This window comes from Zea mays, chromosome 2, assembly GCF_902167145.1.
Source record: "Zea mays cultivar B73 chromosome 2, Zm-B73-REFERENCE-NAM-5.0, whole genome shotgun sequence".
Classification (NCBI taxonomy): domain Eukaryota; kingdom Viridiplantae; phylum Streptophyta; class Magnoliopsida; order Poales; family Poaceae; genus Zea; species Zea mays.
This window is the reverse complement of record NC_050097.1, coordinates 198,097,376-198,169,070: the sequence shown is the minus strand read 5'-3', so window position 1 is coordinate 198,169,070 and position 71,695 is coordinate 198,097,376. Positions and strand designations below refer to the sequence as shown.

General features: G+C 51.4%; 1 protein-coding gene across 2 annotated transcripts; it reads right to left on the bottom strand.

Moving 5' to 3' along the window:
• Nucleotides 1-51,800: 51,800 nt before the first annotated feature.
• sbp5 (SBP-transcription factor 5) lies at nucleotides 51,801-57,116 on the bottom strand. 2 transcript variants are annotated; one of them, XM_008669545.4, is made up of 3 exons: nucleotides 55,749-57,116; nucleotides 53,186-53,316; nucleotides 51,801-52,820 (listed from the first exon to the last, which is right to left on the bottom strand). In XM_008669545.4, the coding sequence occupies exons 1-3, from the start codon at nucleotides 56,210-56,212 to the stop codon at nucleotides 52,144-52,146; spliced, it is 1,272 nt and encodes a 423-aa protein (XP_008667767.1). In that variant the 5' UTR covers nucleotides 56,213-57,116; the 3' UTR covers nucleotides 51,801-52,143. The 2 variants fall into 2 exon arrangements, with proteins under 2 accessions (XP_008667767.1, NP_001145733.2); NM_001152261.2 differs by having other exon boundaries at nucleotides 51,801-52,838; nucleotides 55,749-56,968.
• Nucleotides 57,117-71,695: the final 14,579 nt, after the last annotated feature.

Sequence of the window (71,695 nt, the reverse complement as noted above, 5' to 3'; positions counted from 1 at the left end):
AAATATGCACTATGTGTATTGGAATGTTGCTTGGGCTCTCACACTTGAGAATGGCCGGTTGGGGTGGTATTTATAGCCTCCACACCCTCAACTAGCCGTTGGACAGAAAGCAGCAGCTTTCTGTCGTCGGGTGCACCGGACAGTCCGGTGCACCATCGGACACTGAACAGTAGATGTCCGGTGCACGCCACGTCAGCCGACCGTTGGCGCCTGTAGCAGTCGACCGTTGGATCCGACCGTTGCCTTTCTGCCCGTTGGCACACCGGACAGTCCGGTGCACACCGGACAGTCCGATGCTACAGCCAGAGAGCGCCTGCCTGCGGCCTCTCTGCGCAGACTGTCCGGTGCCTCACCGGACAGTCCGGTGCACACCGGACACCGATGTCCGGTGCGCCACCTAGCGCTGGCTGACAGCCCTTTCTTGGATTTCTTCACTGATTTCTTCGGGCTTCTTTGTTCTTGAGTCTTGGACTTCTATGCCTCTTTTTATGTCTTCTTTTGAGGTGTTGCATCCTCATTGCCTTGGTCCAATTCTCTTCGCATCCTGTGAACTACAAACACAAACACTAGGAAACTTATTAGTTCACGGATTGTGTTGTTCATCAAACACCAAAACTCAATTAGCCAAAAGGCCCGGGGTCCATTTTCCTTACAATCTCCCCCTTTTTGGTGATTGATGACAACACAACCAAAGCAAGCAAATAATACAAGTATTTGAATGAAAATATGCAGTCTACTTGCTAGGATGCATGATTGTCCCCACAATGTGACATTATGGACTTAAGCCTCCCCCTAACTCCATAATTCACTTACTTCCTATTTTTGGACCAAATAACCAAAACCACTTAAAAAGCCATTAGTAGATATAAAATTTTAAATTGGTGGTGTTTGGTGTTTGATATAGTTTTCATTGCTTTGGCCTTGCTTTGGCCCCTAAACTTCTCCCCCTTTGGCATCAACCACCGAAAAGGAAGACATTAACAGCATGTAGGAAGTAAATAAAAGCTTGCCCTCAACAAATGAAATCACTAGAAGGATATTAAATTAAGCCATGAAAGATACCACTTGTAGATCATGAAAGATACCATGAGTAGGAGTTCCTCAAAAGATTACTCCCCCTAAGTAAGTATTCTCCCTTAGAAAGAGTTTTTCTCCCCCTTTAGAGATGAAGAAATACTCCCCCTGACAGAGATCCTCTACTTAGGAAAAAGCATGTGAAAATTAGAGGTGCAAGACATGATTTGAAAAGACTAACTTCCCTTATGCATAGGTAACAGAATATGAGTTAACCACTTATGCATTTTTAGCAACAAGGAAGCATATGATATGAAATATAGTCTAATCAAATATTGGAGAAGACATGTAAATGATACTAAATGTAGTCTCAAAAGATACCAATTGAAGACCAATTGTAGGTCAATGGCGAGCTTGAGAGACATGAGAGTTCTTGGAGATTTTGCAGTGGAAGATTGTTGTCTTTCTCCGGGGACTTTATTTTCCTTACAATGAGACTATCACATGAAATAGACTTAAAAAGGTGTTAGTCTCAAAGTGTTAGATTATAGAGTAACCTCCCCCTAAAGGTGTGCAGACAAGTTTTGAATACTTGTAGGAGACATGCACTTTGATTTGATATCAAGAGGGGCAAATTATCCATAATCCAAACTTTGGCACATATAAGTTAAATGATACACTTTGTAGAAATCAAAATTTTCAATTGATGCATCATTTACTATGGAGTGATATATAAGCTATGTGCCATGCTTAAATAAACATTTTAAGCCATGTAGGTTTGCTTAAGCATATGAATTAAAAGCGAGCAATCCTACCATATGATTTACCTAGTATGCATGATTTTGAACAAAAGTACATAACAAATGTAATACTAGGCAAGAAAGGTAAACTAGATAAAAGATAAATAAATACCAATTGTAAAAACAAAGAATACAATAAAACTAGTTACCTAAGTCATGGGTGGGAAATTTGGGTCCAAAATTTTCACTAATCCACTTGGCAATAAACTTGATCCAATATGATGTATCCCATGATATACATCCCAATTTAGCCAACTCTCCAAATTTCCCGATTACCTTCGGTCCACTCACTTCCCTTTCGGGATCCAAACCTTCTTGGTGCTTTTCATAGTTGAAATTATTTCCTTTGGCACCCAGATGCGTTTGGCCCCCTTTCCTTTGTTGGCTTGCTTGTTGGCCTTGATTGCTATCACCTTTCCGTTCTTTTTCTTCTTGATCAAGTATGGTGTAGCATCCTTTTTGTTCACCTTTTTGATGTAGGTGTTGGAGATTTTGCTTGTTGGCTTTTGTTTGAGCTTTTGCCTTTGTTTATCCCCGGTCATCGCCTTGCATTGGAAAGACTTGTGGCCTTCCTTGTGGCACAGCCTACAAATCACAGTTTCTCCCTCTACAGGCTTGTTCACTCCCGCAGTGGTGTTATCCTGTGGAGGTCGGATTTGTTTGGCTTTGCCTTTCTTGTCATACAAAGCCTTGCCAAGACGAGCCACTTCTTGCTTTAATTGTTCATTTTCCTTTGCAACCTCATCAGAACATGTCTCTACAACAATATTCTCAACAACTTGGTTGCAGGGGTTAGAATCATCAATTAAATCAAAGCAGGAAGTAGAAGCATCTTTCTTAATTATTTCAGGTATTTCAACTAAAGATGCTGCTGGGGTGCTACCAATGTTTTCTAGCTTAGTAGTTAGCTCATTATTGTGTATGCTAAGAATTTCCATTTTCTCTAGCAAATTTTCAATAGCTTCTTGGGAGCTAGCTAACTTAGCCTTAAGTTTTTCATTCTTTTTAATAAGGCTATCATTGGTAGCAGTGGATGGAGCACTAGATTCTAATAGCTCAATTTTAGTTGATAGCTGTAGCTCACTATTTAAGTTTGCAAAAGTTTCAAATTTTTCTAGCAAACCTTTGTAGTCATTTTGAGAGCTAACCAACTTATTTTTCAAAGTTTTAAGTTGAGCTTTTTGCTTAGTGCAAACATCCTGGAAAAAATTAACTGCTTCCGCAAGTTCTTCTAGAGAGGCCTTTCCCTCACCTTCATCATCACTACTACTTTCATCACTAGAGGATGGAATGCTTTTGTTACCTCTTGCCATAAGGCATTTGTGTGATGACCGTGATGATCGTGACGAGGGTCGGTGGCTGCGCGTCCTTGGAGGTTCATCTTCACTTGAAGAGTCATCCCAAGTTCTAACACTTGTGAGCGCCTTGCCTTTGCTCCTCTCCTTTTTGGGTTTGGCCATATTTGGACAGTTGTCCCTGAAGTGGCCCTTTTCCCCACATGCGAAGCATCCTCTCTTCCTTTGCTTTTTCCTGTCAATGTTAAAGAGAAGATCCTCGACCTGCAGGGGCACACCCATTAGATTAATCTTGCGGATCATCCTCATTACCTTTCCGACGCGTCGGATTGTTTCTTCGTCCTCGGAGGATGATGTGCATGGTTGATTATCTTCATCATCATCACTTTCTTCTTCTTCTTCCTCTTCTTCGCTTGAGGAACTTGGAGTGGGAGCCTTCTTTTTGCCCTTCCTTTCATCACATGCAAAAGCATATGGTCTTGAGGTAGTTGGCTCCTCTCCCCGACTCATTTTTCGCGACATCTCAAAGGCCGCGATTTTCCCAATCACAATAGTCGGGGTCATGTTGCTCAAGTCCTCCATGTTGTGAAGGATGGTGATGATGCTCCCATATTTTTGTTGTGGTAGCAGGGAGATAATCTTCCTCACAATGTCCGCATCACCTAGCTTATTAATGCCAATAGAGTTGAGCTCATTGATTATTAGATTTAACCGAGAATACATGTCTCTAACAAGCTCATCATCTTTCATAGCAAAAGAATTATACTCATTTAAGACTAGGCAATGTTTTTGCTCACGGACATTGGATGTGCCGTCATGGAGCTCATGCAATTTTAGCCAAATCTCATTAGCAGTTTTCAGGGTAAATACTTGATTGAAAATATCCATGCTAAGAGATTCATACAAGCAATTTTTGGCTCTAGCATTTAAATGAATTTCTTTTTCCTCACTCGTGGTGGGTTTCTCGGGATTCTTGGGAGGTTTCATCCCGTCACGAGTGACTCTCCAAACACCTAGATCAACGGCCTCTAGGTAACAAGCCATTCTAGCACTATAATATGGGAAGTTAGTGCCGTCAAAGTGTGGTGGCCTATGGGTATCCATCCCTTCCTCTAAAAAGCGTCGGCTCTTTTAGCGGTGAAGCTAAAACGTTTCAAATGAGCCAAACCGGCTCTGATACCAATTGTAGGAAACGGGTGACGCCTAAGAGGGGGGGTGAATTAGGACTTCTAAAACTTTTACTAATCTAGGCCACAATTAAATCCCTAGAGCAAAACCTATGCAAGAATCAAAACTAGAATGTGCAAACTAGGTTTTGTCTAAGTGTTGCCATCTCTACCGCAAAGGCTAAGTTTCAATCTACACTAAATAAGTATGACAACAAGATTGAAACTTAAATGCTTAATATAAATGCGGAATGTAAAGAGCTAAGTAGAGATGCAAACTCTCGTGGATGACGCCGGTATTTTTACCGAGGTATCCGGAACCGCGCAAGGTCCCGACTAATCCTCGTTGGTGCCCCTACGCAAAGGGAAGCCCACGCGAGGGCCAAGCACCACGGTCGAGTAACTCCGTAGAGAGCCGCGGGCCTTCTCCACGCGCAAGTGGTGCTCCGCTTTCGGCTCCTCTCGGACGCTCCCCGCCGTCTCCACTATCGAGCTTTCGGCCGAAACGCCGCGGGCCTCGTTCCCTCCGGTACACGGTGGCGGCCGTGACACAAACGCGGTTGTCACGGTCTCGCAAGACTCTCGCCCCACTCGGTACAATTACAACGGCTCGCGCAAGAGCCGAGGGGTTGTGAGGTTTATCTAAACTCACTCAACTAACTAGGATTCACCTAGAGCAAGCGCTAAAGCGGTCTAACTAACCTAAGCACTTCGCAAAGCACCTACGCTAATCACCGAGTGATTCTATTAAGCACTTGGGTGTTTGAGCACTTGGAAATATGCACTATGTGTATTGGAATGTTGCTTGGGCTCTCACACTTGAGAATGGCCGGTTGGGGTGGTATTTATAGCCTCCACACCCTCAACTAGCCGTTGGACAGAAAGCAGCAGCTTTCTGTCGTCGGGTGCACCGGACAGTCCGGTGCACCACCGGACACTGAACAGTAGATGTCCGGTGCACGCCACGTCAGCCGACCGTTGGCGCCTGTAGCAGTCGACCGTTGGATCCGACCGTTGCCTTTCTGCCCGTTGGCACACCGGACAGTCCGGTGCACACCGGACAGTCCGATGCTACAGCCAGAGAGCGCCTGCCTGCGGCCTCTCTGCGCAGACTGTCCGGTGCCTCACCGGACAGTCCGGTGCACACCGGACACCGATGTCCGGTGCGCCACCTAGCGCTGGCTGACAGCCCTTTCTTGGATTTCTTCGCTGATTTCTTCGGGCTTCTTTGTTCTTGAGTCTTGGACTTCTATGCCTCTTTTTATGTCTTCTTTTGAGGTGTTGCATCCTCATTGCCTTGGTCCAATTCTCTTCGCATCCTGTGAACTACAAACACAAACACTAGGAAACTTATTAGTTCACGGATTGTGTTGTTCATCAAACACCAAAACTCAATTAGCCAAAAGGCCCGGGGTCCATTTTCCTTACAACCCGTTGGAGCTGTTCGGGTAACGGGTCTCGAGCTAAACGGGTACGGGTTCGGGTAATTTGGGTAACGGGCTTCGGGCTCGGGTTTTATGCCCAGTCCTAGTGACCGGGCCGAAGGTATGTTTTGCCCGCTCTGTGACTTTGTTTATGTCTCCATTCTTCTTCTTGCGTTTGAAGAATTATGTCCTGCTGTCTGCAGGGTTCGAGACGGCTCTTGACGAGGTCGTCAAGAACTGCAAGGCGCTTGCCTAGGCGGCTAAGCAGAAGGAGGCCGACCGTGTGGCCATGTCCGAGGCCATCTCGGCTTTCTGCCAGGCCTTTGGCCTCGACGACGTCCCCTCGGGTAGCTCCCCCCAGAGTCATATGTGGGCCTTGGGCGGCCATGTGCGCAACAGACTCCGCGGGGCGCTGCACCACGGCGTTAGGCGGGCCTTCGTCGTGCTCGCTTCCCACTACAACGTGGATTTGGAGCGGGTCAGCGAGGGGTACTGCTTACCCGACGAAGAGGAGGCTGCCTTAGCCGAGGTCTAGAGGCTTGACGTGGCTGTCGAGGGCCCAAGCGCGGCACTGGCTTCCTCCTTTGAGGTGGAGATCCTTCCGCCCGTGTCGCCGTCCGAGGCCGGGCCAGATTCTGCCGAGGGTGGAAATGACGCCGAGCGTGCTGCTCCTCCCCCTGCCGATGTCTGAGCCTGCAAGAACAGTTTGCTTGAAGTATGCATATGTTTTTTGCGGCCACTGAGGCCTAAACATTTTAATGTCGGATTATAAAGCTGTGTTTTCTTTCCTCTCGTTTCGAGCGTTAAGACTTGTTCGGTAGCAGAATCCCTTGTCCGAGCGTGAGCTACTTTTCGCGGAAGGTGATGAGTGAGGTATCCGTATCCTGGAGGCGTAGGAGTCCCTTGGCTCGGTCGGCCTTGCCGCTTACGTGTTCTCTCGTCGTTTTTAGGATTCCGTTATCGATATAGTCGAAAAGCACGAAAGTCGTTTTGGTAGAAAAGTTTCCGAGCGTTAGGACTTGTTTGGTAGCAGAATCGCTTATCCGAGCGTGAGCTACTTTTTGCGGAAGGTGATGAGTGAGGTATCCATATCCCGGAGGCGTAGGAGTCCCTCGGCTCGGTCGGCCTTGCCGTTCAAGGTCTCTCTCGCTCGTCTTTAGGTTTCTGTTATCGACGCAGTCGAAAAGCACGAAAGACGTTCTAGTAAAAGACTTTTCCGAGGAAAATTTTGACGCAGTGGGGGTTCCCTCCTTCTAGCCCCCGAGGGAGGGTCGGGCTTTGCCGAGGCAAGGCTGATCCTTCCTTGACGGTTAGACTTTATTTATGCATGTAAAGAAAAGCGAGATACATGAACGACTTGAAACATTTTTAAGGGTAGAAGCGACGTAGCTGTTGGATGTTCCAAGCATTGTTGTAGACCTCGCCTTGATCGTTGGCCAGCTTGTATGTCCCGGGCTTCAAAATCTTAGCGATGATTAAGGGCCCTTCCCAGGGAGGAGTAAGCTTGTGGCGCCCTCGAGCGTCTTGTCGCAGCTGAAGTACCAAGTCTCCCACTTGGAAGCCTCGGGGCCGAACCCTTCGGGCGTGGTAGCGTCGCAGAGGCTGCTGATACCGCGCCGAGTGTAGTAAGGCCACGTCCCAAGCCTCTTCTAGCTGGTCCAACAAATCTTCTCGGCTGGTCTGGTTGCTTTGGTCGTCATAAGCCTTTGTCCTCGGGGAACCGTATTCCAAGTCCGTGGGTAAGATGGCCTCGGCCCCATAGACTAGGAAAAACGACGAGAAACCCGTGGCCCGGCTCGGCGTCGTCCTTAGACTCCAAACCACCAAGGGTAGTTCTTTTACCCACCGCTTGCCAAACTTGTTAAGGTTGTTGTAGATCCTCGGCTTTAGTCCCTGCAAAATCATACCGTTGGCGCGCTCCACCTGCCCATTTGTCATTGGGTGAGCCACGGCGGCCCAGTCCACACGGATGTGGTGGCCTTCGCAGAAGTCCAGGAACTTCTTCCCAGTGAACTGCGTGCCATTGTCGGTGATGATGGAGTTTGGGACCCCAAAGCGATGGATGATATTTGTGAAGAACGCCACCGCCTGCTCGGACCCGATGCTGGTTAAGGGTCGGACCTTGATCCACTTGGAGAATTTGTCGATGGAGACCAGCAGGTGCTTGAAGCCCCCGGGTGCCTTCTGCAAGGGACCGACGAGGTCCAGACCCTATACGGCAAACGACCAAGTGATGGGTATTGTTTGAAGGGTCTAAGCGGGCAGGTGCGTCTGTCTTGCGTAGAATTGACACCCTCGGCAGGAGCGTACAATCCTAGTGGCGTCGGCCACCGCGGTCGGCCAGTAGAAACCTTGTTGGAAAGCGTTTCCCATGAGGGTCCGAGGTGCTGCATGGTGACCGCAAGCCCCCGAGTGTATTTCTTGTAACAGCTCTTGTCCCTGGGCGACGAATATGCATCGTTGGAGAATGCCTGAGGGGCTACGGTGGTATAACTCTTTTTCGTCACCCAGCAAAACGAACGACTTGGCACGCCGAGCCAGTCGCCGAGCTTCGGCCTTGTCGAGGGGCAGCTCTCCTCGGAGGAGATATTGCAGGTATGGGGTCTGCCAGTTTTGGTTTGGCGCAACCCCATTCCGCTCTCCCTCGATGCGCAAGGCCTCACCCTCGGCGGTCGAGGGTACCTCGGGCTGGGTCGAGGTCTCGTCGGGTTCGGGCGCGTCGTCGAGTTTGACGGATGGTTGATATATGTCCCTAGAGAAGATGTCCGGGGGAACCGTCGTCCGCCCCGAGGCTATTTTCGCTAGCTCATCCGCGGTCTCGTTGTACCGTCGAGCAACATGGTTGAGTTCCATCCCGTGGAACTTATCTTCCAAGCGCCAAACTTTGTCACAATAGGCCTCCATTTTCCGATCGCGATAGTGGGAGTTCTTCATGACTTGGTCAATGCCAAGCTGCGAGTCGCCCCGAGTGTCGAGGCGCCGAACCCCTATCTCGACGGCGATGTGCAACCCATTAACCAAAGCCTCGTACTCGGCCATGTTGTTTGACGCCGGAAGATGGAGGCGCAGCACGTAGCATACATGTTTCCCGAGGGGTGAGATGAAGAGCAAGCCAACACCTGCTCCTATTTTCATCAGCGACCCATCGAAATACATGGTCCAAAGCTCGGGCTGGATTGGAGCTGTCGGCAATTGGGTGTCGACCCATTCAGCTAGGAAGTCTGCCAAGGCTTGAGATTTTATGGCCTTCCGAGGGGCAAATGAAATTGTCTCGCCCATGAGCTCCACTGCCCATTTTGCTATCCTACCCGAGGCCTCTCGGCACTGGATGATCTCTCCCAGGGGGAAGGATGACACCACAGTCACCGGATGAGACTCGAAGTAGTGTCGCAACTTTCGTCGTGTCAGAATTACTGCACACAGTAGCTTCTGGATTTGCGGGTAGCGGATCTTGGTCTCGGATAGCACCTCACTGATGAAGTAGACCGGCCTCTGGACGAGCAGTGCATGCCCCTCTTCTCGTCTCTCGACTACGATCGCGGCGCTGACCACCTGAGTGGTTGCGGCTACATAAATCAAGAGGGCTTCTCCCGCAGCGGGGGGCACTAAGATGGGCGCATTAGTAGGGAGTGCCTTTAAGTTTCCGAGGGCTTCCTCGACCTCGGGGGTCCAAGTGAAGCGCTCGACCTTCCTCAAGAGGCGGTAAAAAGGGTAATCCTTTCTCGCCAAGGCGCGAGATGAAGCGGCTTAGAGCCGCAAGGCATCCCATGACCCTTTGTACTCCTTTTAAATCCTTGATGGTTCCCATGTTGGTGATGGCCGCGATTTTGTCCGGGTTGGCCTCGATGCCTTGCTCGAAGATGATGAACCCTAGGAGCATGCCTCGGGGGACTCCGAAGACACACTTCTCGGGATTGAGTTTTACGCCTTTTGCACGTAGGCACCCAAAAGTTAATTCGAGGTCGGAGAGGAGATCTGTCGGGGACCATAATTAGGGGTACCCCCAAGACTCCTAATCTCAGCTGGTAACCCCCATCAGCACAAAGCTGCAAAGGCCTGATGGGCGCGATTAAGGTCAAGGCTCAGTCCACTCAAGGGACACGATCTCGCCTCGCCCGAGCCCAGCCTCGGGCAAAGGCAGCCGACCCCGGAGGATTCACGTCTCGCCCGAGGGCCCCCTCAAGCAACGGACACACCTTCGGCTCGCCCGAGGCCCAATCTTCGCAGAGAAGCAACCTTGGCCAGATCGCCACGCCAACCGACCGTATCGCAGGAGCATTTAATGCAAGGATCACCTGACACCTTATCCTGACGCGCGCTCTTCAGTTGACAGAGCCGAAGTGACCGCAGTCACTTCGCCGCTCCACTGACCGACCTGACAAGAAAACAGCGCCGCCTGCGTTGCTCTGACTGTTGTGCCACTCGACAAAGTGAGGCTGACAGCAGCTAAGTCCAGCCTCGGGCGCCATAGGAAGCTCCGCCTCGCCCGAGCCCGGGGCTCAACCTCGACGCTGGACGACGGACTCCGCCTCGCCCGACCCCAGGGCTCGGACATAGCCTTGGCCTCGGAAGACGGTCTCCACCTTGCCCGACCCCAGGGCTCGGGCTCAACCTCGACGCTGGACGACGGACTCCGCCTCGCCCGACCCTAGGGCTCGGACATAGCCTCGGCCTCGGAAGACGGTCTCCGCCTCGCCCGACCCAGGGCTTGGACTCAACCTCGACCTCGGAAGACGGTCTCCGCCTTGCCCGACCCAGGGCTTGGACTCAGCCTCGACCTTGGAAGACGGACTCAGCCTCGGCCTCGGAGGAATCGCCACCTCGCCCAAACTCGGGTCCGGACTGGCCACGTCGCCAGGGGGGCCATCATTACCCTGCCCCTAGCTAGCTCAGGCTACGGGGAACAAGATCGGCGTCCCATCTGGCTCGCCCCAGTAAACAAGTAATGATGACACCCCGCACGCTCCATGACGATGGCAGCTCCCAGCCCCTTACGTCAGCAAGGGGACGTCAGCAAGGATCCGACAGCCCTGACAGTTGTACTTCCGCAGGACTCTAGCTTTCCTCCGACGGCCATGACATCACATGAACAGGGTGCCAAAACCTCTCCGACTGCCACGACAGCATGTACTTAGGGCTCTAGCTCCTCTCTACTAGACACGTTAGCACACTGCTACACCCCATTATACACCTGGACCCTCTCCTTACGCCTATAAAAGGAAGGTCCAGGGCTCTCGTACGAGAAGGTTGGCTGAGCGGGAGAACGGGCCGACGCATAAGGCTCTCGCTCTCTCCCACGCGAACGCTTGTAACCCCCTACTGCAAGCGCATCCATCCGCCCTGGGCGCAGGACAACACGAAGGCTGCGGTTTCCCCTTACTATTCTCCCCCTTTGTGTCTCGTCTCGCGCCGACCCATCTGGGCTGGGACACGCAGCGACAATTTACTCGTCGGTCCAGGGACCCCCCGGGGTCAAAACGCCGACAGTTGGCGCGCCAGGTATGGGTCTGCTGCGTGTTGACAAACAACTTCCCGTCAAGCTCCAGATGGGTAGTCTCCAGCAACCTTTCCGACCCAGGACGATGCTCCATTTCGGGAGTCTTGAGTTCATGTCCCTCGACGGCAGCTACGACATGATACTCCTTCCTCCACCGTGCGACAGCGACAATGGCGGCCGTCAGCCTGCCCGCCGGCGGCGGAATCAACGACGTCTTCCCCACATGGCGGAAGAACAACATCCGGGTTTGTCCCATCACCTCCCCCACTGACGGAGGAGGAGGCGGGGCAACCATGGCCAAGCAGGAGGCAGCACCTCGTCGGCTGTCGAGCAAGTCGACGACGCCGGCGCCCCAGTGGGGGACACGTCGGGCTTCGACCTTGCGTCTGAGACGAAGACGAGCGCCGTTTCCCCGCAACACGCCAACCCCAAGCAGACGAACAATGCCAGCACGCTCGCGAAGGACTTGCTGGGCATCACCCTCGTACCTGAGACAACGGTGCAGTCCGCCCCTGACGCGACTTCGTCACCGCCCGTCGACCAAGAGGTACCGACCGATTCCCATCTCGTGCCTTTTGGATTCAGCTTCGACCCACCAAGCGACCTCGCTTCGGTGGAAGCCTTCATAGAGGCATGTACCAACCCTCCGGGGTACCATATGTGGTCGCCCTGGGACAGACTGACGGCCATCTCAACCTATGGACCCTCGGGTTCTGAGGAAGATGACGAGCTCGACTTTTGTTGGGATTTCTCCGGGCTCGGTAACCCCAGTGCCATGCGGGACTTCATGACCGCATGCGACTACTGCCTCTCCGATTGTTCCGATGGTAGCCGCAGCTTCGGCGACGAGGACTGCGGCCCAAGTCGTGAATGTTTCCACGTCGATCTAGGGGGTCCCAGTGAAGGCAACCATCTTGGTATGCCGGAAAACGGCGATCCCCCTAGGCCTGCACCTCGCGTTGACATCCTTCGGGAGCTAGCTGTGGTCCCAGTCCCTGCGGGGGGTCAGGACGCACAGCTCGAGCAAATCCGCGAGATGCAGGCCAGGCTCGACGAGGGAGCAGGAACACTTGAGCAGTTCCGGCGGAACATCGGGCAGGAATGGGCAGACCAAGCTCCGGCCGGAGAAGCACGTCATCTACCCAGGGCATCTAGTACCTCGTTGCCGATGACGTCAGGGCAAGGCCGCCACCGGCTTCTAGTGGGGTCGGCCAGAACCTGGCTGCAACAACAATACTACTCCGCGCGATGGCGGAACCATCAACCACCGAAGGGCGGCGTATCCAGGGAGAGCTCAAGAATCTCCTGGAGGACGCCGCGATCCGACGGGCCAAAAGCTCTGCCTCCCGAAGGCAGGGGTACCCCTCGGAGCATCGCGCTGCGACTTCCCGATTCGTGCAGGAAGCCTCGGTCCACACCGGGCGCACGCGCAACACGGCGCCTGCGGCCCCGGGTCGCCTCGGCAACGAGCACCACCACCGCAACCGTCGAGCCCACCTCGACGAGAGGGTGCGCCGAGGCTACCACCCTAGGCATGGGGGACGCTACGATAGTGGGGAGGATGGGAGTCCCTCGCCCGAACCACCCGGTCTGCGGGCTTTCAGCCGGGCCATACGACGGACGTTGTTCCCGACCCGGTTCCGAACCCCGACTACCATCACAAAGTACTCGGGGGAGACGAGGCTGAAACTGTGGCTCGCGGACTACCAACTGGCCTGCTAGCTGGGTGGAACGGACAATGACAACCTCATCATCCGCAACCTCCCCCTATTCCTCTCTGACACCGCTCGAGCCTGGCTGGAGCATCTGCCTCCGGGGCAGATCTCCAACTGGGACGACCTGGTCTAAGCCTTCGCCGGCAACTTCCAGGGCACGTACGTGCGCCCTGGGAACTCCTGGGATCTCAGAAGCTCCCGCCAGCAGCCGGGAGAGTCTCTCCGGGACTACATCCCGCGATTCTCGAAGCAGCGCACCGAGCTGCCCAACGTCATCGACTCGGACGTCATCGGCGCGTTCCTCGTCGGCACGACCTGCCGCGACCTGGTGAGCAAGCTGGGTCGCAAGAGCCCCACCAGGGCGAGCGAGCTGATGGACATCGCCACCAAGTTTGCCTCTGGCCAGGAGGTGGTTGAGGCCATCTTTTGAAAGGACAAGCAGCCCCAGGGCCGCTAGCCGGAAGACATCCCTGAGGCGTCCGCTCAGCGCGGCACCAAGAAGAAGAACAAGAAGAAGTCGCAAGCAAAATGCGACGCCACCGACGCGGACCTTGTCGTCGCCGCTGAGTACAAGAACCCTCGGAAACCTCCTGGAGGTGCCAATCTCTTCGATAAGATGCTCAAGGAGCCGTGCCCCTATCATCAGGGGCCCGTCAAGCACGCCCTTGAGGAGTGCGTCATGCTTCGGCGCCACTTTCACAAGGCCGGGCCACCGGCGGAAGGTGGCAGGGCCCACAACAACGACAAGAAGGAGGATCACAAGGCAGAGGAGTTCCTCGAGGTCCACGACTGCTTCATGATCTACGGTGGGCCAGTGGCAAACGCCTCGGCTCGGCACCGCAAGCAAGAGCGTCGGGAGGTCTGCTCGGTAAAGGTGGCGGTGCCAGTCTACCTAGACTGGTCTGACAAGCCCATCACCTTCGACTAGAGCGACCACCCCGATCGCGTGCCGAGCCCGAGGAAATATCCGCTCGTTGTCGACCCCGTCATCGGCAAACGTCAGGCTCACCAAGGTCCTCATGGACGGAGGCAGCGACCTCAACATCATCTACGCCGAGACCCTCGGGCTCCTGCAGATCGATCTGTCCTCGATCCGGACAGGCGCGACGCCTTTTCACGGGATCATCCCCGGGAAACGCGTCCAACCCCTCGGACAACTCGATCTGCCCATCTGCTTCGGGATTCCCTCCAACTTCCGAAGGGAAACCCTCATGTTCGAGGTGGTCGGGTTCCGAGGAACCTACCACGCAGTACTGTGGAGGCCATGCTACGCCAAGTTCATGGTCGTCCCCAACTACACCTACCTCAAGCTCAAAATGCCGGGCCCCAACGGGGTCATCACCGTCGGCCCCACGTACCGACACGCATACGAATGCGACGTGGAGTGCATGGAGTACGTCGAGGCCCTCGCCGAATCCGAGGCCCTCATCGCCGACCAGGAGAGCCTCTCCAAGGAGGCGCCAGATGTGAAGCGCCACGCCGGCAACTTCGAGCCAGCTGAGACGGTCAAATCCGTCCCTCTCGACCCCAGCAACGACGCCTCCAAGCAGATACGGATTGGCTCCGAGCTCGACCCCAAATAGGAAGCAGTGCTCGTCGACTTTCTCCGCGCGAACGCCAAAGTCTTTGCGTGGAGTCCCTCGGACATGCCTGGCATACCGAGGGATGTCGCCGAGCACTCGCTGGATATCCGAGCTGGAGCCCGACCCGTGAAGCAGCCTCTGCGCTGATTCGACGAAGAAAAGCGCAGGGCCATAGGCGAGGAGATCCACAAGCTGATGGCCGCAGGGTTCATCAAAGAGGTATTCCATCCCGAATGGCTTGCCAACCCTGTGCTTGTGAGAAAGAAAGGAGGGAAATGGCGGATGTGTGTAGACTACACTGGTCTAAACAAAGCATGTCCAAAGGTTCCCTACCCTCTGCCTCGCATCGATCAAATCGTGGATTCCACTGCTGGGTGCGAAACCCTGTCTTTCCTCGATGCCTACTCAGGGTATCACCAAATCAGGATGAAAGAGTCCGACCAACTCGCGACTTCTTTCATCACACCTTTTGGCATGTACTGCTACGTTACTATGTCATTTGGTTTGAGGAATGCGGGTGCGACGTACCAAAGGTGCATGAACCACATGTTTGGAGAGCACATTGGTCGAACGGTCGAGGCTTACGTCGATGACATCATAGTCAAGACGAGGAAAGCCTCTGACCACCTCTCCGACCTTGAAACGACATTCCGGTGTCTCAAGGCGAAAGGCGTAAAACTCAATCCCGAGAAGTGCGTCTTCAGAGTCCCCCGAGGCATGCTCTTGGGGTTCATCGTCTCCGAGCGGGGCATTGAGGCCAACCCGAAGAAAATCGCGGCCATCACCAGCATGGGCCCCATCAAGGACTTGAAAGGAGTACAGAGGGTTATGGGATGTCTTGCGGCTCTGAGCCGTTTCATCTCGCGCCTCGGCGAAAGAGGCCTACCTCTGTACCGCCTCTTGAGGAAGACCGAGCGCTTCACTTGGACCCCTGAGGCCGAGAAATCCCTCGGGAACCTAAAAGCGCTCCTTACCAGCGCGCCTATCTTGGTGCCCCCCGCTACCGGAGAAGCCCTCTTGATCTACGTCGCCGCTACCACTCAGGTGGTCAGCGTCGCGATCGTGGTTGAGAGACGAGAAGAAGGGCATGCATTGCCCGTCCAGAGGCCGGTCTACTTCATCAGTGAGGTACTGTCCGAGACCAAGATCCGCTACCCACAAATTCAGAAGCTGCTGTATGCGGTGATTCTGACGCGGCGGAAGTTGCGACACTACTTCGAGTCTCATTCGGTGACTGTGGTGTCATCCTTCCCCCTGGGGGAGATCATCCAGTGCCGAGAGGCCTCGGGTAGGATTGCAAAGTGGGCGGTGGAAATCATGGGCGAGACAATCTCGTTCGCCCCTCGGAAGGCCATCAAGTCCCAAGTCTTGGCGGACTTTGTGGCTGAATGGGTCGACACCCAGCTCCCGGCAGCTCCGATCCAACCAGAACTCTGGACCATGTTTTTCGACGGGTCGCTGATGAAAATAGGGGTAGGCGCGGGCCTGCTCTTCATCTCGCCCATCAGGAAGCACCTCCGCTACGTGTTGCACCTCCATTTCCCGGTGTCCAACAACGTGGCTGAGTACGAGGCTCTGGTCAACGGGTTGCGCATCGCCATCGAGCTAGGGGTCCGACGCCTCGACGCTCGCAGTGACTCGCAGCTTGTCGTCGACCAAGTCATGAAGAACTCCCACTGCCGCGACCCGAAGATGGAAGCCTACTGCGACGAGGTTCGGCGCTTAGAGGACAAGTTCTACAGGCTCGAGGTCAACCACGTCGCCCGGCGGTACAACGAGACTGCGGACGAGCTAGCGAAGATAGCTTCGGCGCGAACAACGGTTCCCCCGAACGTCTTCTCCCGGGACCTACATCAACCCTCAGTAAAGACAAACGACACGCCCGACCCCGAGAAGGCCTCGGCCCGGCCCGAGGCACCCTCGGCTACCGAGGATGAGGCACTGCGCATCGAGGAAGAGCGGAATGGGGTCACGCCTAATCGAAACTGGCAGACCCCATACCTGCAATATCTCCATCGAGGAGAGCTACCCCTCGATAGAGCCGAAGCTCGGCGACTGGCGCGGCGCGCCAAGTCATTCGTCTTGCTGGGTGACGGGAAGGAGCTCTACCACCGCAGCCCCTTCAGCATCCTCCAGCGATGCATATCCATCGCCGAAGGCCAGGAGCTCTTACAAGAGATACACTCGGGGGCTTGCGGTCATCACGCAGCGCCTCGAGCCCTTGTTGGAAACGCTTTCCGACAAGGTTTCTACTGGCCGACCGCGGTGGCCGACGCCACTAGAATTGTCCACACCTGCCAAGGGTGTCAATTCTACGCAAGGCAGACGCACCTACCCGCTCAGGCTCTGCAAACAATACCCATCACCTGGCCATTTGCTGTGTGGGGTCTGGACCTCGTCGGTCCTTTGCAGAAGGCACCCGGGGGCTACACGCACCTGCTGGTCGCCATCGACAAATTCTCCAAGTGGATCGAGGTCCGACCCCTAAACAGCATCAAGTCCGAATAGGCGGTGGCGTTCTTCACCAACATCATCCATCGCTTTGGGGTCCCGAACTCCATCATCACCGACAACGGCACCCAGTTCACCGGCAGAAAGTTCCTGGACTTCTGCGAGGATCACCACATCCGGGTGGACTGGGCCGCCGTAGCTCACCGCATGACGAATGGGCAGGTAGAACGTGCCAACGGCATGATTCTGCAAGGACTCAAGCCGAGGATCTACAACGACCTCCACAAGTTCGGCAGGCGATGGATGAAGGCACTCCCCTCGGTGGTCTGGAGTCTGAGGACAACGCCGATCCGAGCCACGGGCTTCACACAGTTCTTTCTAGTCTATGGGGCCGAGGCCATCTTGCCCACAGACTTAGAATACGGTTCCCCGAGGACGAGGGCGTACGATGACCAAAGCAATCGAACCAACCGAGAAGACTCACTAGACCATCTAGAAGAGGCTCGGGACATGTCCTTACTACACTCGGCGCGGTATCAGCAGTCTCTGCGACGCTACCACGCCCGAGGGGTTCGGTCCCGAGACCTCTAGGTGGGCGACTTGGTGCTTCGACTACGACAAGACGCCCGAGGGCGGCACAAGCTCACGCCTCCCTGGGAAGGGCCATTCGTCATCGCCAAGGTTTTGAAGCCCGGGACGTACAAGCTGGCCAACAGTCAAGGCGAGGTCTACAGCAACGCTTGGAACATCCGACAGCTACGTCGCTTCTACCCTTAAGATGTTTTCAAGCCGTTCATATACCTCGTTTACATATGAAGTCTAACCATCAAGGAAGGGTCAGCCTTGCCTCTGCAAAGCCCGACCCTCCCTCGGGGGCTAGAAGGGGGGAACCCCCTACGCGTCAAAATTTTCCTCGGAAAAAGTCTTTCTGCCAGAATATATTTCGTGCTTTTCGACTACTTCGGTAGTGGGGTCATAAAAATGACGGAGTACACGTAAGCAGGCAAGGCCGACCGAACCGAGGGACTCCTACGCCTCTGGGATACGGATACCTCACTCATCACCTTCTGCGAGAAGTAACTCGCGTTCGGATGAGCGATCCTGCTGACCGAACAAGCCTTAACGCTCAAAAGACTTTCTGCTGAAACGGTTTTTTCGGGTTTTCTCGGCTACGTCGATAATAGAATCCCGCGGACGAGCAAGAGTACACGTAAGCGGCAAGGCCGACCGAGCCGAGGGATTCCTACGCCTCCGGGATATGGATACCTCACTCATCACCTTCCGTGAGAAGTAACTCTAGCTCGGATAAACAATTCTGCTACCGACGAGCAAGCCCTGATACTCGAAACAAGAGGAAAAGAAACGCAGCTTTACAACGCGACGATAGTATGTTTGGGCCTCGACGGCCGCAAAAAACATACACACACTACAGACAAAGCTGATTCTGCAGGCTCATACGTCGATGGAGGGGGAGCAGCAGCACCCTCGGCGTCAACTCCACCTTCAGCGAAGTCCGACCGAGCCTCGGACGGCAACACGGGCGAAGGATCTCCACTCCGAAGGACGACGTCAGCACCACGCCCGGGCCAACGCCGCCAGGGTCTCCTCCAGGAACCCAGCCCGAGTAGACGGCTCGGCTGGCCGCCCCGAAGCCTCAGCCAGCTGCCCCACGGTGGACACCAGCCCGGCTCGCGGCCTCGGCAACTCGACCCCGGCGTTGGTCCCGCCAGTGGACGACCCGGCCAGGCCCCGGCCGACGAAGCTTCTTTTCGAGCCAACTCTGCCTCTGTCCATGCTGACACCGCTGCCCTCGGCCCCGGCTCACCGCAGAGCGGCCGAGGGTTCCTTTAACTAAGCAAGAGAAGCCTCGGGCAGCAAGGCCGACCGAGCCGAGGGACTCCTACGCCTCCGAGATACGAATACCTCACTCGTCACCTTCGCACGAGGCGACTCACACTTGGTTAAGCGGTTCAGTTAGCCGACAGGCGAGTCCCAGTGCTCGAAATGAGGAAAAAACACGGCTTCATGCCAAAAATACATACATGTTCAGGCCCCGACAGCCACAATGAATAGACACCGGCACTCAAGGTGCCATTACAAACGGAACTCCGGTTCCACCCCCGCAGGTACGAACAACCCCCCACATTGGAGGGCCTGCGGGGCGACGAAACCCCAGGCGGCTCACCACCGCCCGCTCCGGTAGCAGCGACAACGACCTCCACTCTAGGTGGCCAAACAGCAGCAGTGATGACCTCAGGACACACGCTGCTGCAACAAGGCCCTCGCCCACGTCCCCGCTCGAGTGGCGAGGACATGCAGAAGGCCGTAGAGTTGGAGGTCAGTCCATGGGTGGCGCCGACTATCTCGTCGGCGGAGAAACCTCTTCCGGCTGCCTCGGTGGGAGGTGGCACCGGAAGCAGCGCCGAAGCCGCTCAGGCCGGAGAGCCAGACACGCGGCAGCTGCCAGCGCCACGGACGGCGAACGCCCTTCCCCCCGATCACTGAGGGAAGGAGCGGGCCGCTGCCCGCGCGGAGACGGGCCCCAACTCGGCGCACTCCCCTCCCCAGCACTGATGATGAACATCCTTGAAGCTGAGGGAGGGGCAGAGGCCGCAGCCCGGCTCGCTTCTCCCCACCATCGAACTGGTGGTCACCGTCTTGGGTGACCACCGGCGAGGGGATGCAGCCGGGCTGCCTGATGAAAATCCTTGAAGCCGAACGATGGCTGAAAGGTACCAACTTCCGCGAAGTTGCGTTCCTCCAACAACGACAAGACGAAAGCAACACGTGCGCTCCCCATCCGGGGGCTCGAAAGGTGGAAGGGCGCGATGCATGAGGAGAGTGCGAAGACATGGTTGCCATCCAAGGGGGTCACCCTCCTTTTAAAGGAGACTCTCCCCACTTGCGTCCTCAGCCGGCGCGGACTGAGTCTTCTCCAACACGCTCCAAGGTCCTCCCCCTACGACACGGGGGCTGGGTCCCACGCATCATGCAAGCTGGCCCAGGATAGAAGGAGCCAAAACCGCCGCGCGCGAAGCGCACAACAGCCCAGCGGTTACAAGCATTCCTCCACTATCGCCCGGACCAGCGGGTGAAAGGGCGGACCGCCATGCAGGCGACATGCAACCGCACCAAGGGGGCGCACCCTTTCAACTTCGACGCGTCCAGCATGGAGGCCCAGGCCCACACGTCATGTAACCGGCGCGCCGGTTACTACGTGCGAGAAACTGCACCGCCACTCGCGCCAGTACCGCGCCTCCTCGACTGCGGAACCGGTGCCACGACTCGAGGCGACCCTGCGCATGACCCGACAGTGCCAACCAAGCACATCGGTCACGGGTCGGTCAGCCGCGGGAGAAGGCGCGACGGTCGATACGGCCAGAAATGGGCCGGCAGTAATGGCGGTGGCAGGCAGGCGGAAGCAGCAGTCAAGTCGTCAGCAAGCTCACGCCCCCTCCTGGGACAGCGAGAGAACCCTCTCCCACGGCGTGAAGACGACGCGTCCGTGTTCTGTTCCTCGAACGGCTCGCGCACGCACAACGGCTGCCCCGCGAACCACTCGTCCCGTCGCATTAACTCTGCGGCATGATAGGCGGCACCTTTGGCACGCGAAGCAGGCGACGCTTCACCTCCGCCATAATGACCGCGTCAAAAAAGGTGCGCCACGTCGTTCGATTTCGTATCCTTTTCCTCTTCCTCTTTCTCTCTCTTGCCACAGGGACCGGGAAAGGGGATACTCCAAAAGGGATCCTTCTCCGCGAAGGAAGCGGGCCCCGAGCCCCCTACTGATCAGAGGTTCGAAGGCTGGCCCCTCGGAAGGGTTCAACAGCCACCTCAGAGCACTCAGGCTCCGCGCCCACTACTGGTCAGAGGTTCGAAGGCTGGCCCCTCGGAAGGGTTCAATGGCCGCCTCAGGCCACTCGGGCTCCACGCCCACTACTGATCAGGGGTTCGTAGGCTGGCCCCCGAAGGGTTCGACAGCCGCCTCAGAGCACGTAGAGCGAGGGATGACCCTGGGTACGTTCGATACATAACCAAGGCTCGGGCTACGCTCCCGAGGTACCTTAGGACATTTCCGAGACCGACGGGAACAATTTTGTAACGGAATCCCACCAGAGGGAGGCATCGAGCCCTCGGACCCCGTCAAAAGTGGACCGGGTCCGGCGAATCACCCGCAGGTACTTTTGGAGCGCGCCTCCGGGCCACTAGCCGACCCCTAACGAATGGGGCACGGGCGTCCACTCGGATTACCCGTTAGCAACTCACTGGAGACACCATGTTCGGCACCCTCCGAGGGCAACATGGCGCTTCCCCCCCTCCTCCTTGCGGAAAGGCGACGCAGGGGCGTATGAAAAAAGCCGAGTCTGTCCTTGACCGTCCTCTCGCTCTGTGCGGAGGCTCGGGGGCTGCTCTCGCAAACCCGGCTCCGGCCAAACCGTTGACAGCGTCAACATACCAGCCCGAGAACTTGGGACTCGACTATGCACCCGGGCTACGACTAGTTCGCATGAGGGAACAACCAGACCGACCGAAGCATCACGAAAACACGCTAAGACCTCGAAGGAGTCAAACCACTCCTCCGAGGCCTCGGGGGCTACACCCGGCGGGTGCGCTCGCGCGCACCCACCGGAACGAAACGCAACCGAGAAAGGCCGGCCCCCTTGCAAAAAAGTGCGACAAAAGCCTCCAAGCGAGTATCAACACTTCCTTCGAGGCTCGGGGGCTACTGTCGAGGACCATAATTATGGGTACCCCCAAGACTCCTATTCTCAGCAGGTAACCCCCATCAGCACAAAGCTGCAAAGGCCTGATGGGCGCGATTAAGGTCAAGGCTCAGTCCACTCAAGGGACACGATCTCGCCTCGCCCGAGCCCAGCCTCGGGCAAAGGCAGCCGACCCCGGAGGATTCACGTCTCACCCGAGGGCCCCCTCAAGCAACGGACACACCTTCGGCTCGCCCGAGGCCCAGTCTTCACAGAGAAGCAACCTTGCCAGATCGCCACACCAACCGATCGTATCGCAGGAGCATTTAATGCAAGGATCGCCTGACACCTTAACCTGACGCGCGCTCTTCAGTCGACAGAGCCGAAGTGACCGCAGTCACTTCGCCGCTCCACTGACCAACCTGACAAGAAAACAGCGCCGCCTGCGTCGCTCCAACTGTTGTGCCACTCAACAGAGTGAGGCTGACAGCAGCTAAGTCTAGCCTCGGGCGCCATAGGAAGCTCCGCCTCGCCCGACCCCAGGGCTCGGGCTCAACCTCGATGCTGGACGACGGACTCCGCCTCGCCCGACCCCAGGGCTCGGACACAGCCTCGGCCTCGGCCTCGGAAGACGGTCTCCGCCTTGCCCGACCCTAGGGCTCGGGCTCAACCTCGACGCTGGACGACGGACTCCGCCTCGCCCGACCCCAGGGCTCGGACACAGCCTCGACCTCGGAAGACAGTCTCCACCTCGCCCGACCAGGGCTCGGACTCAACCTCGACCTCGGAAGACGGTCTCCGCCTCGCCCGACCCAGGGCTCGGACTCAGCCTTGACCTCGGAAGACGGACTCAGCCTCGGCCTCGGAGGAATCGCCACCTCGCCCAAACTCGAGTCCGGACCGGCCACGTCGCCAGGGGGCCATCATTACCCTACCCCTAGCTAGCTCAGGCTACGGGAACAAGACCGGCGTCCCATCTGGCTCACCTCAGTAAACAAGTAATGATGACACCCCGCACGCTCCATGACGACGGCAGCTCCCAGCCCCTTACGTCAGCAAGGGGACGTCAGCAAGGATCCGATAGCCCCGACAGCTATACTTCCGTAGGACTCCAGCTCTCCTCCGACGGCCACGACATCACATGAACAGGGTGCCAAAACCTCTCCGACTGCCACGACGGCATGTACTTAGGGCTCTAGCTCCTCTCTGCTAGACACGTTAGCACACTGCTACACCCCCCATTGTACACCTAGACCCTCTCCTTACGCCTATAAAAGGAAGGTCCAGGGCTCTCGTACGAGAAGGTTGGCCGCGCGGGAGAACGGGCTGACGCATAAGGCTCTCGCTCTCTCCCACGCGAACGCTTGTAACCCCCTACTGCAAGCGCATCCATCCGCCCTAGGCGTAGAACAACACGAAGGCCGCAGTTTCCCCTTACTGTTCTCCCCCCTTTGTGTTCCATCTCGCGCCGACCCATCTGGGCTGGGACACGCAGCGACAATTTACTCGTCGGTCTAGGGACCCCCCCGGGGTCGAAACGCCGACAAGATCGGAGGCTTTTCTTGTCTTGACAACGATGTCATCGACGTAAGCCTCGACCGTTCTGCCGATGTGCTCTCCGAACACATGGTTCCTGCACCTTTGGTAGGTTGCACCTTCATTCCTCAAGCCAAATGGCATAGTAGTATAACAATACATGCCAAAAGGTGTGATAAAAGAAGTCGCGAGCTGGTCGGACCCTTTCATCTTGATTTGGTGATAACCTGAATAGGCGTCGAGGAATGACAGGGTTTCGCACCCAGCAGTGGAGTCCACAATTTGATCGATGCGAGGCAGAGGGTAGGGAACTTTTGGACATGTTTTGTTTAAACCAGTGTAGTCTACGCACATCCTCCATTTCCCACCTTTTTTCTTTACAAGCACAGGGTTAGCTAACCATACTAGATGGAATACCTCTTTGATGAACCCTGCAGCCATCAGCTTGTGGACCTCCTCGCCTATGGCCCTGCGCTTTTCTTCATCAAAATGGCGTAGGTGCTGCTTCACGGGTCGGGCACCGGCTCGGATGTCCAGCGAGTGCTCGGTGCATCCCTCGGTATGCCTGGCATGTCCGAGGGACTCCATGCAAAAAATTCGGCATTTGCGCAGATAAAGTCGACGAGCACTGCTTCCTATTTGGGGTCGAGCTCGGAGCCGACCCTGACTTTCTTGCCGGCGTCGTTGCTGTGGTCGAGGGCGATGGACTTGACCGCCTCGGCCGGTTCGAAGTTGCCGGCGCGGTGCTTCGCATCAGGTGCCTTCTTGGAGAGGCAATCCAGGTCAGCGATGAGGGCCTCGGACTCAGCGATGGCCTCAGTGTACTCCACGCATTCCACGTCGCACTCGTAAGCGTGGCGGTACGTGGATCCGACGGTGATGGTTCCATTGGGGCCTGGCATCTTGAGCTTGAGGTATGTGTAGTTGGGGACGGCCGTGAACTTGGCGTAGCACGGTCTTCCCAGCACTGCGTGGTAGGTCCCTCGGAACCCGACCACCTCGAAACTGAGGGTTTCCTTTCGGAAGTTGGAGGGAGTTCCGAAGCAGACGGGCAAGTCAAGTTGCCCAAGGGGCAGGACGCGCTTACCGAAGACGATCCCGTGGAAAGGTGCTGCACCGGCCCAGATCATGGATAGATCGATCCCCAAGAGCCCTAGGGTCTCTGCGTAGATGATGTTGAGGCTACTGCCTCCGTCCATGAGGACCTTGGTGAGCCTAGCGTTGCCGATGACGGGGTCGACGATGAGCGGGTACCTTCCTGGGCTCGGTACGCAGTTGGGGTGGTCGCCTTGGTCGAAGGTGATAGGCTTGTCGGACTAGTCTAGGTAGACCGGCGCTGCTACCTTCACCGAGCAGACCTCCCGGCGCTCCTGCTTGCGGTGCCGAGCCGAGGCGTTCGCCACCTGTCCGTCGTAGATCATAAAGCAGGCGCGGACCTCCGGGAACTCCTCTTCCTTGTCGCCCCCTTCTTGTTGTTGCCTTGGTCCTTGCCACCTTCTGCCGAGGGTCCAGCCTTGATGAAGTAACACCGGAGCATGTCGCACTCCTCAAGGGTGTGCTTGACGGGACCCCTGTGATAGGGGCACGACTCCTTGAGCTTCTTGTCAAACGTGTTGACTCCTCCGAGAGGCTTCCGAGGATTCCTGTGCTCGACAGCGGCGACGAGATCCGCGTCAATGGTGTCGCGCTTTGCTTACGCCTTCTTCTTGGCCTTTTTCTTCATGCCGCGCTGGGCGGACGCCTCGGGGGCGTCTTCCTTCTGTCTTCCCTGAGGCTGCTTGTCCTTTCGGAAGATGGCTTCGACCGCCTCCTGACCAGAGGCGAACTTGGTGGCTATGTCCATCAATTCGCTCGCCTTGGTGGGAGTCTTGCGCCCCAGTTTGCTCACCAGGTCCCGGCACGTGGTGCCGGGCGAGGAATGCCCCGATGACGTCCGAGTCGGTGATGTTGGGTAGCTCGGTGCGCTGCTTGGAAAACCATCGGATGTACTCTCACAGGGATTCCCCTAGCTGCTGGCGACAGCTTCGGAGATCCCATGAGTTCCTAGGGTGCACGTACGTACCTTGGAAGTTTCCCGCGAAGGCCTTGACCAGGTCATCCCAGTCGGAGATCTGTGCAGGAGGCAGATGCTCCAGCCATGCCTGGGCAGCGTCAGAGAGGAAAAGGGGGAGGTTGCGGATGATGAGGTTATCGTCGTTCGTCCCTCCCAACTGGCATGCCAGTCGGTAATCCACAAGCCACAACGCTGGCCTTGTCTCCCCTGAGTACTTGGTGATGGTAGTCAAGGCCCAGAACCGTGCCGGGAACGGCACCCGTCGTATGGCCTGGCTGAAGACTCGCGGACCTGGTGGTTCGGGCGAGGGGCTCCGGTCCTCCTCACTGCCGTAGCGTCCTCCGCGCCTGGGGTGGTAGTGAAAGTCGCTTAGAGGGGGGTGAATAGGGCGAATCTGAAATTTACAAACTTAATCACAACTACAAGCAGGGTTAGCGTTAGAAATAGAAAACGAGTCCAAGAGAGAGGGCACAAAACAAATCGTGAGCGAATAAAGAGCGAGACACGATGATTTGTTTTACCGAGGTTCGGTTCTTGCAAACCTACTCCCCGTTGAGGTGGTCACAAAGACTGGGTCTCTTTCAACCCTTTCCCTCTCTCAAACGGTCACTTAGACCGAGTGAGCTTCTCTTCTCAATCAAACGAAACACGAAGTTCCCGCAAGGACCACCACACAATTGGTGTCTCTTGCCTTGGTTACAATTGAGTTTGATCACAAGAATGAAGGAAGAAAAGAAGCAATCCAAGCGCAAGAGCTCAAATGAACACAACAAATCTTTCTCTCTAATCACTAAAGCTTTGTGTGGAGTTGGGAGAGGCTTTGATCTCTTTGGTGTGTCTTGTATTGAATGCTAGCTCTTGTAAGGTGTAGAAGTGGGAAAACTTGGATAACTTGAAAGTGGGGGTGGTTGGGGTATTTATAGCCCCAACCACCAAACTTGACCGTTGGTGGAGGCTGCTGTCGACGGGCGCACCGGACAGTCCGGTGCACCACCGGACACTGTCCGGTGCGCCAGCCACGTCACCAGGCCGTTGGGTTCCGATCGTTGGAGCTCTGTCTTGTGGGCCCGCCTGGCTGTCCGGTGGTGCACCGGACAGGCCCTGTAGGCTGTCCGGTGTGCCACCCGCGCGTGCTCTGCTCCTCTGCGCGCGCAGGCGCGCATTTAATGCGTTGCAGTCGACCGTTGCGCGCGAAGTAGCCGTTGCTCCGCTGTCACACCGGACAGTCCGGTGTGCACTGGACATTGTCCGGTGACTCACCGGACAGTCCGGTGAATTATAGCGGAGCGGATTTCCAAAGCTGGCGAGTTCATAGTTGCTCTCCCTTGTGGCACCGGACAGTCCGGTGAATTATAGCGGACCGCCTCTGAGAATTCCTGAAGGTGAGGAGTTCAGCTTGGAGTCCCCTGGTGCACCGGACACTGTCCGGTGGTGCACCGGACAGTCCGGTGCGCCAGACCAGGGCACACTTCGGTTGTCCCTTGCTCTCTTTGATTGAACCCTTTTCTTGGTCTTTTTATTGGCTTATTGTGAACCTTTGGCACCTGTATAACTTATGGACTAGAGCAAACTAGTTAGTCTAATTATTTGTGTTGGGCAATTTAACCACCAAAATCAATTAGGAAATAAGTGTAAGCCTAATTCCCTTTCAATCTCCCCCTTTTTGGTGATTGATGCCATCACAAACCAAAGCAAATATAGAAGTGCATAATTGAACTAGTTTGCATAATTGTAAGTGCAAAGGTTACTTAGAATTTAGCCAATAGAACTTCTCATAGAATATGCATGGATTGTTTCTTTATTTTTAATATTTTGGACCACGCTTGCACCACATGTTTTGTTTTAGCAAATTCTTTTTGTAAATCCTTTTCAAAGTCCTTTTGCAAATAGTCAAAGGTAAATGAATAAGTTTTTTGTGAAGCATTTTCAAGATTTGAAGATTTCTCACCCTGTTTCAAATGCTTTTTCCTTTGACTTAAACAAAACTCCCCTTTGATGAAATCCTCCTCTTAGTGTTCAAGAGGGTTTTAAGATATCAATTTTGAAAATATTACTTTCTCCCCCTTTTGAACATAATAAAATACCAATTTGAAAATCATCAGTTTTAAAATTAGGTGGTGGTGGTCCTTTTGCTTTGGGCTAATACTTTCTCCCCCTTTAGCATGAATCGCCAAAAATGGATACTTCGAGTGAAATATAAGCCCTTTTTAAAACTACTTCCTCCCCTTTGGCAAATAAAAACATGAGTGAAGATTATACCAAAGACGGAGAGTTGCTCAGAGTGATGGCGAAGGGTGAGTTATGAAGTCGAGTGGAAGCCTTTGTCTTCGCCGAAGACTCCAATTCCCTTTCAATACACCTATGACTTGTTTTGAAATTTACTTGAAAATACATTAGTCATAGCATATATAAAAGAGACATGATCAAAGGTATATTAATGAGCTATATATGCAAGACATTAAAAGAAATTCCTAGAATCAAGAATATTTAGCTCATGCCTAAGTTTGTTAAAAGTTTGTTCATCAAGTGGCTTGGTAAAGATATCGGCTAATTGTTCCTTAGTGTTAATATATGCAATCTCGATATCTCCCTTTTGTTGGTGATCCCTTAAGAAATGATACCGAATGGCTATGTGTTTAGTGCGGCTATGCTCAACGGGATTATCTGCCATGCGGATCGCACTCTCATTATCACATAGAAGAGGAACTTTGGTTAATTTGTAACCATAGTCCCTAAGGGTTTGCCTCATCCAAAGTAATTGCGCGCAACAATGTCCTGCGGCAATATACTCGGCTTCGGCGGTAGAAAGAGCGACGGAATTTTGCTTCTTTGAAGCCCAAGACACCAAGGATCTTCCCAAAAACTGGCAAATCCCCGATGTGCTCTTTCTATTAATATTACACCCCGCTCAATCGGCATCCGAATAACCAATTAAATCAAACGTTGATCCCCTAGGATACCAAAGCCCAAACTTAGGAGTATGAACTAAATATCTCAAGATTCGTTTTACGGCCGTAAGGTGAGCTTCCTTAGGGTCGGCTTGGAATCTTGCACACATACATACGGAAAGCATAATATCCGGTCGAGATGCACATAAGTAGAGTAAAGAACCTATCATCGACCAGTATACCTTCTGATCGACGGATTTACCTCCCGTGTCGAGGTCGAGATGCCCATTGGTTCCCATGGGTGTCTTGATGGGCTTAGCATCCTTCATCCCAAACTTGTTTAGAATGTCTTGAATATACTTCGTTTGGCTAATGAAGGTGCCTTCTTGGAGTTGCTTCACTTGAAATTCTAGGAAGTACTTCAACTCCCCAATCATTGACATCTCGAATTTTTGTGTCATGATCCTACTAAATTCTTCACATATAGATTCGTTAGTAGACCCAAATATAATATCATCAACATAAATTTGGCATACAAACAAATCATTGTCAAGAGTTTTAGTAAATAAAGTAGGATCGGCCTTTCCGACTTTGAAGCCATTAGTGATAAGAAAATCTCTTAGGCATTCATACCATGCTCTTGGGGCTTGCTTGAGCCCATAAAGCGCCTTAGAGAGTTTGTAAACATGGTTAGGGTACTCACTATCTTCAAAGCCGGGAGGTTGCTCAACATAGACCTCTTCCTTGATCGGTCCATTGAGGAAGGCACTTTTCACGTCCATTTGGTAAAGCTTAAAGCCATGGTAAGTAGCATAGGCAAGTAATATACGAATTGACTCAAGCCTAGCTACGGGTGCATAGGTTTCACCAAAATCCAAACCTTCGACTTGTGAATATCCCTTGGCCACAAGTCGGGCTTTGTTCCTTGTCACCACACCATGCTCGTATTGCTTGTTGCGGAACACCCACTTGGTTCCTACAACATTTTGATTAGGATGTGGAACCAAATGCCATACCTCATTCCTAGTGAAGTTGTTGAGCTCCTCTTGCATCGCCACCACCCAATCAGAATCTTGTAGTGCTTCCTCTACCCTGTGTGGCTCAATAGAGGAAACAAAAGAGTAATGCTCACAAAAATGTGCAACCCGAGTTCTAGTGGTTACCCCCTTATGAATGTCGCCGAGGATGGTGTCGACGGGGTGATCTCGTTGGATTGCTTGGTGGACTCTTGGGTGTGGCGGCCTTGGAACTTGTTCTTCTTCCTCATCTTGATCATGGGCATGTCCCCCTTGATCATTGCTCTCCTCTTGAGGTGGCTCAACATCTTGATCTTCTTCTTCACCATTTTGAGCCTTATCCTTGTCTTGAGTTGGTGGAGATGCTTGTGTGGAGGAAGATGGTTGATCTTGTGCATTTGGAGGCTCTTCGGATTCCTTAGGACACACATCCCCAATGGACATGTTCCTTAGCGCGATGCACGGAGCCTCTTCATCACCTATCTCATCAAGATCAACATGCTCTACATGAGAGCCGTTAGTCTCATCAAACACAACGTCACAAGAAACTTCAACTAGTCCTGAGGACTTGTTAAAGACTCTATATGCCCTTGTGTTTGAATCATATCCTAGTAAAAAGCCTTCTACTGTCTTAGGAGCAAATTTAGATTTTCTACCTCTTTTAACAAGTATAAAGCATTTGCTACCAAAGACTCTAAAATATGAAATATTGGGCTTTTTACCGGTTAGGAGTTCGTATGATGTCTTCTTGAGGATTCGGTGTGGATACAACCGGTTGATGGCGTAGCAGGCGGTGTTGACCGCCTCGGCCCAAAACCGATCCGAAGTCTTGTACTCATCAAGCATGGTCCTTGCCATGTACAGTAGAGTTCTGTTCTTCCTCTCCACTACACCATTTTGTTGTGGCGTGTAGGGAGAAGAGAACTCATGCTTGATGCCCTCCTCCTCAAGGAAGCCTTCAATTTGAGAGTTCTTGAACTCCATCCCGTTGTCGCTTCTAATTTTCTTGATCCTTAAGACGAACTCGTTTTGAGCCCGTCTCAAGAATCTCTTTAATGTCTCTTGGGTATGAGATTTTTCCTGCAAAAAGAACACCCAAGTGAAGCGAGAATAATCATCCACAATAACTAGACAGTACTTACTCCCGCCGATGCTTATGTAAGCTATCGAGCCGAATAGATCCATATGTAGGAGCTCGAGTGGCCTGTCAGTCGTCATGATGTTCTTGTGTGGATGATGAACACCAACTTGCTTCCCTGCTTGACATGCGCTACAAATCCTGTCTTTCTCAAAATGAACATTTGCTAGTCGGCGGTGCCAGAGCCAACCCATGTTAGTCTTAGCAATTAAGCAAGTGTCGAGTTCAGCTCTATCAAAATCTACCAAGTATAGCTGACCCTCTAACACTCTCTTAAATGCTACTGAATCATCACTTCTTCTAAAGACAGTGACACCTACATCAGTAAATAGACAGTTGTAGCCCATTTGACATAATTGGGAAACGGAAAGCAAGTTATAATCTAAAGAATCTACAAGAAAAACATTGGAAATGGAATGGTCAGGTGATATAGCAATTTTACCCAATCCTTTGACCAAACCTTGGTTTCCATCCCCGAATGTGATCGCTCTTTGGGGATCTTGGTTTTTCTCGTAGGAGGAGAACATTTTCTTCTCCCCTGTCATGTGGTTTGTGCACCCGCTATTTGTAAGTGCAATCAACCCCAAGTGAGGGTTTTGGTGATTTAATGACAAAACAAATAAGGGTACTAACAGTTTTTGTTTGATTAGAAAGAAACAGGAACTTAAGGAAGCACCAAGGACTTCATGCAACGGACGTATAAAAATTTATGTAAAATCTTGTGTTGCATGATGTAATTCTTCCTTATTCTTTTCCGCACAGGTATAGGTGTTTGCTATAGCTCAAGTCCCCAGATTCAAAAGCTATTTTTGAAAACCAAAAATCACTCTAACATTATTTGGTTGACCATGGTTAGGGTTGAGAAACCTAGAGTGTTTTTGCTGAAAAGCAGCTGAACTTCTTCAACTGCAGCTGAGCTTTCCAGCTGAACTTAACTTCAGCTGTGATGAGCTTCTTCAGCTGCAGCTGAGCTGGACTTCAGCTGAGTTGAACTTTCAACTCCAACTGAACTTCAACTTCAGTTGTGGACCTCTTTGACCATACCCAGCTGAACTTGCCCCTGGGCAGCTGAGCTGGGGTTTTCTCTCCAAAACTCTCTGGTCTAGACCAGCTGAACTGGTCCTGGGGGGCAGCTCAACTGGTCTCTGACCCCTCTGACTTCTGATCTGCAGTCTGCCAGTCAGACTGGCAGTCAGGTCACCAGGGGTGTCAGGGGGCGGTTCAACTGCCCTAGGGGGCGGTTCAACCGGTCCTGACCTGTCTGACCCGCCAGCAGGTCAGTCTGCCAGTCAGTCTGGCAGATAGTCTGCTGACCTGTCAGGGGGCGGTTCAACCGCCCTAGGGGGCGGCTCAACCGGTTTTCTGCGAGGTTTCTGGTCAAACGGCTAGTTTTTGAGCCGTGACTATAAATAGAACCCTCTCTCTCCCTTCTTAAATGCGGCTGGACACTCACACATTTATTGCTCACCTAACTTGAGACAAAGCACTCATCTCTCCCATCTCTCTCACACTTAAATCTTCCTCAAGATTCAACCTTGTTGGAGGAGCTCTTGGGTGTGAGGTTTGTGATTGTGCTCACGATTTGGCTTTCCTCTCCCATCTCTTTTTACAAAGACTTGAGCTTGTGCAAACCCCTCTTGTGCTTTCTTGGTGTTCTTGAAACCCTAAGTTTCAAGATCTTTTGAGGTTGCTTGGGAGTCTCCAAATTTGTGGACGACCCCAAGAAGTTTGTATCACCCGCTCTTTGAGCTGAGATAAGAAGAGATTGCCTTGACCTTTGTGGTCGCCTTTTGGAGGATTAGGGTTGAAAAAGACTCGGCCCTTTGTGGGCTCCTCAACGGGGAGTAGGACACCTTTGTGGTGTGGCCGAACCTCAGATTAAATCTTGTGTATTGTGTTCTTGCTTGTCTTTAACTTAAAATATTTTTACTCGCAAGATTGACATAAAGATTTTTCCGTAGAGTTTATCTAAAAGTGAAATAGCCTTTACATATTCATCTTTTCATTCTAACTTAGCTATATCTTACTTCTCACAAGAACTCGCGAAATACTTTTTCGAGTAGATTTTAGTCTAAAGTTTATAAAACAGTTGGATTGGTTCAGAGTGGTTCAACTTGCGCACGTAGCTGTTGAACCGGCCTGCACCAGTCGAACTGTGTATTTAACAATCTTTCGAAGTTTGTTGTGAAAATTTTCAGATTAGCCTATTCACCCCCCCCCCTTTAGGCTACTTTCAATTGGTATCAAAGCTTCGTACCTCATTTTACGCTTAACCGCGTGAGGAAACGATCATGTCTACTCAACGGGACCATGTGGATCCTCTCCTCGAGGAAATCCCCATCACATCTTCCGGTGAGGAAGTGGACCCCAAGGTCCTCGACCTCGCCATGAAGATTGCCAAGAAGATGTTCCTCAAAATGAAAGAGGAAGATGCTAAGAAAAAGGCCGAAGAAGAAGAATCAAGAAGAAAGGTCGAAGAAGATAAAGGTAAAGGAAAATTTGATTACAATGACGATCTAGTGGATCTTTTGGTGTCGAAGGTGTTGAGCAAGGTAAGTCTCAACACCGAAGGATCATCTACCAAAAGCAAAGGTAACGAATTTAGTAAAGTTCAATTCGATTACTCTAGAAATTTTATTCCCAACTTCTCTTCCGCCCCACTTGGAAAGTTACCAACTCTTAGTGAGTTGAACTATGACGAGTGGGCCGACAAGATGAAGTCGCATTTAATCGATGTGCATCCTAGTCTTTGGGAGATTGTTGATGTAGGTATGTATAAGCCCGCCCAAGGAGAAGAGATGACTCCGGAAATGATGCAAGAGGTTCATCGCAATGCTCAAGCAGTGAGCATAATTAAAGGAAGTCTTTGTCCGGAAGAATACTGGAAAGTTCAAAGAAGAGAAGATGCTCGTGACATTTGGAATATTCTTAAAATGTCACATGAAGGAGATCCCAAAGCTAAGAGACATAGAGTTGAAGCTTTGGAGAGTGAGCTTGCAAGATATGATTGGACAAAGGGTGAGTCGCTTCAATCACTCTTTGATCGGTTGATGGTGTTAGTAAACAAAATAAGAGTGCTTGGAAGTGAAGATTGGAGTGACTCCAAGGTCACAAGATTATTCATGAGAGCATATAAATAAAAGGATAAGAGTCTAGCAAGGATGATAAGGGATCGTGATGACTATGAGGATATGACGCCTCATCAATTATTTGCAAAGATTCAACAACACGAGTCCGAAGAAGCCTCTATCAAGACAAGAGACTCTCATGCCTTGATCACTAATGAACAAGACACCCCCAAGAAGAACAAAGACCACAAAGCAAAGAAAGTGGTCGAGACCTCAAGTGATGAAGATAGCTCAAGTGATGAAGACACAGCTATGTTCATCAAAACATTCAAGAAATTTGTAAGTAAAAATGACAAGTTCCAAAGGAAAGGAAAGAAGAGGGCATGCTATGAATGTGGCCAAACCGGTCATTTCATAGCGGATTGTCCTAACAAGAAGGAACAAGAAGCCAAGAAGGAATACAAGAAGGAAAAGTTCAAAAAGGGAGGCAAGACCAAGGGATACTTCAAGAAGAAGAAATATGGTCAAGCCCATATTGGTGAAGAATGGAACTCCGATGAAGAGAGTTCTAGCTCCGAGGAAGAGGAAGTGGTGGCAAACGTGGCCATCCAATCTACACTCCAACTTGCCGTATGGCAAAAGGAGATAAGGTAACCTTATTTAGTAATGATTTTCCAAATGATGATGATGATGATGAACAAATTGCCATGAAAAATAAAATGATTAAAGAATTTGGCTTGAATGGATACAATGTTATCACCAAATTAATGGAGAAGCTAGATAAAAGAAAAGCAACTCTTGATGCTCAAGAAGACTTGCTTATCCTTGAAAAGGAAAGAAACCTAGAGCTTCAAGAATTGCTACACAATAAAGATGAAATGCTAGATGTCTTGACTAAGGAAGTATCTTTAGTCAAGATAACTATAGAGAATAAAGATAAAGAAGTAATTAATATGAAAACCTCTATAGCTAATCTTGCAAATGAAAAGAATGCACTTGAAACAAGCATGTTAAGCTTGAATGTTCAAAATCAAGAACTTCGAGTGCAACTTGAAAATTGCAAGAACATCAATGCCTCATCTTTAGTGATTGAATCTAAGTCTAGCTCCTTAAATGATAATTTTTGCAAACATTGTGCCAAATATCATGCTTCTTGTTGTCTAACTAACCATGCAAGGAAGAATAGCCCACAGGTGAAGGTCAAAGGAATATTGAAAAGATGCTCTAGCAATGATGGGTTAAAGAAAGTTGAACCCAAGTACAAGTCCCTAAAGCCCAACAATGGAAGAAGGGGGCTTGGGTTCAACCCATCCAAGGAAAACCCTAGCACAGTGCATAAGGGGTGGAGATCCCCCAAGTTCATAGAGGGAACCACCCTATATGATGCCTTGGGGAGGATTCACTCCTCAAATGACAAGTTACCTCAAGTAAAGGTAAACTTGAGTTCCACAAAGAGTAAGATGAAGGAAGTGGGATCCTCAAGTGGACAACAATTTAATGCTCCCATTTTGCATTCTTACCTTTGTGATTATATGTTGACTTGGGATTCAGGGAAACTAGTTGTTAAATATGTGGGTGCCTACACTAAAAGAAAAGTCATGAAAAGAAGTGTGTGGGTACCCAAGGCTATAACTAACACTGCAGGACCCAATTCAATTTGGGTACCTAAAAGCATAGCCTAAATTTGTTTTGCAGGTCTACTCCTCTGGTGGGTCAAGTTGGGTGCTTGACAGTGGATGTACAAATCACATGACCGGGGAGGAAGACATGTTTCATTCCTTGCAACTAACTCAAGAAGCACAAGAAATTGTGTTTGGAGATAGTGGCAAGAGTAAGGTGATTGGTATTGGTAAAATTCCTATCTCTGACCAACAATCACTTTCAAATGTTTTATTGGTAGATTCTTTAAGCTACAATTTGTTGTCCGTTTCACAACTTTGTGGAATGGGTTATAATTGTTTATTTTCTGATGTGGATGTGAAGATCCTTAGAAGGGAGGACTCCTCAGTTGCCTTTACGGGTCGCTTGAAGGGCAAGCTTTATCTTGTTGATTTCACAACAAGTAAAGTGACGCCTGAGACTTGTTTAGTGGCAAAGTCCGACAAGGGTTGGCTATGGCATCGCCGGCTAGCCCATGTCGGTATGAGGAATCTGGCCAAACTTTAAAAGTATAATCACATCATTGGACTAACAAATGTTGTATTTGAGAAATATAGGGTTTGTGGCGCATGCCAAGCAGGAAAGCAACATGGAGTCCCACATCAATCAAAGAATGTGGTCACAACAAAGAGGCCATTGGAGCTTCTTCACATGGACCTCTTCGGACCTATGGCTTACATTAGCATTGGTGGTAGTAATTATGGATTAGTCATTGTTGATGATTTTTCTCGATTCACCTGGGTTTTCTTTTTGAGTGATAAAGGTGAAACTCAAGAAATATTGAAGAAATTCATGAGGAGAGCTCAAAATGAGTTTGAGCTCAAAATCAAGAAAGTGAGAAGTGATAATGGGACGGAATTCAAGAACATAGGTGTTGAAGAATTTTTAGGCGAAGAAGGAATCAAACATGAGTTCTCGGTTCCTTACACTCCACAACAAAATGGTGTTGTGGAAAGAAAGAACCGAACTTTAATTGAAGCAGCTAGAACCATGTTGGATGAGTACAAGACACCTGACAACTTTTGGGCAGAGGCGGTCAACACCGCCTGTCATGCAATCAACCGTCTCTATCTTCACAAGATCTACAAAAAGACTGCTTATGAGCTTCTCACTGGTAACAGACCTAAAGTTGATTATTTTAGAGTATTTGGTTGTAAGTGTTTTATTCTTAACAAGAAAGTCAAGAGCTCAAAGTTTGCTCCTAGAGTGGACGAGGGTTTCTTGCTTGGTTATGCATCAAATGCGCATGGGTATCGCGTTTTCAACAATACCACCAGTCTTGTTGAAATAGCGATAGACGTGACATTTGATGAGTCTAATGGCTCGCAAGGGCATGTTTCTAATGGCACTGCAGGAAATGAAGAACTACCTTGTGAGGCCATAAAGAAACTTGCAATAGGTGAAGTGAGACCTCAAGAAAAGGATGATGAGGAAGGAACTTTGTGGATGACCAATGAGGTTGTTGATGTGGGTGCAAAGGTGGTGGGTGACAAATCCTCCACCCAAGCAAACCCATCAACCTCAAGTCATCCAAGTCTTGAAGAAAATCATCAATTCCAAAGGATGCCAATTGTGGTAGAAGATGAATACGAAAGTGGTAATGGTGAAGTGCCTCTTGATCAAGTGAATGATGAGGAGGAGCAAATACAAAGACAACCATCAGTGCCTCATCCTAGAGTCCATCATACCATTCAAAGGGACCATCCGGTGGACAACATCCTGGGTAGCATCAGGGGAGGGGTAACAACTCGATCTCGTTTAGCTAATTTTTGTGAATTTTACTCGTTTGTTTCCTCTCTTGAGCCACTTAAGGTTGAAGAAGCATTGGGTGATCCGGATTGGATAATTGCCATGCAAGAGGAGTTGAACAACTTCTCCCGGAATGAAGTTTGGTCCTTAGTCCAAAGACCCAAACAAAATGTGATTGGGACAAAATGGGTCTTTATGAACAAACAAGATGAACATGGCGTGGTTACAAGAAACAAAGCACGGTTGGTTGCCCAAGGCTACACTCAAGTGGAAGGACTTGATTTTGGTGAAACATATGCACCGGTAGCAAGGTTAGAGTCAATTAGAATATTAATTGCCTATGCTACTAACCATGATTTCAAGCTATATCAAATGGATGTCAAGAGCGCATTTCTAAATGGACCACTACAAGATAGGGTCTATGTGGAGCAACCACCGGGTTTTGAAGATCCAAAGAATTCAAACCATGTTTACCTACTTCACAAGGCACTCTACGGGCTTAAACAAGCCCCTAGAGCTTGGTATGATTGCCTTAAAGATTTCTTGCTTAAAAATGGTTTTGAAATAGGAAAAGTAGACTCTACTTTATTCACTCGCAAAGTTGACAATCAATTATTTGTTTGTCAAATATATGTCGATGACATTATATTTGGCAGTACTGATGAAACTTTTTGTGAGGAATTTAGTAGGGTTATGACAAATAGGTTTGAGATGTCCATGATGGGTGAGCTCAAGTACTTCCTGGGTTTCCAAGTTAAACAACTCAAGGAAGGAACCTTTCTGTGCCAAACCAAGTACACACAAGACATGCTCAAAAAGTTTGGCATGGAAAAGGCAAAGCACGCCAAGACACCAATGGCTTCAAGTGGTCATCTCGACTTAAATGAAGAAGGTAAAACTGTAGATCAAAAGCTTTATAGATCAATGATAGGATCTCTACTATATTTGTGTGCATCTAGGCCAGATATCATGCTTAGTGTGTACATGTGTGCCCGTTTTCAAGCTAACCCAAAAGAGTGTCACTTAGTGGCCGTTAAGAGAATTTTGAGATATCTAGTTCACACCTAAAATCTAGGTCTCTGGTATCCTAAGGGCTCCTTTTTCGATTTATTTGGCTACTCTAATTCAGACTATGCCGGTTGTAAAGTAGATCGAAAAAGCACCTCGGGGACTTGCCAATTCCTTGGGCGGTCCCTGGTGTCTTGGAGCTCTAAGAAGCAAAACTGTGTTGCACTTTCCACTGCCGAGGCCGAATACATAGCTGCTGGTGCTTGTTGTGCTCAGTTGCTATGGATGAAGCAAACTTTGAGAGATTTTGGCTATGAGTTTAAAAGAATCCAACTACTTTGTGACAATGAGAGCGCCATTTAACTAGCCAACAATCATGTGCAACATTCTAGAACCAAACACATAGATATAAGACACCATTTTTTGAGGGACCACGAAGCAAAAAGAGATATCGAATTATGTCATGTAAACACAGAAAATCAACTAGTCGATATCTTCACAAAACCCCTCGATGAGACTAGATTTTGCTTCCTTAGGAGTGAATTAAATATCTTGGATTCTCGTAACTTAACTTGAAAACGGACACACAGATTGTTTGATTCACTATTTTTTGATTGATAGTTTTAAAGCTTTGTGATGATCTTTCGAAACTTGGTGGAAATGTTAAAATTCAAATGAATTTGAGTGCTAAGATTTTTAAAATTTTTCACTTGAAGCTCAACTGGCTTGGCCAGCTGAACTTTCTAGTTCAGCTGGAGGAGGCCAGCCGAACTTCGGAGCTGAACTTCAGCTCAGCTGCTTTTAACCAGAATTAACTAGGACTATCCTGGCCAAAACCGGTTGAACCGGTCTGGCTCTGACCGGTCTGCTGCAGCTCTGTCCGCGCAGACTTTTTTTTGCAGCTGTGTCAGCCGTGTCAGCTCCTGTGTCAGCCGCGTAGCAGCTTTTGCAGCCGACTGGTCACATTTGTGCTGCACCTTTTTGACTTTTGTGGCTTTTGGAATCTGCTGCTTTAATTAATGCCATGTCAGGTCGCGTCAGTCACTTTTTGGAACACCTTTTCAGAAACCTGTGCAGTACTTTTTCAGCTTTTACTGTTTGAAGAATCTGCTTTTTACTGCGTAGACGTGTCAGAAATTTAAATTTTTTGGCGTTTTCCCTCTGACCGTTTCTGGCCCTTTGACCACGCTAGTCAGATGCGGTTGAACCGGCCCTTGGAGGGCAGTTGAACCGGTCCTGGGGACCAGCTCAACTGCCTATTTATATGTCGCTCCCCTTCTCTTCCCTCACTCCAACCATTCTCGCCTTAGTCTCTCCGTAGTGTTTAGAGCCTCCTCTCTCACTCACCTCAACCGGTTCATAGTTCCAAAACCTCTCCAATCATGGTGCGTCGTCGCAACCCTTCCGTGATTGAGTTTAGCAGCGACTCGGATGAGATTCAGGAGGAATCTCCCGTCCCCTCTCCTCCGCCTCGTCGCTCCCTCTCTAAGAGAGGACGCGACTCTGGTAGGATGGATGGAGAGGGTTCTTCCATGCCCTCGTAGCCGACTCGCGGGAGGCGCCAAAAGGTTGGCGCCACTCGACCTCGTCGCAGCACTTCTTCATCTGTATATGCTCCTTGCCATGAGGAGGATGGGACTTTCGACGACTTCATCGACCCTCCGGCACCAGATGCACTCTACGTCACCGGTCTGCACATGCATCCGGCGAACGTTACCTGCGGTCCACATGAACCTCCTGTCGACTTCTCTTTGAAGGGAGTAGACACCCTTCAGCGCCTGAGGTTCACCAATCCTTCTCTCACTCCTCGTCATCCTGGTGTCCAGGACCCTCGGTTCTGGAATCTTTTCCAGGCTGATTTCTACAATTCTGTCATTTTATCCAAAAAACACCCAGTCGTCAGGCATAGGTTTATAGACTGGGAGGGATGTGAGAACATGGGCGATGCTGACATGACGTCAGCTCTCCAAAACTTAGAGAGAAAGGGGTTAAAAAATATTATGACCATGGAATACCCCTGGAACGACGAGGTGGTAGCTCAGTTTTATGCCACCCTCTGGATCAAGAAAATAGATGAGGAAGCCGATGGGTATGATTACCCTGTCATGTATTCCTTCATCCAGGGTAACTGGCACAAAGTCAGTTATCGTCGTTTTGCCCATATTCTGGGCTTCTCTGATGCTGATATTCAGGGCAGCAACATGCGAGTGTATAACATTAGGCTGCCCATGCGGGAAGAGACTGAATTTATTCATGTCTCTAATGATCGGGAGTTCTGGATGACCGCTAACATGCATAGGTACTATAGGTACCTTAATTCTTTGTCCAAGATGACCGTTCTCCCGAAGGGCGGGAATCAAATGAACGTCCTTGGGGAGAGTCGGGTCTTCCTTCTCCTCCTTGCTCCCAACAGTCTCGCCCGCATTAATGTGTTTGACATGATCTGGGAAGAGATCATCCGTGCTTCCTGGTCTCCTCTCAAAGGGTGTCTTCATGCACCCTTTATCATGAAGATGATCGAAGTGGTCACCCAGACTCACTTCGAAAAACCTGTCAAACACTCCCGCTACGTACCCTACTGGGTTGATTCCTCCAACCCAGCTGCTCGTACGAAGCGGGCTCCCTCAGGGTCTGGAGGCCCTGCCTCCTCTGCTGAGCCACCTCCCCAGCCTCCTCATCATCCATCTTCCTCTCGCACCGCCGCTGCCTCGTGTCCCTCTCCTGGCCGCGGATCTCCCATGCCACGTGGTTGTGGTCGAGGTCGTGGCCGAGGGATGGGTGCTCGCTTGGTCCATGGGATTGCGGCATTTTTCTCTATGTGCCGGAACATTTCTGCTGATGTACATGAGCTGGCAAGGCGTCAGCGGGAGACTGACGACAATCTTCGTCGTCAAGCTTCCACTATGGGTATGCCCTTTGCCCCTCGCTCGCCTGACGTGCCTCTCCATCCTCCTCCCCCGGAGATCAATGAGTGGCACCGGCAGGCCTATGGGGTGCCATTTATGTCAGCAGACGATGAAGAAGAAGAAGCCTACGTTGATGATCGCGAGCAGTTTGCCCCGCCTCCCTACCATGGGGATCCTGGTCAATCATCCTCTCACCCTCCGCCTCCCTACTCAGGTTAGGGACCCACTCCCGGTGACCCTAGGCCATCCGGCTCTGGTTACCATCACCACCCTCCACCTCCTCGTCATCATCGTACATCTTCGGCATCTGTTTTTTCTGCGGCTGATGAGCCACCTAGGGAATCCTCATTCGAGGAAGACGTGATGAGGACCCTCTTCCCTAACTACACATCATACCCTCCATCATATCCTCCGTCCTATCCTCCTCCTAGAGGATATTGATTCATGTATCCATGTCTCTCTCTTCGTTTTTGGTACTTGTTGCCAAAAAGGGGGAGAAAATCCAAAATTTCTAGTCATTCTGTTTGTGGTTCTTTCGGTTATGTATTTCTTTTGGATTATTTTTGTTTTGGCCACCGTTGTGGCTTGTATCCTCTTATCATTGTATGAAATAAAACTGCTGGGTTTTTTATTCAAAGTGATATGATGGTCTTCTGGCCATCATCTTTTGTCCCATCAGTTTGTAATGATTGTTTTGCTATGAAGTAAAAATGATGTGTATTTAGAGATAGTCATATGCATCACAACTCCTGTTATGACACTCTTGCACCCCTCGGATGGTTGTATTCAGTATGGTTTTTGTCACTATCTCTAATTGTGTTGCTCACATGACATATTATGTCAAAACATTGGATTCACAATCGTGCACACATTTAGGGGGAGCCATCTACATACAATCATTCAAAAGAAATTTTCTATTGCAAATGTTTATCTTTTTGACCTTAATTGTTTTGGCATCAATCACCAAAAAGGGGGAGATTGTAAGTGCAATCAACCCCAAGTGAGGGTTTTGGTGATTTAATGACAAAACAAATAAGGGTACTGACAGTTTTTGTTTGATTAGAAAGAAACAGGAACTTAAGGAAGCACCAAGGACTTCATGCAACAGACGTATAAAAATTTATGTAAAATCTTGTGTTGCATGATGTAATTCTTCCTTATTCTTTTCCGCACAGGTATAGGTGTTTGCTATAGCTCAAGTCCCCAGATTCAAAAGCTATTTTTGAAAACCAAAAATCACTCTAACATTATTTGGTTGACCATGGTTAGGGTTGAGAAACCTAGAGTGTTCTTGCTAAAAAGCAGCTGAACTTCTTCAACTGCAGCTGAGCTTTCCACCTGAACTTAACTTCAGCTGTGATGAGCTTCTTCAGCTGCAGCTGAGCTTTTCAGCTGAGCTGGACTTCAGCTGAGTTGAACTTTCAACTCCAGCTGAACTTCAACTTCAGTTGTGGACCTCTTTGACCATACCCAGCTGAACTTGCCCCCGGGCAGCTGAGCTGGGGTTTTCTCTCCAAAACTCTCTGATCTAGACCAGCTGAACTGGTCCTGGGGGGCAGCTCAACTGGTCTCTGACCCCTCTGACTTCTGATCTGCAGTCTGCCAGTCAGACTGGCAGTCAGGTCACCGGGGGTGTCAGGGGGTGGTTCAACTGCCCTAGGGGGCGGTTCAACCGGTCCTGACCTGTCTGACCCGCCTGCAGGTCAGTCTGCCAGTCAGTCTGGCAGTTAGACTGGCAGACAGTCTGCTGACCTATCAGGGGGGCGGTTCAATCGCCCTAGGGGGCGGCTCAACCGGTTTTCTGCGAGGTTTCTGGTCAAACAGCTAGTTTTTGAGCCGTGACTATAAATAGAACCCTCTCTCTCCCTTCTTAAATGCGGCTGGACACTCACACATTTATTGCTCACCTAACTTGAGACAAAGCACTCATCTCTCCCATCTCTCTCACACTTAAATCTTCCTCAAGATTCAACCTTGTTGGAGGAGCTCTTGGGTGTGAGGTTTGTGATTGTGCTCACGATTTGGCTTTCCTCTCCCATCTCTTTTTACAAAGACTTGAGCTTGTGCAAACCCCTCTTGTGCTTTCTTGGTGTTCTTGAAACCCTAAGTTTCAAGATCTTTTGAGGTTGCTTGGGAGTCTCCAAATTTGTGGACGACCCCAAGAAGTTTGTATCACCCGCTCTTTGAGCTGAGATAAGAAGAGATTGCCTTGACCTTTATGGTCGGCTTTTGGAGGATTAGGGTTGAAAAAGACCCGGCCCTTTGTGGGCTCCTCAACGGGGAGTAGGACACCTTTGTGGTGTGGCCGAACCTCGGATTAAATCTTGTGTCTTGTGTTCTTGCTTGTCTTTAACTTAAAATATTTTTACTCGCAAGATTGACGTAAATATTTTTCCGTAGAGTTTATCTAAAAGTGAAATAGCCTTTACATATTCATCTTTTCATTCTAACTTAGCTATATCTTACTTCTCACAAGAACTCACGAAATACTTTTTTGAGTAGATTTTAGTCTAAAGTTTATAAAACAGTTGGATTGGTTCAGAGTGGTTCAACTTGTGCACGTAGCTGTTGAACCGGCCTGCACCAGTCGAACTATGTATTTAACAATCTTTCGAAGTTTGTTGTGAAAATTTTCATATTAGCCTATTCACCCCCCGTCTAGGCTACTTTCACTATTGATGATCCAACTTGAGCCCCCGGATGCATAAACCTACAAAACAAGTTTAGTTCTTGACTTTAGGTACCCAAATGATTTTGGGTCCTTTGGCATTAGATACAAGAACTTTGGGTACCCAAACACAAGTCTGTGATCCCTTGTGTTTGCCCCCAACATACTTGGCAACTACCTTGCCGGATTTGTTAGTTAAAACATAAGATGCATCAAAAGTTTTAAATGAAATGTTATGATCATTTGATGCACTAGGAGTTTTCTTCTTAGGCAATTTAGCATGGGTTGATTGCCTAGAACTAGATGCCTCACCCTTATACATAAAAGCATGGTTAGGGCCAGAGTGAGACTTCCTAGAATGAATTCTCCTAATTTTGCTCTCGGGATAACCGGTAGGGTACAAAATGTAACCCTCGTTATCCTGAGGCATGGGAGCCTTGCCCTTAACAAAATTAGATAATCTTTTAGGAGGGGCATTAAGTTTGACATTGTCCCCCTTTTGGAAGCCAATGCCATCCTTTATGCCAGGGCGTCTCCCACTATAGAGCATGCTTCTAGCAAATTTAAAATTTTCATTTTCTAAGTCATGCTCATTTATTTTAGCATTAAGTTGAGCTATGTGATCATTTTGTTCCTTAATTAAAGTTAGGTGATCATGGATAGCATCAACATTAATGTCTCTACATCTAGTACAAATGGAAGTATGCTCAACGGTAGATGTAGAGGGTTTGCAAGATTTTAATTCTACAACCTTAGCATGCAATATATCATTTTTACTTCTAAGGTCGGAAATGGAAGCATTGCAAACATCTAATTCTCTAGCCTTAGCAAGCAATTTTTCATTTTCAATCCTAAGGCTAGCAAGAGAAATGTTCAATTCTTCAACCTTAGCAAGCAAATCAACATCATCATTTGTAAGATTGGGAATTGAAACATCACAAGCATTTGAATCAACCTTAGCAATTAAATTTGCATTCTCATTTCTAAGGTTGGCAATTAAATCATGGCATGTGCTTAGCTCACTAGTTAATTTCTCACATTTCTCAACTTCTAGAGCATAAACATTTTTAACCTTAACATGCTTTTTGTTTTCCTTGATTAGGAAGTCCTCTTGGGTATCCAAGAGTTCATCCTTTTCATGGATGACACTAATTAATTCATTTAATTTTTCTTTTTGTTGCATGTTTAGGTTGGCAAAAAGGGTACGCAGATTATCTTCCTCATCACTAGCATTATCATCACTAGAGGACTCATATCTAGTGGAGGATTTGGATTTAACCTTCTTATTTTTACCGTCCTTTGCCACGAGGCACTTGTGGCCGACGTTGGGGAAGAGGAGTGCCTTGGTGATGGCGATGTTGGCGGCGTCCTCGTCGGAGGAGGAGTCAGAGGAGCTCTCGTCCGAGTCCCATTCGCGACACACATGGGCATCGCCACCCTTCTTCTTGTAGTATCTTTTCTTCTCCTTTCTTCTCCCCTTCTTGTCGTCGCCCCTGTCACTGTCACTAGAAATAGGACATTTTGCAATAAAATGATCGGGCTTACCACATTTGTAGCAAACTTTCTTGGAGCGAGATTTGTAGTCCTTCCCCCTCCTTTGCTTGAGGATTTGGCGGAAGCTCTTGATGATGAGCGGCATCTCCTCATTGTCGAGCTTTGAGGCGTCGATTGGTTGTCTACTTGATGTAGACTCCTCCTTCTTCTCCTACGTCGCCTTGAATGCGACCGGTTGTGCTTCGGACGTGGAGGGGCCATCTAGCTCATTGATTTTCTTTGAGCCTTTGATCATCAATTCAAAGCTCACAAAATTCCCGATTACTTCCTCGGGAATCATTAGTGTATATCTAGGATTACCACGAATTAATTGAACTTGAGTAGGGTTAAGGAAAACAAGTGATCTTAGAATAACCTTAACCATCTCGTGGTCATCCCATTTTTTGCTCCCGAGGTTGCGCACTTGGTTCACCAAGGTTTTGAGCCGGTTGTACATGTCTTGTGGCTCCTCCCCTTGGCGAAGATGAAAACGACCGAGCTCCCCCTCGATTGTTTCCCGCTTGGTGATTTTGGTCACCTCGTCTCCTTCATGTGCGGTCTTTAGCATGTCCCAAATCTCCTTAGCACTTTTCAACCCTTGCACCTTGTTATACTCCTCTCGACTTAGAGAGGCGAGGAGTATAGTGGTGGCTTGGGAGTTGAAGTGCACGATTTGGGTTACTTCGTCCTCATCATAATCTTCATCCCCTACGGATGGTACCTATACACCAAACTCAACAACATCCCATATACTTTTGTGGAGTGAGGTTAGGTGATATTGCATCATATCACTCCACCTAGCATAATCTTCACCATCAAACGTTGGTGGTTTGCCTAATGGGACGGAAAGTAAAGGCGTATGTTTAGGAATGCGAGGATAGCGTAGGGGGATCTTACTAAACTTCTTGCGCTCATGGTGCTTAGAAGTTACGGACGGCGTGTCAGAGCCGGAGGTGGATGGCGATGAGGAGTCGGTCTCGTAGTAGACCACCTTCCTCATCTTCTTCTTCTTGTCACCGCTCCGACGCGACTTGTGTGAAGGGGATTCCTTTTCCTTCCCCTTCCCTTTGTTGTAGGACTCTCCCGATGGAGCCTTCCCGTGGCTTGTAGCGGGCTTCTCGCCGGTCACCATCTCCTTCTTGGTGTGATCTCCTGACATCACTTCGAGCGGTTAGGCTCTAATGAAGCACCGGGCTCTGATACCAATTGAAAGTCGCCTAGAGAGGGTGAATAGGGCGAATCTGAAATTTACAAACTTAATCACAACTACAAGCAGGGTTAGCGTTAGAAATAGAAAACAAGTCCGAGAGAGAGGGCGCAAAACAAATCGTGAGCGAATAAAGAGCGAGACACGATGATTTGTTTACCGAGGTTCGGTTCTTGCAAACCTACTCCCCATTGAGGTGGTCACAAAGACCGGGTCTCTTTCAACCCTTTCCCTCTCTCAAACGGTCACTTACCCGAGTGAGCTTCTCTTCTCAATCAAACGGAACACAAAGTTCCCGCAAGGACCACCACACAATTGGTGTCTCTTGACTTGGTTACAATTGAGTTTGATCACAAGAATGAAGGAAGAAAATAAGCAATCCAAGCGCAAGAGCTCAAATGAACACAACAAATCTCTCTCTCTAATCACTAAAGCTTTGTGTGGAGTTGGGGGAGGATTTGATCTCTTTGGTGTGTCTTGTATTGAATGCTAGCTCTTGTAAGGTGTAGAAGTGGGAAAACTTGGATAACTTGAAAGTGGGGTGGTTGGGGTATTTATAGCCCCAACCACCAAACTTGACCGTTGGTGGAGGCTGCTGTCGATGGGCGCACCGGACAGTCCGGTGCACCACCGGACACTGTCCGGTGCGCCAGCCACGTCACCAGGCCGTTGGGTTCCGACCGTTGGAGCTCTGTCTTGTGGGCCCGCCTGGCTGTCCGGTGGTGCACCGGACAGGCCCTGTAGGCTGTCCGGTGTGCCACCCGTGCGTGCTCTGCTCCTCTGCGCGCGCAGGCGCGCATTTAATGCGTTGCAGTCGATCGTTGCGCGCGAAGTAGCTGTTGCTCCACTGTCACACCGGACAGTCCGGTGTGCACCGGACATTGTCCGGTGACTCACCGAACAGTCCGGTGAATTATAGCGGAGCGGATTCCCGAAGCTGGCGAGTTCAGATTTGCTCTCCCTTAGGGCACCGGACAGTGCGGTGAATTATAGCGGAGCGCCTCTGAGAATTGCCGAAGGTGAGGAGTTCAGCTTGGAGTCCCCTGGTGCACCGGACAGTCCGGTGCGCCAGACCAGGGCACACTTCGGTTGTCCCTTGCTCTCTTTGATTGAACCCTTTTCTTGGTCTTTTTATTGGCTTATTGTGAACCTTTGGCACCTGTATAACTTATGGACTAGAGCAAACTAGTTAGTCCAATTATTTGTGTTGGGCAATTTAACCACCAAAATCAATTAGGAAATAGGTGTAAGCCTAATTCCCTTTCAGGTAGCCTCGGCGCATCCTCTCTTCGAGGCGGACTCGACGGTCGCGGCGGTGCTGCTCGTCGTCGAGGCGATCCGGGGCCGCGGGCGTCCCGTCCCGTATGCGCTCGGTGCGGACCGAGGCCTCCCGTATGCGTCGGGAGGGCATTGCGCGATGCTCCGAGGGGCACCCTTGCCTTTGGGAGGCAGAGCTCTCGGCTCGTCGGACTGCGGCATCTTCCAGGAGATCCTTGAGTAGGATACGCCGTCCCTTGGTGGTGGATGGCTCCGGCATTGTTCGAAGTAGCATCGCTGCTGCAGCTAGGTTCTGGCCGACCCCGCTGAAGGCCGGGTGTAGCCCTGCCCTGGCATTGTCAACCATACGGCGCTGGACGTCCCGGGACCAATGACACGCTCCTCCGGCGAGTGCTCGGCCTGGCCACTCCTGCTCGATGGTTTGTCGGAGCTGCACAAGCCGCCCTGCTTCCTCATCGAGCTTGGCCTGCATCTCGCGGAGTTGCTCGAGCTGTGTGTCCTGACCCCCCATAGGGACTAGGACCATAGCTAGCTCCCGCGGGATCTCCATGCGAGACGCAGGCACAGGGGCGTTGTCATCTTCCGGCATGTCGAGGTGGTTGCCTTCGTCGTGATCCCCATGATCGATGTGGAAACACTCGCGACTTGGGCCATAACCCTCGTCGTCAAAGCTGTGGTCATCGTCAGAGCAGCCGGAGAGGCAGTAGTCACATGCGGACATGAAGTCTCGCATGGCACTGGGATCACGGAGTCCGGAGAAATCCCAACCGAAGTTGGAGTCGTCGTCTTCCTCGGAACCCGTGGGTCCGGAGGTTGAGACGGCCATCAGTCGGTCCCAAGATGACCACATATGGTACCCTGGAAGGTCAGGATATGCCCTCACAAAAGCGCTCAACGGAGCGGGGTCGCTTGGTGGATCGAAGCTGAATCTAAAAGGGACAAGGTAGAAAACGGACGGTATCTCTTGGTCGATGGACGGTGGTGAAGTCGCGTCAGGGACGAAATGCACCGTTATCTTAGGTACGAGGCTAACGCGCAGCAAGTCCTTCGCGAGGGTGCTGGCGTCATTGGTCCGCTTGGGGTTGGCACGTTGCGGGGAAGCGACACCCGTCGTTGTCTCAGGTGCGAGGACAACACCCGACATGTCCCCCACAGGGGTGCCGGCGTCGTCAACTCGCTCTGGCCCGACAGCCGACGAGGTGACGCCTCCTGCATGGCCACGGTTGCCCCGTCTCCTCCTCCTCTGGCGAGGAGGGTGGCGGGGCAAACCCGGGTGTTCCTCTTCTGCCACGGGGGGCAGTCGTCGTCGAGTTCGCTGCCGTCGGGCAAGCCGACGACCGTCGTTGATGTCGCGCTGCGAGGGGAGGAGTACCATGTCGTAGCTGCCATCGCAGGACATGAACTCGAGACTCCCGAAGCGGAGCACCGTCCCGGGCCGAAAAGGTTGCTGAAGGCTACCCATCTGGAACTCAACGGGAAAGTATTCGTTAACACGCAGCGAGCCCCTACCTGGCGCGCCAACTATCGGCGTTTCGGACCCGCGAGGTCCGTCAACCAACCAGTGAATTTGTTGTTGCGTGCCCCTGCCCAGATGGGTTGATGCAAGATGGAACACAAGAGGGAAATGAAGCTTATGTTATCCTGCACCTGGGTGCTCGTAGTAGGGGTTACAAGCGTCGCGAGAGAGCAAGGGCGAGAGCGAGAGAGAGAGAGTCGCTGCGTGCGTCCGTCTCTGCCTATCTCGTCTGCCCCGCCTCCCTCTATGTCGACGTGCCTCGTCGTCAACGTGTGTCCACGTGAACGTGCCTTAGGAAGGCCCTGGACATCCCCTTTTATAGATACAAGGAGATGCTCATATGTACAATAGGGGTGTAGCTATGTGCTAACGTGGCTGGCGGAGAAGCGCCTTGAGTCCTGTACACGAGCTAACGTGGCCGTCGGAGAAGTGCCTTGAGCCCTGTAGAAGCATAGCTGGCGGTGCGGCATGGACGCTGCTGACGTTTCATTGCTTCCGTTGGAGGTTGAGAGCAATCCGACGTCATGGGCGCACGCGGGGAACCATCATTACCTGTTACCGGAGTAACCTTAGATGGGACACCGGTCTTGTTCCTTCGTAGCCTGAGGCAGCTAGCTAGGGGTAGGGTAATGATGTATCCCCTGTAGCGTAGTCGGTCCGAGGCCGAGGTCGGGCGAGGCGGAGACTTCTCCTGAGGCTGAGGCCAAGGTCGGGCGAGGATGTGACTCCTCCCGAGGCCTAGGGTCGGGCGAGGCGGAGACCTTCTCCCGAGGCCGAGGCTGAGGCTGAGGCCGAGGCCTAAGGTCGGGCGAGGCGGAGCTCCCTGTTGCGCCCGAGGCCGAACTCGTGGGAGATCGTGACTCAGTTTTACCCTGGTGGTTGGCACAGTAGCCGGAGCGAGGCGTACAGTGCTGTTTTCCTGTCAGATCGGTCAGTAAAGTGGCGAAGTGACTGCGGTCACTTCGACCTTGCCGACTGAGGCACGCGTGTCAGGATAAGGTGTCAGGCGATCCCCGCATTAAATGTGCATGCGATACGGTCGGTTGGTAGGGCGATCCGGCCGAGGTCGCTACACGACAAAGTCTGCCCGAGCTGGGCTTCGGGTGAGCCGAGGGTGCGCTCACTGCCTGAGGAGGCCCTCGGGCGAGGCGTGAATCTGCCCGGGACTACTGTTCCCGCCCGAGGCCGAGGCTGGGCTCGGATGAGGTTACGTCCCTTGGTAGACGAGGCCCTGACTTGAACCGCGCTTTATTAGTTGTTTATGGTTTGTTCTGAAGATGTTTTCCAGCCACGTTTAGGAGTATTGGGGGTACCCCTAATTACGGTACCTGTCATCTATATTACTCTATTAAGAACCTAATGTGGGTATCTGGTGCTACTATAGCCACCTTCTGTGCTAACACTCTAGGCCCGCCCCACGCGTGTTGTAGACCACCAACGCTCGCGTAGTGCGCCTGCCCATCACCCGACCCCGCTCGCGCAACCCACTGCACAAAAAATAGTGTAATGCGAGCACTCAAACTCACGTCATTATGTTTCAAAAATTTAGAGCTAACCACCAAACCACACATACCTTAGAGTTTAGAAATAAACAATAATTATATTTGAATAAATATATCAATACTTATTTATATGATACTCCCTTTGCCTCGAAAAACAAGACATTTTTTTAGAAAAGTCTTTGAAATGAAACTTTGAATCAACAAATATAAATTAAGCATCATATTAAAGTATTTTTGAATACAAATTCAAATATATAACATACATACACTAAAAACATTTTTTTGCTAAATGGTTGGTCAAAGTTTAAAAACTTTGACTTTTCTAAAAACATGCACGCCTTATTTTCTGAGATGATGAGAGTATATAATAACTGTAGCAAAGTACGGACAACTAACTAGTGTAATACGACAACGTCATAAAGCTCACCATATGTTGTATTATTAGCCTTGCTCTTAGCCTCTTCTAGTCACCACTCAAGGTATACTAAAAATATTTAGTCCTCTTTTTAATACCAGTATTTGGTAGCTTAATCCCTCAAAGATATTAAAATATATGGACTAAGATATTAAAAGATAGGTACTGAAGTTCAGTGACATGAAACCAACGTGCCATCAGCCCGCATACGAGAGCCCTCATACTACATGCCAGCACACGTTGCATTCTTGCATGTAACAAAAATCGCTCGTCCTCGTTCGTGGCCCAAAAAAACAGTCATCGCCGTCCACTACCAGAAAAATCGTTCGTGTCATGGTTCGGTTGAGGGACACGTACGCTTCCAGCAAGAATGTAAGATATAAAAAACGATTTAGGCCCTGTTTATTTTCTTTTATTTTGAGGAATTAAAATCTTACTAATGTAATAGATCATTTTTTAGAATGTGATATTCCACCATTTTCAAAATTATCATATAAGTTTATCTTAAATTTATGGTGTGAGAGATAGAAATTAATTTTATAGATTTAAATGCTATTTTTCCGATGTACAACTTATAGCAAACTCTTCTACTTGATTCGCTACAACATAAATGTATCATATAACTATCTCTCTCATATGATTTAGGATAATATACAAATATATTACATATATAAATATATAAACTTAATTAGTTTTTGTCTAAATTATAATTATTAAAATGGAATTCAATTCTAACACCCTTAGCCCCGTTTGTTTCGTTGGAATTGAATTCCATTTTAATACTTATAATTTATACAAAACTAATTAAGTTCATATATTTATATATGTAGTATATTTGTATTTATCCTAAATCAGATGAGAGAGATTGTTATATAATATATTTATGTTATAGCAAAGCAAGTAGAAAAGTGTGCTATAAGTTGTAGGTTGTGCATCGAAAAAATAGCATATAAATCTATAGAATCAATTTCTATCTCCCACCCATGAATTTGAGATAGGCTTATACAATAACTTTGTAAAGTGGTGGAATGTCACATTCTAAAAAATAGCCTATTACATTAATAAGATTCCAATTCTCAAAATAAAATGAAACAAACGGGAACTAGGAAATCATTAGTAAGATTCCAATTCTCAAAATAAAATGAAACAAACGGGAACTAGGAAATCTGGCACTAATTTGATAGAGTTTTTTCAGGCTACATGCATCAGGCATGCAAAACTAAGAAACTAGCAAGTGACACGGGGGAGTGCGTGAGGGAGCAGAGAATAAATAAACACGGAAAGAAGAGGGAACTGGTGTGATGACCACCGCTATACAGCTGACCGATCATAACACTGCCCGCTTCAACGGTAAGCTACTGCCACGAGAACGGGAGCGAAGGGGACGTCCCGTCGGAGGAGCCCTCGCCGCCGACGTGGAATATGCCGTGGTAGTTCATCTCGTGGCCGCCGTCGGAGCTCGGCACTAGGACTGTGTTGAACTGCTCGCTCTCCACGCTGTGGGGGCAGGCGAACCCGCCGGTGCCCGCGGCAGGGACGGCGCCGGAGCCGGCGAACCAGTCCGGCACCGGGGAGCCGCCGAACTGGTGGTGCTGGAGGCCGGGGACGAGGGGCTGCGCCATGGGGATGCGCTCCGCGGGCTGGACCATCCGGCTCACGTCGACGCTGGAAGAGTTGGCGGGGGATGACAGAAGAGAGAGAGCACAATCCGAGTCCAGCACGGGGGCGAGCATCTTGCTGCTCTCGGGCGGCGGCGGGGCCACGGCGGCGGTCGTCTTGAGGAGGGGCTGGCACACCGTGGAGACCTCGAGCGTCCCGGCGCCTGATGCGCTGAAGCTGACTTGGTCGCCGTCCTGGAGGAACGGGAAGCGCCGGCCTTCCTTGGAGTAGGCCGGCGACGTGGAGGTGCCGGCGACGTGCGGCCTGTTGCTGAGCACCGGGTGGTGTGTGTAGTATGAGCTGTCCTCGGATTTGATGACTCCAGACCAGCTTGGCTCCGGCCTTGGAGCCGGGAACGACGAGAACCTTGTCCCTGCACTCGAAAACAAGCCTGAACGCACGTCATGAAACAATCGTAGTTCGGTTCTATATGCCACTTCTGATGATCAATCGGGAAAAAAAAAATTCTTTGCATCCCTGATGCAAACGCAAACCTTTAAAGTCCCTCACATCCATCAGGCTCACAAAAACGTATCAGAATTTACAACTTAACCTCTTGTAATTTGTTTTTATCCTATTTATATAGACATCTAGCTGGTGGATGTGATGGGTTGTAAAGTAGTGTGTTTGCATGTCGGATGCAAAGAATTTTTTTCCATCAGTCGTAGTTCTACAAGCATTTTGATGGATTTACGTATAAAAAATGCAAGGTGCTCGCTGAACAGAAACACAATATACCTTGTTGACTTGTCATAAAGCTCCCAGAGTTCATGGTATCTGGCTGCGGCTTCCTGCGGCGCCGGTTGTGCCCGTCAAGCCTCTTTCTACAACTGCGCTTGGCCTCATCAAACTCTAGGAGCAAGTGAAACCTAAATAAACAAATCAACGATAATGAATCCATGCAATAGGCAAAACTAATGACATTCATGGTCTTTATTATGCATACCAAGATCACGAAAATTCCAAGGAAAATCAGATAGAACGAATCTCTCAGGAGCCGGGATGATCTTATGAACAAATTAAAGTCCACACTCCAGGGTAATGCGTAATGCCCGTAATAAACAATTCAAATTCAAAGTGAGGGGCTGAAATGCAGCTCCTACTAGCCACAGAAGAAAGCCGCAACCGCACATGTTTTATCGCCCACTGTTTAAAAATAGTACTCGCCTGCCACTTCAAAAGCAAAAGTACACAAGCTGGACCACCACTCAGGTTTCAGAATGTCAGTTAAGAAATTGGTTGCATGGGGGGGGGGGGGGGGGGGGGGGGGGGGGTTCAGATTAGATAAAAGTTTCACGTCCAGGACCTCCCTCCCTCCCGGGCACAAGAAAGTTGTACAGCTCCTGGTGGTGTGGGCATCTGGACCACGGTATATAATGGTTCCCAACAGATACATGCCAGTACGGCGGCCTACCAGCATGTTGGGACACTGAGGAGCACTTGATAAAGTCTGCAAAGCAGTGTGGCGATCTCACACTTTGCTCTACTACTAGGCAAGGTAATCAATCATTGGGAAAGCGGCTTGCAGCAGCCCCACTGAATATAAAAAAAAAATTCAGAGGAAATGAGACAAAACAACACAGGAGCTGTATTTGCATTGTTTAAAGATACTAATAAGGTAGCAGATAAACAGGTAGTTGGTCAATGTATCTAGGACATATAAAAGGCAGCACAAACACATCTATATATCGATCTGAAGTGTTAAACAGAAATTTAACTTCACGGACAAAAGTAAGAAACCAGTCAAACTTTTTTGCTGAAATAACTCACACTAAGGCAACAATGTACACAAAAAACTATATATACACGTTGCCCTCGGTTAACAAGGCAACCTAGATTTCCAGGTTATGTTGCAGGTTACTAAGACAAAATGGCTACACCGAAACTGTGCATAAAAGGTTCGGCTACTGTCTCTCAAATAGCAAATTTCTATGTCTCAGACATATGTATTGCCTTCCTGCATATAAATGCATTGTTCATGTCCAGCACCTAGCAGGCCAGGAGCAAGCAAGGTAGACGTGGTAGGCCAGTGTATGCTGGAAATTAAATAGAATTTCATGTTCAACATATTTAAGCGTAAAGAGCCCCCCCCCCCCCCCCCCCCCACCCCACACAAAAAAGAACGAAACAAATACTGTTGCGTGGAAGAATACATGACAAACATGCAAGAAACATACAGATCTCATTATTAATTCAGCAAGGAAAGGTTTTAAAAAAATAGTACATATGCAACAACTTCAAAGATGGGGCTTAAATTTTCAAGAGTAGTTCTTTTCAAAGCAAAAACTGCACAAATTCTGATTAAATTGTCTATGCGTCTTAGGTTGTCTCCATCAGCTTACTCATCCTATCTTTTATCCCATCCTCAATTTCAAACCTCACATTGTGAATAGTGCAAAACAATGTTTTACACGACCATATGTATAATCTGTTGGAGACCGACTTAAAGAATTCTATCGGAAAGACCAGCTTCTGGTCTGCGTATGTGATTCAAAATGTGTCCTCTCTGTTTTATGCTAACCCAGAGCAGCATCAACTTTCATGACGGATTCGAAGCCTTATCCGGTGATCCCAGATACAAATTCCAATTCATCGTTCACTTTTAAAAGAAAGTTATACAGGGGTCAGGGGAAGGGACAGTCTGCCACAAGAAAAGATGATGATTCTCTAGCGCATGATGTGCGTCCTGGCTTTTACCCGATAATGATTCTCACTGATGGGTTAGAAAGTTGGTATGCACAAGTAGAAAAAAGAGGTGGTGTTGATTCAGGTAATACATGTTGACGTGATAAAGGGAAACAGGGAAACGATCGGTGTACGTTCATATGAAAAGGCTGAAAAGGTGGAGCCGCCCGGGAAAGAAAGGTAAAGCTGTGCATCCTTGAAGCAAGACAGACACTCAGGCAGGTGTATGCTAATTGCTACGCTCGAGTTCATCACACCTGTGGCTGTTGCCTGTTAGTGACAAATTGGCGAGAATCTGAATTCTGAAGCAAAGAAGGAGAGAGGCAGGGCCAAAGAAAGAACTGGTTTGGCATTTTCACTTTGAGCAAAGGGAAAGGCAAGGAATAATCAGCAGTAAAAAGGAAAAGCTGTGGGGAAAAAAAAGAAAGAAAATGACTGACGTCAATCAGTCGGTTTGTTGATTCGTAGTACTACCAATTTCCATGGCATCAATTCAAGCAAATGACCCCTCTCGACGCTACCCGGTTCATGCAATAATTACAGCGACGTTCCCAAGTGAAGCGAATTGAGAGGAGGGATGGGATTGTTTGGGGCTGGAAGGAATTGTTGGATATACCTGCTGCACTGCTGGCAGAAGCGCATCTCGCGGCCGGCGACGACGACGACGGGCGTCTTGGAGTGCGCCTCGCAGACCTTGTGGCGGCGGTGGTAGTCGCGGCACTTGCTCAGGTCGGCCTTGCAGCCGTCCACCGCGCACGACGGGCACTGCGCCCCGCCGGCGCCGCCGGGCCCCAAGCGCGGGCGCTTCATCGGGCTGGCGGACGGAGCTGCGGTTGCAGCCGCCGGCTCCTTCGTGGCCGTGCCGTCCGCCGCCCCGAACTCGCCTAGCCCGCCGAGCTTGAGGTCGACGGAGCACTCCGCCCGGCTCGGCGCCGTCGCGGAGGAAGGCGCGGCAGCTGCGGCGGCAATGCCCGACGCCGCCGCGGTGGAAGCCGCGGAGACGGGCGGCGGCGGCGGCATGGCGTCGTGCTCCAGGTCGGGCAGGTCCCAGGAGACCGGCATCTTGAGATCCCAATCCATGAATGGAACACCGCGCGAGCTCCACCGTTTCCCCGTCGGCCAGTGCAGTGCAGAGCTGGAGCTCTGTGTGCGTGTCTTCCACGGTCAGGACAGTGTCGCGGCCGGTTTGTTGGGTTCCTCCCCCGTCCCTCTCATCCTATAGGCCGCTCTGCCGCGGGGAGGGTGGCAACGAGCCAACCAGGCACCAAGGGGAGTTATTGCCCGGGCACCACCGCGCACAGAAACGAACAAATCAAGCTTCAAGCACGGGAGGCAGGTCAAATGCCGCAGATCAGCAGGGAGCTGGGCTGAGCTGAGCTGAGCTGAGCTTATGCTGATAGGGAGGAGAGAAATAAACTGCCAGCCAGAGGTAGAGATGAGATGAGCTGCTGCAAGAGCTAGCCACCGGGTGATGGCGAAGAAGCGAGTGGTGTGCGGGGGATATGCTGCTGCAGCTGCTGCTTAGGTGACGGGAGCCGTGGAGGAAAAAGGAAGTGAAAGTGAGGAACAACCGAACAAGCAGCGCAACACCACCAGCAGCACCACCGTCCACCGCCACCGCCACCACCGAGGAAGAGGAGACCAGGCACAGCCACAGGCCACAGCCAGCCGGCCAGCCAGGAACTGGGGCGCTGGGCAGTCGGTACCTGCCCACAGAGGCGAGTGCAGTGCCGCAGTGTGAGGATATCAGGATAGCGAGTGGTGTGGAGGGGCTAGGCGGCTAGCTATATCACCTAAGCTCTCGGCTCAGCAATGGTGGGGGAGATCACATTACTCTCTCCAACAATTCTCACTCTCAAATCCTCGTTCGTAACTTCTATTTATATTTAAATTATTCCTCCTCGATTATTTTTCTCCTACTCTCCGACCATTTCTTTATTAAGCTCCCATTTATCCTTTTGACTAAGTTATTTGCTTTTTATACAGCAGTTTTTAGAATTTTAAAAATATTACTATATTTATAATATCCTGATAAACATTGTTACCTGATAATTATACTAAAATAAATTAATTTTACAGTTAAATAGTTTGATTAGTGGAATGAAGAGATTAGAGCCCCTTCCGAAAAAATGACGCCTGCCCCCGAGGGGAAGGCGTTGGAGGTCGATGTGGCCTCTCGATCAGTGGCGTGGCGAATCTAGTGTTGGGGCGAAGACGAAGATGTTATCCTTCGCTTGATGCCTTCGCCAGCCTCGCTGCACCAACGGAGATAAGACGACTGGTGGACTTACCCTTCGTCCCACGCGCCGCCAGACGAAGGCCTGTGATGAGGTCGTCCCATCTCACGGCCTCGTCCAACATGGAGGCCCACGGGTGATCCGGCCCATTGTAACAGGCCCTGCGTGGCCGCTGCGCATTACTGGCCTAATTTGTAAAGGTCTCCCTATAATTACAGTCTGTAACTCTGCTTTATGGGAATATTCCGGGGATAACCTAGGCGCCTGAGGGCACATGCGTCCTTAACTCAGGACGCTGGGCACTCAGATACCTATAAATACCCCCGCACAGTGCCCTTAAGAGGCTATATTGACAGAGCTTTTGCCATCTCGTATTGAAACCTTATTTACGTTGCTCTCACTCCCCTGTTGGAACATCTTGCTCGGGAGAGCAAGTTCCAACATTTGGCGCCTACCGTTCATGCTACGGAAAAACCACCCGCGATGGCACCCAAGAGAGCTAGCTCGAAGGCTGACGAGGCTGCGAAGGCAGCACTGCTGGCCGAGAAAAAGGGCAAGGCCCTCGTCGACACCACCCACCAAGAGGCCACCGAAGACGACGCTCTCGGCAAGAGGCAGCGCAACGAACAACCCACTCCCGAAGGCAGTCTCCGCACTTGCAGCTCTGGAGGACAACCGCAACTTACCCCAGGCTTCGCTCCACCGGAGGGCGCGGACGTCATCGAGGACGGCGAAGTCATCGGCGTCTCAGCGGAGGAGCAGCTACAGCTGCGCGCCTTGCGCGTCAAGAACCGCAACCTCCAGAAGCAAAAAGAAATCCTTGAGGCCAAGCGCCAACGTGTGTCTGCACAAGCTAAGGTGCGACAGATGATACGCGACGAAGAGCAGAAGGCCCTGGAGCTCAAACAAGAGATTGCGCTCATGCAGCGCGAAGGCCACCTCGGCCTGCAACACGGCCCTCCCCTGCAGCAGCGCGCACAGGTCTTCGACCTGTACTTCCCTCAGCACGGCCACACCATCCCACACGTCGCGGCATTCCAAGGTGTCAACTACCTTGACGAGCGAAGTCCTCTGGCACCACACCTGCAAGTGTCACCATGGCCCGCCAACTTCAGGGCAGGGACTTATCCCAAGTACAACGGCAGCACTGACCCGCACAGTACATCATGAGTTATCAGGTCGCCGTTGCATCATCCGGAGGGGACGACGCCACCATGGCCAAGTCATTCATCATCGCCCTCGAAGGCCCAGCCCTCACCTGGTACACCAGATTGCCCCCACTGTCCATCGACTCCTGGAGAAGTCTCCGGGACAAATTCTTGCTCAACTTCCAAGGGTACCGCCCAGACACCGACGCCTTGGCTGAGCTTTCACTCTGCAAGCAGATAGAAAAAGAGACTCTGCGGGAGTACTACCGCAAGTTTCTGACCCTCAAGTCGCAGCTGCCTTCGGTCGATGACCAGATTGCCATCCACTACGCCATCAGCGGCCTTCGGGCCAGCGTCCTTTACAGCCACTGCATCAGGGATCCGCCCAAGAACCTTCAGGAGTTGTATCAGCTATTTGAAAAATACGCTAGATCCGAGGAGCTCCACCAGCGCAAAGTTGAGTCTCAGAGGAAACCCAAAGACACTCCACAGCCCAGCCGCACGTGGACGAGGACCTCGCAGGCAGACTCCGGTCGGGACGGCCGCAATCAGCAACAGGTGCACAACATCGCCAACCAGAGCCCCGCTGGCGAAGCCCCTTGCCGCAAGGAGTATCCCCCCAGGGCCGCGGAAACGGAACTCGCGATCGGGGCCGAGGACGCGCGCAGCAGCCGCGCAGATTTTACTGCCTGTTCCACGACGAAGACTGCGTCCACCCTACAAGAGACTGCCCAGAAACGAAGGCAACCAGAGACAGGATGGCACGAACGCAACCAGCCGACAACCCTAGAGTTGTCGCGCACACATACCAGCAACCCCTTCAGCCATACAATCACGGCCCCGCTCCGCACCCACCGCACCACGCATACCAACATCACCAGGAGGTACAAATCGTACCTCCCCCACCCCCCACCCCCACACCAGCAACAGCAAAACATCCACCACCACAACCACCCCAAGCCCCAAAGCAAGAAGAATTCGCCGATCAACCGTATCGCGGAGTCATTCACATGATCACTGGGGGGGTCCAGCGCAGACTTCGACACAAAGCGGCAGAAGAGAGACCATTACCGCAGCGTCAACCATGTCGCCGTCACCGGTCCAGTCGTGCAAACAAAGTGGTCCCATGTACCATTGACCTTCGACGCCCGCGACGTCGACCTGCGCAGCGCACCACACATCGACGCCATGGTTATCAACTGCAGCGTGGCAGGATGGGATCTGCACAAAGTCTTAGTCGACAATGGCAGCTAGGCAGATATCATTTTCCTCCATGCCTTCGATCGCATGGGCATAAGCCACAGTCTGCTCAAGCCTTCGGACAACCCGATGTACGGCTTCAGCGGCAAGGGCACCTTTCCTGTCGGCAAAATAGAGTTACCTCTCTCCTTCGGTGTAGCACCCAATGCCCGAAGTGAGCAAGTCACATTCGACATCGTCGACATGGTGTACCCGTACAACACCATAATGGGCCGGGGCTCCATCAACAAGTTCGAGGCAGCCATTCACGGTCTTTATCTGTGCATGAAGATCCCAGGTCCGCAAGGCGCCATCACAGTCTACGGCAACCAGCAGGCTGCGTGTAACATAGAAAGAGACTTCGTTCCCGGGCAAAGAAACGTACACTGCCTCACGGCCCAGCGCGAGGTCCCCGAATCTGCCAGCCCAACCGCCAAAGAACATGACAAAGCACAGCTGCAAAGCAACGACGGGACCAAGACTGTCCCCCTCGACAAGGCGACACCCAAGCAAACTGTCACCATCAGCGAAGACCTCACTTCGCATGACGAGGAGAGACTCCTCTACTGTCTGTCCAATAATAAAGACGTCTTCGCCTGGTCCGCCCTCGACCTGGTCGGAGTCAGTCGCTCCATCATCGAGCACAGCTTGGGAATTGACCCTTCGTTAAGGCCGAAGAAACAGCGGCTGCACAAGATGTCCGACGAGAAGACAGAGGCCGCCAAGGCTGAGGTACATCGCCTGCTTGAGGCCAAATTTATCGAGCCAATCGCCTACCCTACATGACTCGCCAACGTAGTGATGGTGCAGAAGAAGAGCGGCAAATGGCGAATGTGTATCGATTTCACCAGTCTTAACAAGGCCTGCCCCAAGGACAACTTCCCGCTGCCTCGGATCGACAAAATCGTCGATAGTGCGGCCGGGTGTGAAGTCATGTCACTCCTCGATTGCTTCTCCGGCTACCATCAAATATACATGAAGGAGGAGGACAAGGCGAGCACCAGCTTCATAACACCCTTCGACACGTATTGCTTCATCAGACTACCGGAGGGACTTAAGAACGTCGGGTCCACTTTCTCTCGGCTCACAAAAACGGTGCTCGAGGGCCAAGTCGGCAGAAATATATTCACGTATGTGGACGACATCGTCGTGGCCAGCAGAAGCAAGGAAGACCATCTGGTCGACCTCGCCGAAACGTTTGCGAACATGCGGCACGCACGACTTTGCCTGAACCCCGAAAAGTGTATTTTCGGTGTTCGCCAGGGGAAAATCTTGGGCTACCCGGTGTCGCACCGCGGGATTGAAGCCAATCCAACCAAAATCCAGGCTATCGTCAATATGACGCCCCCGCAGTCAGCCAGAGACGTGCAACGACTGACAGGCAGGTTGGCTGCCCTCAACAGATTCATCTCCAAATCTGCAGAGCGAAGCCTCCCCTTCCTCAAAACACTCTGCGGCGCAAAAGACTTCGCAAAAGAGCGGGTTTAAATGATTTACCGATTCCTTTGGTTTAGTAAAGGCGGCTTCTTTAGGACCAAAATCAAACTGGGCAACAACAGGTTCATCGTCGTCGACAATGGCCTTCGTTAATGGCCCATTGTAACAGGCCCTGCGTGGCCGCTGCGCATTACGGGCCTAATTTGTAAAGGTCTCCCTATAATTACAGTCTGTAACTCTGCTTTATGGGAATATTCCGGGGATAACCTAGGCGCCTGAGGGCACATGCGTCCTTAACTCAGGACGCTGGGCACTCAGATACCTATAAATACCCCCGCACAGTGCCCTTGAGAGGCTATATTGACAGAGCTTTTGCCATCTCGTATTGAAACCTTATTTACGTTGCTCTCACTCCCCTGTTGGATCATCTTGCTCGGGAGAGCAAGTTCCAACATTTGGCGCCCACCGTTCATGCTACGGAAAAACCACCCGCGATGGCACCCAAGAGAGCTAGCTCGAAGGCTGACGAGGCTGCGAAGGCAGCACTGCTGGCCGAGAAAAAGGGCAAGGCCCTCGTCGACACCACCCACCAAGAGGCCACCGAAGACGACGCTCTCGGCAAGAGGCAGCGCAACGAACAACCCACTCCCGAAGGTAGTCTCCGCACCTGCAGCTCTGGAGGACAACCGCAACTTCCCCCAGGCTTCGCTCCACCGGAGGGCGCGGACGTCATCGAGGACGGCGAAGTCATCGACGTCTCAGCGGAGGAGCAGCTACAGCTGCGCGCCTTGCGCGTCAAGAACCGCAACCTCCAGAAGCAAAAAGAAATCCTTGAGGCCAAGCGCCAACGTGTGTCTGCACAAGCTAAGGTGCGACAGATGATACGCGACGAAGAGCAGAAGGCCCTGGAGCTCAAACAAGAGATTGCGCTCATGCAGCGCGAAGGCCACCTCGGCCTGCAACACGGCCCTCCCCTGCAGCAGCGCGCACAGGTCGAAGACCTGTACTTCCCTCAGCACGGCCACGCCATCCCACACGCCGCGGCATTCCAAGGTGTCAACTACCTTGACGAGCGAAGTCCTCTGGCACCACACCTGCAAGTGTCACCATGGCCCGCCAACTTCAGGGCAGGGACTTATCCCAAGTACAACGACAGCACTGACCCGCACAGTACATCATGAGTTATCAGGTCGCCGTTGCATCATCCGGAGGGGACGACGCCACCATGGCCAAGTCATTCATCATCGCCCTCGAAGGCCCAGCCCTCACCTGGTACACCAGATTGCCCCCACTGTCCATCGACTCCTGGAGAAGTCTCCGGGACAAATTCTTGCTCAACTTCCAAGGGTACCGCCCAGACACTGACGCCTTGGCTGAGCTTTCACTCTGCAAGCAGATGGAAAAAGAGACTCTGCGGGAGTACTACCGCAAGTTTCTGACCCTCAAGTCGCAGCTGCCTTCGGTCGATGACCAGATTGCCATCCACTACGCCATCAGCGGCCTTCGGGCCGGCGTCCTTTACAGCCACTGCATCAGGGATCCGCCCAAGAACCTTCAGGAGTTGTATCAGCTATTTGAAAAATACACTAGATCCGAGGAGCTCCACCAGTGCAAAGTCGAGTCTCAGAGGAAACCCAAAGACACTCCACAGCCCAGCCGCACGTGGACGAGGACCTCGCAGGCAGACTCTGGTCGGGACGGCCGCAATCAGCAACAGGTGCACAACATCGCCAACCAGAGCCCCGCTGGCGAAGCCCCTTGCCGCAAGGAGTATCCCCCCCAGGGCCGCAGAAACGGAACTCGCGGTCGGGGCCGGGGACGCGCGCAGCAGCCGCGCAGATTTTACTACCTGTTCCACGACGAAGACTGCGCCCACCCTACAAGAGACTGCCCAGAAACGAAGGCAACCAGAGACAGGATGGCACGAACGCAACCAGCCGACAACCCTAGAGTTGTCGCGCACACATACCAGCAACCCCTTCAGCCATACAATCACGGCCCCGCTCCGCACCCACCGCACCACGCATACCAACATCACCAGGAGGTACAAATCGTACCTCCCCCACCCCCCACCCCCGCACCAGCAACAGCAAAACATCCACCACCACAACCACCCCAAGCCCCAAAGCAAGAAGAATTCGCCGATCAACCGTATCGCGGAGTCATTCACATGATCACTGGGGGGTCCAGCGCAGACTTCGACACAAAGCGGCAGAAGAGAGACCATTACCGCAGCGTCAACCATGTCGCCGTCACCGGTCCAGTCGTGCAAACAAAGTGGTCCCATGTACCATTGACCTTCGACGCCCGCGACGTCGACCTGCGCAGCGCACCACACATCGACGCCATGGTTATCAACTGCAGCGTGGCAGGATGGGATCTGCACAAAGTCTTAGTCGACAATGGCAGCTAGGCAGATATCATTTTCCTCCATGCCTTCGATCACATGGGCATAAGCCACAGTCTGCTCAAGCCTTCGGACAACCCGCTGTACGGCTTCGGCGGCAAGGGCACCTTTCCTGTCGGCAAAATAGAGTTACCTCTCTCCTTCGGTGTAGCACCCAATGCCCGAAGTGAGCAAGTCACATTCGACATCGTCGACATGGTGTACCCGTACAACGCCATAATGGGCTGGGGCTCCATCAACAAGTTCGAGGCAGCCATTCACGGTCTTTATCTGTGCATGAAGATCCCAGGTCCGCAAGGCGCCATCACAGTCTACGGCAACCAGCAGGCTGCGTGTAACATAGAAAGAGACTTCGTTCCCGGGCAAAGAAACGTACACTGCCTCACGGCCCAGCGCGAGGTCCCCGAATCTGCCAGCCCAACCGCCAAAGAACATGACAAAGCACAGCTGCAAAGCAACGACGGGACCAAGACTGTCCCCCTCGACAAGGCGACACCCAAGCAAACTGTCACCATCAGCGAAGACCTCACTTCGCATGACGAGGAGAGACTCCTCTACTGTCTGTCCAATAATAAAGACGTCTTCGCCTGGTCCTCCCTCGACCTGGTCGGAGTCAGTCGCTCCATCATCGAGCACAGCTTGGGAATTGACCCTTCGTTAAGGCCGAAGAAACAGCGGCTGCACAAGATGTCCGACGAGAAGACAGAGGCCGCCAAGGCTGAGGTACATCGTCTGCTTGAGGCCAAATTTATCGAGCCAATCGCCTACCCTACATGACTCGCCAACGTAGTGATGGTGCAGAAGAAGAGCGGCAAATGGCAAATGTGTATCGATTTCACCAGTCTTAACAAGGCCTGCCCCAAGGACAACTTCCCGCTGCCTCGGATCGACAAAATCGTCGATAGTGCGGCAGGGTGTGAAGTCATGTCACTCCTCGATTGCTTCTCCGGCTACCATCAAATATACATGAAGGAGGAGGACAAGGCGAGCACCAGCTTCATAACACCCTTCGACACGTATTGCTTCATCAGACTACCGGAGGGACTTAAGAACGTCGGGTCCACTTTCTCTCGGCTCACCAAAACGGTGCTCGAGGGCCAAGTCGGCAGAAATATATTCACGTATGTGGACGACATCGTCGTGGCCAGCAGAAGCAAGGAAGACCATCTGGTCGACCTCGCCGAAACGTTTGCGAACATGCGGCACGCACGACTTTGCCTGAACCCCGACAAGTGTATTTTCGGTGTTCGCCAGGGGAAAATCTTGGGCTACCCGGTGTCGCACCGCGGGATTGAAGTCAATCCAACCAAAATCCAGGCTATCGTCAATATGACGCCCCCGCAGTCAGCCAGAGACGTGCAACGACTGACAGGCAGGTTGGCTGCCCTCAACAGATTCATCTCCAAATCTGCAGAGCGAAGCCTCCCCTTCCTCAAAACACTCTGCGGCGCAAAAGACTTCGCATGGGGGCCAGAGCAGGCAGCGGCCTTCGCTTCATTGAAGCAGTACATGTCAGAATTGGCGATTCTTACAAGCCCCGACCCCTCGCTACCCCTATTGCTCTACGTCGCGGCTTCGCCGCACGCGGTCAGCGCAGCGCTGGTTCAAGAGTAGAGCAGAGAGGGCACAATCAGGCAATGTCCAGTTTATTATGTCTCCGAAGTACTTACGACGTCCAAATGTAATATGACGGAACTAGAAAAAATAATCTATGCAGTTGTTATGGCCTCGCGTAAATTGCGCCATGATTTTGAAGCATTCAAGGTCCGGGTCACCTCAGACAGGGGACTCGGTGAATTATTCAGAAACCCGGAGGCATCAGTCCAGATTGCCAAATGGGCAGCCGAACTCTCCGGCTACCACATCACATTTGAACCCAGGACAGCTATCAAGTCACAAGTCCTAGCAGACTTCATCGTCGACTGGACTGGGCCAATAACACAGCCGGACCCGTCCGTAGAGAAGGTGTGGACAATCCATTGCGACGGTGCATGGTGCCATGAGGGGGCAGGCGACGCTGCAGTCATTACTTCACCCACAGGGGTCAAGCACAGATACGCAGCATGCCTTAGCTTTGCTTTGGAGTCTGACAGATGCACTAACAACATAGCAGAGTACGAAGCTGTCATCCTCGGCCTTCACAAGCTAAGGGCCCTTGGCGTCACCACCTGCATCATCAGAACAGACTCCAAGGTAGTCGCTGGCCAAGTCGAGAAAGACTACGCAGCGAAGGACCCCGCACTTATGCAGTACCTCGCAGCTATCTGTAGTCTCGAGAGGCAATTCAAAGGTTTCACCTTGCAGCATGTGGACCGTGCCAAGAATGAGGAGGCTGACGCGTTGGCCAAGGCAGCCGCCAGAGGCGAGGCCCTGCCCTCCGACGTATTCTACCATGTCATCGGCACGCCAGCCGTTCGCAGCCCGGAGGGGCTCCAAATAACCAACAACAGCGAGGGCCACCACATAGTCAACCTGATCATGACCGAAGACTGGCGAGCACCAATAACCCTGTTCCTGCAGGGGTACTATCATCCAACCGACATCAATGAGGCCAAGCGCCTCAAACATCGAAGTCGGGACTTCGCACTAATTGAAGGACAACTTTACAAGAAGGGGGTCAGTCAACCCATGCTTAAATGTGTCACCGAGACCGAAGGCGTCCAAATTCTGCGCGAAGTCCACAGCGGGACTTGCGGCTCTCACGCAGGGCCTAGGGCACTAGCCGCAAAGGTAATCCGTCAAGGTTTCTACTGGCCCGCCATGATCTGCGCCGTAAATCGGGTCACAAGGTCCTGCGAAGCCTGTCAGAAATTTTCTCCACGCTCGGGAAGCCCTTCGCAATTCACGAAGCTAATCGCCCATACATGGCCTCTTCAGCGCTGGGGCCTGGACATTGTCGGGCCCCTACCCACGGCCCAGGGGAACCTCAAGTTCACCTTCGTCGCTGTTGAGTATTTTACCAAATGGATCGAGGCGAGGGCTGTATCCACAATAACATCGAAGACTGCCCAGAAATTCTTCTGGCAAAACATTGTTTGCTACTTCGGAGTCCCGTCCGAACTCACAGTTGACAACGGCAAGCAATTTGACAGCCAAGACTTCAAGGATTTCTGCTTCTCCATTGGCACCAAGCTTGCCTTCGCCTCAGTATACCACCCGCAATCCAACGGAGTTGTGGAACGCGCAAATGGCAAAATTTTCATAGCTGTCAAGAAGATGCTCCTCGACAATAAAAAGGGCAAGTGGGCCAATTTGTTACCTGAATCGGTCTGGGCATTAAACACGACTGAGTGCAGGGCGACTGGGTTCACCCCTTTCCGCCTTCTATATGGATCGGAGGCCATGACCCCGCAAGAAATAAAACATGGGTCACCACGGACAGTCCCGTCAGCCGTCCCCGACGTGGACGAGCCCACTTCGAAGGACCTCATCGACGGAGACCGCGTCTTCGCCCTACAGGCTCTAAACAAATACCAAGCCCAAACAAAAGCATGGCGCGACCACACGGTCATCCCGAGGGAATTCAGCGAAGGAGACCTCGTACTCGTCCGGATAGCTCGGACAGAGTCCCGGGGCAAGCTGGAGCCCAAGTGGGAGGGCCCTTTCATCGTCAAGACGAAGGCGTCCCCCAGCGCGTACAGGCTCACAACGCCATCCAACAAGGACTTGGAGCATTCTTGGAACATTGATAATCTCCGCAAATTTTTTGTTTGACTCCTCAGGGCCAGCTCGCCCTTGTAATTCGCAAAACAATTTTATTCTGGCCCGCACTCTTTTCCTCCCAGGGGTGAGGTTTTTAACGAGGCGGAGCCATGTATTATACAAGCGAAAAATCCCCCGCAAAAATCTACATCGAAAAAAGACCGCATCGACGATCTTCGACATTCGACCAATACAAAGTCACCGCGAGGGGCAGCGCTAGCTACCCTCGCGTGCGACACTCCACGCAAAAGTCGCCTAAGGGTGCAGCCGGACTAGCACAACAAGTGCGCAAAATCGAAGTCTTCCTCAAAATACTATCCGTGCAAAAGTCGCCTAAGGGTGCAGCCGGACTAGCACAACAAGTGCGCAAAATCGAAGTCTTCCTCAAAAGACTATCCGTGCAAAAGTCGCCTAAGGGTGCAGCCGGACTAGCACAACAAGTGCGCAAAATCGAAGTCTTCCTCAAAAGACTATCCGTGCAAAAGTCGCCTAAGGGTGCAGCCGGACTAGCTCAACAAGCACGCAAAACCGCAGGCGCATTACATCCGTACAAAAGTCTAAACCAAGAAACTGTCCGCGCAAAGACCGACTACAGGCGTAGTCAGACCGACATAATAAATGTGCTAGACCAAGTGCGCAACGCCCCTATGGACATAGCCGGATGTGCGAAGGCGCGCAGCCTCATCATACAAACTATAGTCACACACGTACAGCGAGGGCATTACACCTTACATTGGTTCAACCTTCGGAATGATTCCCATCTCCCTATAGTTAAATAGCATTATCCTAAGCTCCTCACCCTCAAAAAGACTTCGTAACTCCCCCTCACCTACACTCGCCCCAACCGGCGAGGACAACAATTCCCTCTTGCCAGCCCTGCCCACACGAAGCCGACCGCCATCCACTTCACTCACTCTACGCTTCGCCACCGCCCTTCGTCGCCTACGCCCAGCGCTCGGACCAGGCAAAACTTCAGCATCCGTAACACGCGGAGAAGCCTCCGCCGCAGCCACATCCAAGGCCGCAAAGTAATCCAAGTCCTCTTCCGAAGACTCTTCCGTCCACTCAACCGAACTCCTAGAGTCACCAAAATCAGAAAACTTAGACGTAGACAAATCCGATTCATTTCCAGCGACCACGGTCGAAGCCGCCACAAAATTAGCAGTAGCGGTTGCGTGCGCAGGCCCAAAATCCTAAACCTGCGCAGCAACCAAGGTTCAGTAACATAGACAAAATTCTCTAACTACCCCACACCCACTAAGCCACCTGCGAAGACCCAGCCGCCGACATAGGATCCTCCGCTACCAGCTCCATCGCCGCCTTCGGGGGATCCTCCACCATCGGCACAGCGGCTGGCGACGAGCCTCCACCGGACACAATAGCCGCAGGGGCAGCGGGGGAGGCTTCACCGGTTTCCGGGGGCGGTGTCGGGTCGACCTCAGCCTTGGCCACCACCGGGTTGGCCTCCGCTTCGGGCTGCGCGCTGTTTAGGGGTCCGAAGTCCTCCACGTTCTCGGCACGCGCCATCTACAACATAGCACACCAATTCAGCAAGCCCATGTATACCCACATTCAACGACTGAAAGGGAATTAGGCTCACACCTAGTCCCTAATTAATTTTGGTGGTTGAATTGCCCAACACAAATATTTGGACTAACTAGTTTGCTCTAATGTATAAGTTATACAGGTGCCAAAGGTTCACACTTAGCCAATAAAAAGACCAAGTATTGGGTTCAACAAAAGAGCAAAGGGACAACCGAAGGCACCTCTGGTCTGGCGCACCGGACTGTCCGGTGTGCCACCGGACATGTCCGGTGCACCAGAGGACTCAAACTTCAAACTCGTCACCTTCGGGAAATTCCAGAGGCGACTCCGCTATAATTCACCGGACTGTCCGGTGTACACCGGACATGTCCGATGCTCCAAGGAAGAGCGGCCTCAGGAACTCGCCAGCCTCGAGAATTCATTTCAACTGCTCCACTATAATTCACCGGACTGTCCGGTGTACACCGGACTGTCTGGTGTAACAGCGGGGCAACGGCTATTTCGGCGCCAACGGCTACCTGCGACGCATTAAATGCGTGTGCTGCGCGCGCAGAGGTCAGGCACGCCCATGCTGGCGCACCGGACAATCTACAGTGCATGTCTGGTGCGCCACCGGACATTCAGGCGGGCCCAGAAGACAGAGCTCCAACGGTCGAACCCAACGGGTTTTGGTGACGTGGCTGTCGCACCGGACATGTCTGGTGTGCACCAGACTGTCCGGTGCGCCATCGAACAGACAGCCTCACCAAACGGCTAGTTTGGTGGTTGGGGCTATAAATACCCTCAACCACCCCACATTCAAGTCATCCAAGTTTTCCACTTCCCAACTACTTACAAGAGCTCTAGCATTCAATTCTAGACACACCAAAGAGATCAAGTTCTCTCCAAATTCCACACAACGCCCTAGTGATTAGAGTGAGATTTGCTTGTGTTCTTTCGAGCTCTTGCGCTTGGATTGCTTTCTTCTTTCTTGATTCTTTCTTGCGATCAAACTCACTTGTAATTGAGGCAAGAGACACCAATCTTGTGGTGGTCCTTGTAGGAACTTTGTGTTCCAAGTGATTGAGAAGAGAAAGCTCACTCGGTCCGAGTGATCGTTTGAGAGAGGGTAAGGGTTGAAAGAGACCCGGCCTTTGTGGCCTTCTCAACGGGGAGTAGGTTTGAGAGAACCGAACCTCGGTAAAACAAATCCGCGTGTCTCACTCGATTATTCGCTTGCGATTTGTTTTGCACCCTCTCTCACGAACTCTATTATATTTCTAACGCTAACCCGGCTTGTAGTTGTGATTATTTTTGAGAATTTCAGTTTCGCCCTATTCACCCCCCCTCTAGGCGACTTTCAATTGGTATCAGAGCCCGGTGCTTCATTAGAGCCTAACCGCTCAAAGTGATGTCGGGAGATCACACCAAGAGGGAGATGGAGACCGGCGACAAGCCCACTACGAGCCAAGGGAGCACTTCATCGGAAGAATCCCGCACCAAGAGGAAGGAGAAGAAGAAGGACTCCTCCAAACGGAAGGAGAAAAGATCCTCTTCTTCTCACCACAAAGAGAAGAAGGAAAAATCTTCTTCACACAAGTCGCATCGGAAAGGCGACAAGCACAAGAGGATGAGGAAAGTGGTCTACTACGAGACCGACACTTCATCAACATCGACCTCCGACTCCGATGTGCCGTCCGTAACTTCTAAGCGCCAAGAGCGCAAGAAGTTTAGTAAGATCCCCTTACACTATCCTCGTACATCTAGACCTACTCCATTACTTTCCGTTCCATTAGGCAACCCGCCAACCTTTGATGGCAAAGATTATGCTAGGTGGAGTGATTTAATGAAATTTCATCTAACCTCACTCCACAAAAGTATATGGAATGTTGTTGAGTTTGGAGCACAGGTACCATCCGTAGGGGATGAAGACTATGATACGGACGAAGTGGCCCAAATCAACCACTTCAACTCCCAAGCCACAACCATACTCCTCGCTTCTCTAAGCAAGGAGGAATACAACAAAGTGCAAGGGTTGAAGAATGCAAAGGAGATTTGGGACCTTCTCAAGACCGCGCACGAAGGTGATGAACTCACCAAGATCACCAAGCGGGAAACGATCGAGGGGGAGCTCGGTCGTTTTCGTCTTCGCCAAGGGGAGGAGCCACAAGATATGTACAACCGGCTCAAAACCTTGGTGAACCAAGTGCGCAACCTCGGGAGCAAGAAATGGGATGACCACGAAGTGGTTAAGGTTATTTTGAGATCACTTATTTTCCTTAACCCTACTCAAGTACAATTAATTCGTGGTAATCCAAGGTATACACTAATGACTCCCGAGGAAGTAATCGGGAATTTTGTGAGCTTTGAATGTATGATTAAAGGCTCAAAGAAGATCAACGAGCTTGACGAACCCTCCACGTCCGAAGCGCAACCAGTGGCATTTAAGGCAACAGAGGAGAAGAAGGAGGAGTCTACACCGAGTAGACAACCAATTGACGCCTCCAAGCTCGACAATGAGGAAATGGCCTTAATCATCAAAAGCTTTCGCCAAATCCTCAAGCAACGAAGGGGGAAAGACTACAAACCCCGCTCCAAGAAAGTGTGCTACAAATGTGGTAAGCCCGGTCACTTTATCGCTAAATGTCCATTATCAAGTGACAGTGACAGGGACAACGACAAGAAGGGAAAGAGGAGAGAAAAGAAGAGATACTACAAGAAGAAGGGCGGCGATGCCCACGTGTGCCGCGAGTGGGACTCCGACGAGAGCTCCACCGACTCCTCCTCCGACGAGGACGCCGCCAACATCGCCGTCACCAAGGGCCTCCTCTTCCCCAACGTCGGCCACAAATGCCTCATGGCAAAGGAC

Excerpts from the sequence above, each read along its gene's own strand:
- sbp5 (NM_001152261.2), bottom strand. The coding sequence starts at position 56,212 with ATGGATTGGGATCTCAAGATGCCGGTCTCCTGGGACCTGCCCGACCTG. Across the intron at positions 53,317-55,748 it reads TTCTGCCAGCAGTGCAGCAG|GTTTCACTTGCTCCTAGAGT; the intron begins GTATATCCAACA and ends TTGTTTATTTAG. Across the intron at positions 52,839-53,185 it reads CTTTATGACAAGTCAACAAG|GCTTGTTTTCGAGTGCAGGG; the intron begins GTATATTGTGTT and ends ACGTGCGTTCAG.